The sequence below is a fragment of the Tamandua tetradactyla genome, chromosome 8, assembly GCF_023851605.1.
Source record: "Tamandua tetradactyla isolate mTamTet1 chromosome 8, mTamTet1.pri, whole genome shotgun sequence".
Taxonomy (NCBI): domain Eukaryota; kingdom Metazoa; phylum Chordata; class Mammalia; order Pilosa; family Myrmecophagidae; genus Tamandua; species Tamandua tetradactyla.
The window spans coordinates 79788558-79856861 of record NC_135334.1 but is presented as its reverse complement, the minus strand read 5'-3'; the positions used below and the strand labels follow the sequence as shown (position 1 = coordinate 79856861).

At 44.9% G+C, this 68304-nt stretch overlaps 3 protein-coding genes across 8 annotated transcripts in view; 2 read left to right on the top strand and 1 right to left on the bottom strand.

The window, feature by feature from the left end:
* The window catches only part of HPX (hemopexin), a 5954-nt gene extending 5924 nt beyond the window's left edge, over nucleotides 1-30 (top strand). Inside the window, exon 10 of the mRNA XM_077113799.1 lies at nucleotides 1-30. This exon is cut by the window's left edge and continues 299 nt beyond it. The gene's annotated coding sequence lies outside the window, so the exon portion shown is untranslated.
* A 9526-nt stretch (nucleotides 31-9556) lies between these two features.
* Nucleotides 9557-32094, top strand: APBB1 (amyloid beta precursor protein binding family B member 1). 6 transcript variants are annotated; one of them, XM_077113792.1, is made up of 14 exons: nucleotides 9557-9663; nucleotides 16899-17618; nucleotides 22739-22914; nucleotides 23012-23068; nucleotides 23167-23252; nucleotides 23371-23434; nucleotides 23819-23968; nucleotides 24335-24462; nucleotides 24875-24989; nucleotides 25134-25218; nucleotides 25487-25570; nucleotides 30999-31114; nucleotides 31266-31442; nucleotides 31524-32094. In XM_077113792.1, exons 2-14 carry the CDS (start codon nucleotides 16913-16915, stop codon nucleotides 31689-31691), a joined length of 2112 nt encoding a protein of 703 aa, XP_076969907.1. In that variant the 5' UTR covers nucleotides 9557-9663; nucleotides 16899-16912; the 3' UTR covers nucleotides 31692-32094. The 6 variants fall into 6 exon arrangements, with proteins under 6 accessions (XP_076969907.1, XP_076969909.1, XP_076969908.1 ...); XM_077113794.1 differs by lacking the exon at nucleotides 9557-9663 and adding an exon at nucleotides 9947-10079; XM_077113796.1 differs by lacking the exons at nucleotides 9557-9663; nucleotides 16899-17618 and adding exons at nucleotides 21153-21187; nucleotides 21783-21822.
* A 127-nt stretch (nucleotides 32095-32221) lies between these two features.
* Nucleotides 32222-37269, bottom strand: SMPD1 (sphingomyelin phosphodiesterase 1). Its single transcript, XM_077113798.1, has 6 exons — nucleotides 36659-37269; nucleotides 35006-35778; nucleotides 34354-34525; nucleotides 33999-34075; nucleotides 33131-33276; nucleotides 32222-32960 (listed from the first exon to the last, which is right to left on the bottom strand). Exons 1-6 carry the CDS (start codon nucleotides 37157-37159, stop codon nucleotides 32551-32553), a joined length of 2079 nt encoding a protein of 692 aa, XP_076969913.1. The 5' UTR covers nucleotides 37160-37269; the 3' UTR covers nucleotides 32222-32550.
* Nucleotides 37270-68304: the final 31035 nt, after the last annotated feature.

Here is a 68304-nt window from a genome sequence, read left to right as displayed (position 1 = left end):
TCTTTACAATAAAGCTATAGTGCCTCTTCATTTGAATCTGTGTTGGGCAGGGGTCCCTGGTTGTAGAACAATCTTCTTTATTTGAATTGAGAAGTTAGCAACTCTTCTTTTGAGGCTCTCGAGCTCAAACAAGGCTGTGGGAAGCAAGGGAGGGAAGGATCAAGGGACAAATCTCATTTCTGCATGGATGATTCCTAAATCCAGATTATAAACTGTAGTTTATACAGTTTATAATACGTACATGTAGTGGGAAACAAGACCAGATTGGGAAGAAAAACTGCTGAGTTTACACAGCAAATAAGAGGCAGAGCTAGGACTCTGACCCAGCTTGCTAATAACTGACCACAGCTTGGCATCAGGGACACAGGGTCTGGGGCATCTATGCATGAGCAGTGTGAATTGGCTCATAGTTACCATCTGAATAGCTCCTATTTGGGGATCTTCAATTTGTGGTTGGGTGGCTCAAACAGCAACATGCCAGAAAAGGAGGCTTCGATCCTGTATTAGGGTTCTCCAGAGAAACAGAACTGACAGGATATTTATATGTAAATGTTAAGGCGTTTATTATTGCAGTTGGCTCAAGTGACCATGGAGACTGGCAAGACAGAATTCCATAGGGCAGGCCACAAGTTGGGAATGCAATAGTGATGTCGAATTCCTTGTGAGAAGCTGGCTGGCTGAAGTAGAGAGAAATTCTTTCTGACTACTGAAAATGATCAGTTTTCCTTTTAAGGCCTTTGACTGATTGAATGAGACTACTCCCATGGCTGAAGGCAGGCTCCTCTGTTGACTGTAGATGTAATCAGCCATAGATGCAATCAACTGATTTAAATAGATGAGATACCCTCACAGTAACAATCGGCCAGTGCTTGCTTAACTAAACTGGACGCCTAGCCAACATGACACAGTCAACCATCACAGGTCCCCATGAGTTAGAGATAATAAGTAGAATGAGATTGAGCATGGGGAAACTGAGAGAAATGACTGCTGTGTGTCAGAAGAAATTGGATAGAGGACAGAAGGATTGATTCTCAGGAACGTGGCACCATGAAACACATTTCTAGAAGCTCGCCCCTGGTGGGATCCAGCTGGAGCCTCAGAAGCCCTGCTGACAGAGAGGACCTGAGCTCAGTCCCACAGGTATCTGCACCATCTAGGCCAGTGAGTAGTGCCTTGGTCAAGATGGTAGTGCTTTGTTCCTTCCTAGTCATAAACAGACCAAGGCTTTGAGCTCCATATTGGCTGACAACCATTTAACTAGGGACAGGGTGTGGACTAAGGGTCTTAAGTGAGACCCTTTCCCTCCTTCCTACCTTCCCATCTGTGCTGATTTGAAAGGATGTATGTACCCTAGAAAAGTCATGTTTTAATCAAAATTCCATTTCATAAAGTTAGAATAATCCCTATTCAATATTGTGTGTTTGAAACTGTAATCAGATCACCTCCCTGGAGATGTGATTTAATCAAGGGTGGTTATTAAACTGGACTAGGTGACAACATGTCCCCACCCATTTGGGTGGGTCTTGATAAGTTTCTGGAGCCCTATAGAAGAGGAAACATTTTGGAGAAAGAGAGATTCAGAGAGAGCAGAGCAGAACGACACAGCATGAGAAACAGAGTCCACCAGCCAGCAACCTTTGGAGATGAAGGAAAATGCCTCCCAGGAGCTTCATGAAACAGGAAGCCAGGAGAAGCTAGCAGATTACGCCGTGTTCACCACGTGCCCTTCCAGATGAGAGAGGAACCCTGACTGTGGTCATCATGTGCCTTTCCAGATGAGAAACTCTGACTGTGTTTGCCATGTGCCCATCCACTTGAGAGAAAAACCGTGAATTTCATCAGCCTTCTTGAACCAAGGTATCTTTACCTGGATGCCTTAGTTTGGACATTTCTATAGACTTGTTTAATTGGGACATTTTTCGGCCTTAGAACTGTAAACTAGTAACTTATTAAATTCCCTTTTTAAAAGTCATTCTGTTTCTGGTTTACTGCATTCTGGCAGCTAGCAAACTAGAACACCATTCTAGCAGGGACTGCTGAGGCTGGGGGGTTTTGGATAAGGCTTCATATATAACAGTATTTGAGCTGAATTTTAAAAGATGAGCAGAACTTATACTACTGCTTTAGCAGATATATGCATTACTATGTCAGAGAGCACTACAGACAGAGGAAGCAACATGAGCCAAAAAAAAAAAAAATCAAGGGAAAAAGAGAAAGCTAGGAGTGGGAACTGTGGTCATCTCAGGGGTAAAGGGGATGGGTAAACGGTGGGTGAGAGATAAGGCTGGAGAAGGATGCAGGAATGTCTTAGTTCATGAGCGACCTTCTGTATCAGGCTAGAAAGCATGGTTTTTGTTTATCATTGGGGCAAGGGAGACCTATTGAAGGATTTTAGACAAGGGAGTAATGTGATGAGGAAGATTACTGGGACTGTCACAGAGTCGATACTGAGTAAAAGGAGAGCACAGCAGATGTAGGGAGACCACTGCAAAGGCTGTTGCTGTTATCTAAGTGGTAGATCATGTAGGCCTGGGCTGGGGGTGGCAGTGGGGATGCAGAGAAGTGGGCAGATTAAAAGATATTTTGATGGCATAGACTTTGGAGGTTGCTGATAGTTTGGATATGGAGGTGAGAGAGAGTGAGGAATTGCACATCCAAATTGCTATAAGGCCCCTCTTCCCTGCTCATCGCGCTTCTCCTTCCCAAACTTTCCATGGTGCTCCCTCAAGTTCACATTCCATGGGTAATGAGCTCCCCTAGTCTCAATACCCCTTCACCTCCAGCTTTAGTTGAGAGAGACCGGGCTTTGTCCAGGTGACCCTTTTCTGTTCCCTGTAGTTGTCCCAATGGATGGGAAGCACTATCAGCATTTGTGTGACCCCCATGTTTCTATAGCATATTTCTTCCTTTTTCCATATGGGTTAAAGCTCTCTTCCTTAGGCATCATGCCAATGAGTCAACATTATATCTACCATTCTTATTTACATCAGTAAACAACATCCTGACTATGTCTTCTCCATTGTTGGCGACTCCATTGTTGGAAGTCCCCACTGTCAGCCACCCCATTACTTTGGCTAAACCCTGAACACTGGTCTCACTCAGAATTGCTCCACCTCTGAAGAAATTCGTTAAATTCCAACATCCCACTCTGAGACCATATCCTTCTGCCTCCTTCACAGTTTCATTCCCATGTTGTTACTCTTTGACTTTATAGAAAAGTCTGGTCCCTTTATTATCCCCCCAGTCTTCTGTTTTCTAAAGGACTTTTATTTTCCCACCTAACTTGAATATCAAATTTGACTATCTGAGTAACTTTTTAGATGATATTTCTATTTTTTCTCCCCATTAACTTCCGTGCTGGTTTGAAATGATGTATGTACCTTAGAAAAGCCATGTTTTAATCCTAATCCCATTTTGTAAAGGCAGCCATTTCTTCTAATCCCTATTCAGTATTGTATGTTTGAAACTGTAATTAGATCATCCCCCTGGAGAAATGATTTAATCAACAGTGGTTGTTAAGCTGGATTAGGTGGAGGTGTGTCTACACTCATTTGGGTGGGTCTTGATTAGTTTACTGGAATCCTATAAAAGAGGAAACATTTTGGAGAAAGAGAGATTCAGAGAGAGTAGAGAAGAACGACATAGCCGCCAGAAGCAGAGTCCACCAGCCAGTGACCTTTGGAGATGAAGAAGGAAAATGCCTCCCAGGGAGCTTAATGAAACAGGAAGCCGGGGAAGAAGCTAGCAGATGACGCTGTGTTCGCCATGTGCCCTTCCAGATGAGAGAGGAACCCTGACTGTATTCACCATATGCCTTTCCAGATGAGAGAGAAACTCTGACTGCACTTGCCATGTGCCCTTCTATGTGAGAGAGAAACTCTGAACTTCATCAGCCTTCTTGAACCAAGCTATCTTTCCCTGGATGCCTTAGATTGGACATTTCTATAGACTCATTTAATTGGGACATTTTCTTGGCATTAGAACTGCAACCTAGTAACTTATTAAATTTCCCTTTTAAAAGTCATTCTGTTTTTGGTATATTGCATTCCAGCAGCTAGCAAACTAGAACACTACTCTTGCCAGATTTGTGCCAAACTTTGGGGACAGGAAGGGAGAGAGGGAGCGAGGGAGGAAGGAAAGAAGGAAGGAAGAACAACAACCAACTGTAGATCAAGAAAGAGGGAGAACTTCAGAGTTAGACATGTCTGATTTCCAATTCCAGTTAGGCCACTGACTAACTGTGGATTTGAGAAACTTATTCAACCTCCCAGAGCCTCATTTGTGTCTGCATGCACGCGCAAATTGGGGATGTGTACTGCATCAATCAATGTTCAATAAAGAAACAGAAACCAATCCAGATATTCTAAGTAGACAAGGATATATAATGCAAAGAAAATCCGTTATAAAGGCGTGGGGAGGTCTATAGAAGCATAAGAGGGAAGCAGGGTTACCCAGAGATCACGAAGTTACTACCAATCTTGGTTTAGAGAAGCAAAAGTGAGAAAATGTATAGCCCAAAGATTAAGAAGCTAGAGCCCACAAATCTGCACTTGCTGCTGATGCTGCTGGGGCTTCAATTGCTGACATTGCTGGAACCGCCTCCACTTTCACTAGGCAGGAACCACTGCTAATATCGTTGCCAGAGGTACTGCCAGAAGCAGAAAGACTTCTCCTTCTTCCCACCTTCAGAATTTACATGAGGGCTCCCACTGATAGAACCTAACTGGAACCACACTGACAAGAAAGGTTGAGAAGTATAGATTTCAAGTTTCCAGCCCTGGTGGAACAGGAGTGTTTTAGTTTGCTAGCTGCTGGAATGCAATATACCAGAAATGGAATGGCTTTTAAAAAGGGGAATTTAATGAGTTGCTCGTTTACAGCTCTAAGGCTCTAAGGCCGAGAAAATGTCCCAATTAAAACAAGTCTAAAGAAATGTCCAATCAAAGGCATCTAGGGAAAGCTACCTTGGTTCAAGAAGGCCGATGAAGTTCAGGGTTTCTCTCTCAAGTGAGAAGGCACATGGCGAACACAGTCAGGGCTTCTCTCTCAGCTGGAAGGGCACATGGCGAACACGGCATCATCTGCTAGCTTTCTCTCCTGGCTTCCTATTTCATGAAGCTCCCCAGGAAGCATCTTCCTTCTTCATCTCCAAAGGTTGCTGGCTGGTGGACTCTCTGCTTTGTAGTGTTGCTCTCTCTGAATCTCTCTGAATCTCTCATTCTCCAAAATGTTTCCTCTTTTAAAGGACTCCAATAAACCAATCAAGACCCACCCAAATGGGTGGAGACATGTTGTCCCCTAATCCAGTTTAACAACCACTCTTGACTAAATCACATCATCCAGGGAGATGATCTCATTACAGTTTCAAACATACAGTATTGAATAGAGAATATTCTACCTTTATGAAATGGGATTTATATTAAAACATGGCTTTTCTTAGGGGGCATACTTCTTTTCAAACCAGTGCAAGGAGACATTAGAGAAGAGGAAATGTGGGGATGAGTACTAACAGGCAATGCCTGCCACTTGTATTCACCATAAGTCTCAGTGGCCAATGATAAAAACCAACTCAAACGAGTATGAACAAAAAAGGAATTTATTGGTTTATGCAACTGAAAAAATCCAGGGGCAGACTTTTACTTCAGGTGGAGTTGAATTGATGTTGTTGGGAACCTTTCCCCATCCCTTAGCTTTACTTTCCTTTGAATTGGCTTCATTCTCAGAGAGGCTCATGTTTCCTGATGGCAAGATGTCCAGCAGGCTTACATTCTGCCAGTATTTGTTGCCCAACAGTAAATTCCTGGATCTGACTTTCATTGACTCAAATTGAGCCACATGCCCATCTCTGAATTTAGCACTTTGACTCTGATAGGTCTATCCTGGGTTTGGAGTCAACCACTGAAGTGGGTTGATTCCCATTGGAACCTCACAGGCTAAGAGTAGGAAGAGATGGGTCTCTAAAGAAAATTGATGTGTGTTACTAAGAGAACGGAAAATGGTTGTTGGCAGATAACAACAACGACAACAACAGATGTCCGTGACTTACAGGGTGTTTCTTGTTCTTTATCCAACCCTCCCTCCTTTTCTCAGCTAAGGGCCTTGAAAATATTGATATCATCAGGCATGAAACACCCCACCGTTCTGCTTGCTTTGGCTTATTAATTACCCTATATACACCCTCATTCTATCTCCTTTCCTTCAATCTAGAAGAGTAAAAGTATTCAGGTCTTCTAGTGCTCTCGTTTCCCTCCCGCATCCTCCATGATCATGTTCCGTCCCTCATCTTCTCTTTTCTTTAATTTCAAAATCATATTCTTTGCTGGAATCTTTTTATAGTTTCTACCCATGTTCGAGTCTCCTATATTAAAAAATATAAGACATAACAGAATCTCACATCATTCTTCAGCCACTGTCCATTTTGTCTTCCAAATTTCTTAAAAGAGGGTTCTATACTTATTCTACCTCCTTATTTCCCATTTGCTTAATTCATTTCATTGTGGCTTCTGATTCCTTTTCTACTGATACAGATCATTTCATGGGGATCCATGACCTACATGTTTCCAAATTCAATGGACACTTTTTTGTCCCGACCTTATTGGAAATCTCTGCTGCATTTGATGCTGTTGACCACTTCCTCCTCCATAAAAGTCTTTTCTCCCTGTATTTCTGCCATGACATTACTTTCTCCTGATTCTTCTCTTAACCTCCCATTTCTTCTCAGCTTGCTTCTTGGTCTTCTTTTCCTCTCCTAGTTTTCTAAATGCTGGCACTCCCCTAGTCCTCAGCTCTTACTCTAGAGCCCCAACTGGGTATGTGTTAGAGTATCTTGTTGAAGGAGAGTATTGAGGAAGTCCTTGCCAAGCCTAGCATCTGATTTATGACTTTCACGCCATAAAATATGTGGGGAGATTTGACTTCTTACAGACTTTCCAACTGAAAACTGCCATCCAGGAAAAAGAGGTTTATTGGATCAACTACAAGAAAAATTACAATATAAAAGTTGACTATATGTGGTGGTTAAGGCTGGCTTTGCTCCAGAGGCATCTTTGCTGTTAATACAGATGAAAGTTCTATCTTTCTGTATAGGGAACTTGGGTTCCAACTGCCTGATAATGTTGTCTAATAGACTGATCTATCAAAACAATGAACATAAAGCCAGTACTCTTGATGAGTGACTCTGGATGGATTTGCTTCTAATTCCAGTTTTGGTTATAGGTCCAAAGTGATAATTTAAAAAGATTGCTGCCTCACAGGGACCCACAGTTGGTCAGAGCTATAGACTGAGTGAGAGATGGCTCATAAACTATAGATTGTGTATATACTAGGGAAAGCACCAGAAGCGGGGAAGAGATAAGAGCAGAGAAAGGATAGATTATGAGCACTGATATTACTCTCCCTTGGTCAGGTTTTGCAGACCTAAGAGGAGAATGGGAATTCAGAAGGATTGCATATGGGTCAAATACATCAGGAGGATGATGCTAGGTGCTTTCTGCATCCTAGTCTTCCCTCTACCTTTACCATCTTAACTGCATGCCTCAGGCTACCTGAAGAAATTTCCCCAGACGCTGCTGCCTTCCTGCTCAATGGAATTCAAGTGCACATATCAATATATAGGTGATATATATTTTTTCATTAACTCAAACAGAACCTAGAAGTCATCCTTTTCTTCACATTTCATATCCCATTGATTAATCGGTCACTAATTTCTGTGAATTATACCTTCTGAATATTTATTAAACCTGTACACTTCTCTCTTCATTCCTACTTCCACAACTCTAGTCCAAGCAATCATTATCTCTAACCTGGACTACCTCAATTGCTTTCTAACTGGTCTCCTCACTTCCAGTTTTGCTCTTTTCTTGTCTATTCTCCGCTCAGCAACTGGAAGTTAACTTCTAAAATGCAAAGCTGAATATAAAATTCCCCAGCTTAAAATATTTTGATGATTTTCCATTGCTCTTAAAATGAAGTCCAAAACCCTTAGCATTCCCTACTCGTTGATTGGCACCTACTCACCTCTCCAGCTTATCTTATGCCATTCTTCTCCACCATTAGTCCATACTCTTGTTCAAGTTCTTCCACCTGGAATAATCTTCTCTTTTCTTGGCTGACTTCTACCATTCTTCACCCTAACCCCTCACTTAACTGTCACTCCCTTGCAAAAGCCTTCCCAGACTTCCCAAGGTCAAATTAAAACCACTCATGAAGCACCAAGTATGTCTCCTTCAAGAAACTCATTACATTTCTAATGACGTTTAATGTCTCTTTCCCTGGTTAAATTTCAAGTTTCACAAGGGCAGGAACTGTTTCTTGTTTCTTGACATATTCTTAGCACCAAGGACAGAGCTCATATGTAATAATAAATATTTGTTGAAAGATAATGAAATAATGTATGAATGGGGCCACCTTTCTTCTTCTGGGTAACATTTACTCATCTCTTAGGACCTAGGTTGGATGTTGTCATCTCCAGATCTGATGCATCTTTGGGTCCCTAGGGCCTAGCACATATCCCAAGCATATAAATAGGTCATAGCTCATATATCATAGATGTCTGTCAAATAATAACTCTTATCAATGAGTCGATAATTTTTAAAAGCCAGTGATGGGTATTTGAAGGTTCATTATACTGTTCTGTCTATTTGTGTATATATTTGAAATTATTCATAACGAAAAGTTAAAACATTTATAATCATCTCACATCAAGTGAGAGTATAGTCGAAGATGATCTTGAGGCTTCTGGCTGGGGTGAGTGAGTAGATGGTGGTGCCATTCACTGGGATGAATGAATAGGAGATGCACCCAGTCTGGTGTGTATGTGTTGAGGAAGGCTTGTGCTTTGTTCCCGCTGCCCGCCCACTCCCCCCACCCCCAATAAAAAGCCTTAGAAATCTTTTTAGGGGATGAAACAATGAATTTGGATTTGGACACTTTCAAGTTTTGGTGCCCTGGGGACATTCTAGTCAGTTGTCCAATATGCTAGCAGGTTCAAAAAATTAAAACCTGCCTTTAGAGGGTTTCTGGATGGGAAGAGTTCCCCTCATTATCCTTGATGACCTCTGGGCCAATGATCTGACCACTGGGGTCTATCCCACCATCCAGGGCGTCTGCAACAAATATTGAGCCAGACCATCCTTCTCTGTTCACTTTTCACCCACTCTCTCCCCACTTCCTTCATCCTTGTGGATTTCTACCGGAAGCAATTTATCCTCGACATTTGTAAGGTCGTGGTGTCACTGCCTTATCTATGTTCAACAGCAAGGACAGCCTAAGAAACATCTGGGTCCCAGTCTGAATTCAACACTTACTGTGACTGCCGGCAAGTAGATTTGTCTTTCTGAATCTCAGCATCTACCTTTGAAAAATGGTAATAATAGTAGCGACTTCACAGGGCTGTGGTGAGGATTAATGCATGTAAAGGTTTAACACAGAACCTGGCACAGAGTAAGCGGTCAATAAATACCAGCTATTATTATCACCAACACTGCGTCCTCATTGCCACCGCCCCGGGACGTAGGGAGTGTTGCTGCAAAAGCCGAGCAGTCTGCCTCCTCGGAGCCCCTCCCGGCGCGACCGCCGCCCGGGTACCCCATAGCAGCTACCGCTCCAACCTAGACTGTCGCTGGTCCCACGGAGCTGCGGGGCAGGGTCTCGCGGGCGCGCAGGGTGAGTCTGTGGCACCGCAGCGCAAGGCGATGCAGAGCTGGGCAGGGGAGGAGGCTAGGGCAGAGCTCTGCGTGCCGGGAAAGGGAGGTGGGGAGTGGGGTCGGTGGGTTCGGGCGGCGAGGGGTCTGGGCTCAGGGGCTCACCGAAGGCCGAGGGTCCTGGTGGGTAGGGGACAGGGCCCATCGGTTCTGCGGTAAGCCGCGGCTAATACCATGCCCCAAGGGCTCGCGCTCCCGTGCCGGGCCCAAGATGGCGCCCCTCCCCCTCCCCTCCTGCGCGCCTCCGCCGCTCGGAGCGCGGCCCCGCGGCCCGCGCGCTCCTGGGCGGGGGATGTTGTGATGGAGAAGCCGCCGCGGAGCCAGAGCCCCGCAGCCTGAGCCACCTCCGCCACCTGGGCCTACGGCCTCACCGCGCAGGTAGGAGCTGCCCCTACCCGGACCCAACCCCGACGGCCGGCTCTCGACCCCCAGCGGCTGGCGACCCCACAGCCTCTTCCCCGCGGGGGCCCGGACCCCCGGCCAGGCCGCATCTCGCTCGGCGGCCCTCCTGCCGCACGCCTCCACACCAATTTACTGGCTGGGCTTTGCGGCTCTACCTCGGTGCTCATATCACCCCCGCCCCTGACCTTTACCTCCAGGTCCTCCGGGATGAATAGGGGGCGAGTATAGGGGATGCAGGGTGGGGGTGGGGGTGGGGGAGGGGAGGTCAAGGGCTGGAAAGGGAATGTGAGATGATTTGGTGGGGGAGGCCTCAAGGATTCCAACTGAGGTCCCAAGCCCGAGATCTGTCAAACTGCATTCGGTTGCCCCCAGAGACCGAGGGGTGTGCCCTGGCGCGGTCTGTGTCCCCAGCTCAGCCTGGAGGCCTAGCACTTGCGGGAGGACTCTTCAGGAGCAGTTTTCCCATCACCAGTTCTGAGGTTATGCCTAACCTGTTTTGAATCCCCCTGTGCCTTTCTTGCACTCCTAACCCATCCGGCCACAGTCCTAACTCTCTCCACTCTTCAAAACCCAAACCTTTGTAGGTTTGTTGCCTTCGTTTACTCACTTTCCATTCATTCCTAAATCCGCTTCACTCTCTTCTGTCCCTGATAGAAACTTCTCACATCAAGGTCACTGGACCTCCATGTGGCTAAATCCAATGGATAATTTCCTATTATCCCCCTTTACCTTTTACTGGTATTGAGTGGTGTGTGCTAACTCACTCTCCTTGAATCATTTTCCTGATTTCTCTCCTACCACAATATCTGCTTCTTCTCAGCCTGATTTGCTACCTCCTTCACCTTAGATGCTGGTGAGGCTTTTGGCTCTGACCAGAGCTGTTGTCTCTCTTTCTGTACATTCTCCCTGGGTATTTTATCCACTCTCAAGGCTTCAAATTCCATATATGTATATTTATTGATGATTCCCAAATTTATATGTCCAGCACAGATCTCTTTCCTGAAATCCGCACACATATATACAACTGCCCTCATGGAATTGCCTTGGAAGTTCAACAGGAATTCCAAACTTCCAAATCCCAAGCTTAATTGTCTTCCCTCTGTTCCCTCTCTGCCCCTACTTCCAAGTAGGCTCTTCCTTCAAATTTCAGAAATGGCCACTTTCCAGTCAGTTATCCAGGCAGGAATCCTGGGCAACATTCTAGCTTCTCTCACCTTCCACATCTAATGTCACCATGTTCTGCCATGTCCACTACCTAAATATTTGTCAAGTCCATTCATTTCATGCCATCTCTACTACTACCAAACTTATTCTAGGCCACCAACCCTTTTTTAACTCTTGTTTGCTCTAATAGAATATCCTCTTGCCTACAACCCCATTATTGATCTCAGCATAGCACCCAGCATGATCATTTTTTAAAAATACATCATTTATTCATTCAACAGATATGCTTTATGCAGCTAATATGTACCAGTCATTGTGCTAGGCACTGAAGATATAATTAGGAGCAAAATAAGTCCTTCTTGTGGAGCTGACTATTTGGGGGGGGGGAGGAGTAAAATAAAAATAAAGTTGCAAATGTAAGAAATACCATGATGGAAGAATGTATGGTGCTGTATGAATATACAAGAGCAGAAGCTAAATTTGTCAGGGGTGGGTAGGGGAGAGGGTCAAGGAAGGCTTCTCTGAAAATATGACGTTCGAACTAAGATGTAGAGGATAAGTACAAGTTAATTAGGCTAAGAGAGTAGTAGAAGATCCCTGACAGAAGCACAAGGAAAAATCATGTGCAGACACCTTGTGGAAGAAGAGAGCATGATGCCTTCGAGGAATTGAAAGGCCAGTGAAGCTGGAGACCAGAGTGATTGAAGCTGGAGAGGAAGGAAAGGGGAAGACTGACCAGGGCAGTTTAGGCCATGTTAAGGATTTTGGTCTTGAGGACTTTGTTTTTGGTGTGGAATGTTGATGGTAGAGAATGTGGAGAATAGCTAAAGCTCATAAATTTTTCTCAAAGAGAAAATTATCAGATCCTCGGAGAATGGATTTAATTTGAGGACTGAGGAAGAGAGTGATGTCAAGGCTAGTACCCTAGGCTCTGAGATGGCTGGTCTTATCATTCTATGACACAGAATTCTGGAAGAGGGCCAGTTAGGGAAAGGAATGGGAAACACAGGTGTGGTTTGGGGCATATTAGTTTCAAAGGCTTTTGAGACATTCAAGTGGAGATGTTGAGTTGAAAGTTGGATGTAAATATCTGGAGCTCAGGTAAGAGGTCTGAAATGGAGGCATAAATTTGGAAATCATCCATGTGTAGGTGGTAACTGACATCATGGACATCACTGAATACCTATGTTAAGATGAGCCAGCAAAGCAGTCTTTGAAGCCAATAGCAGTACCTAGAAATATAGGAAGAAAACCAGGAGATATAGTATGTGGGACGTCATGGATGAGCGATGTGAGCAGCCCACAGTGTCAAATGCTACTGAGACTACAACTAAGTTGAAAATGACAAGTGTCCATTGGATTAAATAACATAGGAGTCATGTTGACCTTGGTAGGAGCTGTTACAGTGGAGTGTCGGGAATGGAAGCTGGATTGGAAAGGGTTGAGGAGTGAGTGGGAGGTAAGGAAATGGTGATTCTTTTAAGGTGTTTGCCTGTGTGGGGGAGAAAACAGAGCAGTGAGTGACTCTGGAAGTATGGGGTGTGGTGTCAAGTAAGATTTTGTTTTTTAAGTTGGGAGATAGTAGATTCCATTGAGAAGAAGAAATTGACTATGTAGCTCCAGCTTGAGTCACTCTGGTCTCCAACTTCGCTGGCCTTCTTTCAGTTCCTCAAGGACAGCATGGTCTCCTTCCACAAGGTGTTTGCACATGATTTTCCTTCTGTTTCTGCCTGGAACCTTCTTTTCGTACCCTCCTCTCATGTTATTATGGTGAAGTAAAATCCCTGGAAAGGCAGGAAAGGAAGGGTCCAAATTATAGATGAAGCAATTGGTTTTAGGAAGAAGAAGAGAAAAGGGTAGGTGCTGAAGTAGGTACATTTATATACCTGAGGATGTTTCCAGCTGAAAGCTACCATTTTCTCTGTGAATTAGGAAGGAGGTCATCCACTGAGAGGGAAGGGGGAGGTAAAGGGAGTGGTCGAAGGAAAGTTGTGTTCTGGACTCTTCTTAAATATCACTTCCTCAGGTAGGCTTTTCTGATGTCTGGACTAGATAGAGTAAGTTGCAGGTTCTTGTAGTGCCTTATTCTTCTCCTGTCATAAAACTCAATCATTTGTTCAACAAATGGGGAGGGCTTATTAGGTGTCAGGCACTGTTCTAGGGTGCTGACATTATACTGCCTTGTAATGAGTTGTTTAATGATGATTTCCGCACAAGACAGTGAGCTCCAGCAGTGGATGAACAATTTCTTTATTATTCATCACTTTCCTCTGTCCTGGCATACTATAAGCTCACTCCCCAACTATGAGCTGGACTTACTCCTTACTTCTATGGTCTGATATCAATTCCTTCAGGCTTTGTGGCCACTCCCTTTAGCCCCTGCCTGGACCAGAACTCTTTGGTCCTTTCCTTACTTTGAGACACTCCAGGTATGTATGGATACCACAATGAGAAGGAGGAGTTTGGGCTGTGCCCTTTCTTGAAGTTGGGCAGCTGGTCATCTTTTTGACCTGAAAAAGGGGTGCTATTGATCACACTGCCTAAGGCCACATACTCAGGCCTTGGCACTTACCTGCAACAGAACTTCTCCATTCTTCCCCCAGGACTTTGTTGCTCTGGTAACCAGATGGGCAGGGCTGCCCTGAAGTCTGTCTGGCCCTTCACTGTCTCAGCCACACAGTGCATGTGCTCTTTCCAGACTACAGCTCCAGGGTTAAAGGAGGATGGCTCAGCCTGACCTCTGAGAATCCTAGCTCTGTACTGTAATGCCTCAGAGAAGGGCCTGTCATCCCTGTGGTTCTCTGAGCTTAGAAAGTCACTGAGTCCCCCATCTCCTCCAGTTCATGCAGAAACCACTTTAAACAGTGGTTTACACTGTTGAACAGTCTTCAAGCCAGAGTGTCAATTTAAGCTAACTCTCTCCCTCCTTCCTGGATCTCAGCTCTCACCTGCCCAGGACTCCTTTCCCATCTTCCTTCTCTCTCCGGACCCTTATCATTCTTCAACAGCCTCCCTATCATTCTAGGTACCCAGCCTCAGCCCATGAGGCCATACAAGCTTTTTTAGCAACTATTTCCAGACCTATTTTTAGTGTCTATTGCCAGACCACAAGCTTTTTTAGGGTGTAGTTCCTAGTTCCTCTCACCTTCCTCCCTCCCCTCCACACCAAGGGCCCACTTTGTGACAGCCTACAAGAGCCTCTCCTTAGCATGGAGAAACACGGTTGAATAAGACATGGTCTCAGATATTTTATAGAATTTGGTATTGAGTATTGTGAAACTCATAGGAGGAAATAGTCACTTGAGAATGGGGAGAGAGGAGCGAACAGGAAAGGCTTACTGTGTAGGAGCTGTACCGGCTGAGCTGCGTTCTGAAACGTGAGCAGAGGCTCTCACAAGGGACACAGGAAACCAGGATGATGGAGCAGTGTAAACAAAGACCCAGGGATGCGAGTGTCTGTGATGTGTTCCGAAATCCACCACATCTCATGTTGCAGGAGTATAAGGTGTGAAGAGGCAGAAAGTGGGATGAGGTCTGAGAGGTCATAGGGGTTGGCTCAAGGAAGCTCTTGGGTATCTGCTAATGAGCTCAGAGGTTACCCTAAAGGCAATGGTGAGCCACTGAAATGTTTAAACCTGGGAGTAACAATCTGGTTTCCATTTTTGGAGAATTATCTGGGTATTAACAGAACCATCTATGTTTTCTCCATTTATCACAGTGACGACAAGTTTTCTCATTGCCCAGGTACAGCCACACTGAGCAGACCAGCAGTTACACATGAGGCAGACTCACAGACCAAAACTTTTTCCTTTATTTCATAGATGCATTGTGCTAGGATCTGAAGAGCTAGAAATAACAGAAAGATTGCGGTGGCTACTACCTTCATACACTGCAGCTGAATAGTGGGTACAGCCTTGCTCTGGCACCCTAAAACACCTGCTGGCAAGCTGTGCATGCTCTGCACTGAGAGCTACGCTGAGGAGGCAGAGAGAATTGAGGAGTAGGGGTCAGGAAAAGAAATTGGGGAACAGGGAGATAGTGACACAGATAATAAATTGAGAAAGAACTGTGAGAGTCAGAAATAAAGAACTGTGGTGTATGTTGGTGGGTGGTCAAGGAGGGAGAATTGTGTGTGCTGGGAGGGGAAGAGTCAGATAGAAAGAGATAGCTCTGAATGGGGATATCTGGGTAGGAGAGAGTCATAGTAGGGGCTGCCTGCAGGAGAGATCTGCAGTAGGGGTCAGGATGAGAGAGAACTGGGTAGTGGTTGGTCAGAGAGAAAGAATTATGATGGGGGTCTAGGGAGGAGCCATGGAACAAGCTCTTGATATTGGGGGTTAGGGAAGGATGGTGAGCCCAGCAGTGGAAGTTCAGGGAGGGTGGGGAGCGTGGAGTGGGATCTTGCTGGTGGGGCCCTTGGGACACTGGAGCTAGAAGGATAGGTAGGATTCAAGCTGTTATGGAGAAGGTGCTGCATGAGGGGCTTGTGATGAGGGAGTCTGGGGGAATTGGAATGGGAGATCTCCTTACCTGGAGAAGATCTCCTTACAGGTGGAGTTTGGTTGGGGCACCATGAGCAATAGTGGAGACACAGTAACACGCCCATGCCCACAGTGTGTTTTCTGAAGCTTGCAGAGGAGGTGTTAGAATGTGGCCAGGAGGAGATTGACACATTAAGTCAACAAACATTTATCGGGTCCCTGCTGTGTGCCAGGACTGTGCCAGGCACTGGGCATATTGCATTAGAAAAAAAAAAGACAAAATCTTCACCACCAGGGAACTTATACTGTAGACATGGGAGACAATCGTTAAGCACAGTGAATGGTATAGAGGGTTTGCAGATGGCTGAGGAGGGTGCATAGTCACCTAGCATTTCAGTGAAGGCCTCATGGAGAAGGTGATATTTGGGCAGAGACCTGAAGGACTGGAGGGCTGGCAGGGGACTGGCCCTTCAGACTGCATGGAAACAGTCACCAAAACATAGCTCCAGCTGACCAAAGGATTTGGAGCTAAGGGCCTTTGGCCTGTGACCTGCCTTCTCAATGCTGTGACCCTAAGGGCTGGGTCTGCAGCTCATTCTTCCCTGTTCTCACAGTCCCTGGTATGGGTGGGCTTGTGGGCTGATTGAGCTTAGTGATTTGGTGATGGCAGGAACACAGCCTGGGAAGCTCACAGTGGTGGGATTGCAGTAGCAGTTTGGCAGGAGGAAGGGGGCAGTCAGTGTCCAGTGCACATCAGGCAGTCCCACACCAGCTGTGTCCCTGGCACAGTAAGCATTGTGGTCAGAGGAACTGGGGGTGGGGATACACAGAGAGCCATTGTGCTGAGGCTGTGCTGCCCAGGCCATGGTGGGAGTGAGGGCAAAGTGGAGGCTGGCCGTGCTCTCCCAGAATGCTCAGGGATAGGGAAGCGGGGATGGGGTGGACTGTGTACCTGCAGCTGGCCGGTGACAAAGGGTGGTGGTGCTGGGACTGAAGTTGAGCTGTCATTGTCATGGGAAATGGGGCAGTGTTGGCTGACCTGCTGAGTCTGGGGAGATGGAAAGGTACAGGGTAGAGCTGTGGGACAGAAGCTAGGGTGCTGCTACCCTGTGCTGGAGGCTCACCATGGTATCCCTTCTCTACCCTACAGGATCTGCCAAGGCCATGTCTGTTCCATCATCACTGAGCCAGTCGGCCATTAATGCCAACAGCCACGGAGGCCCCACACTGAGCCTGCCCCTGCACGCCGCCCACAACCAGCTGCTCAACGCCAAACTGCAGGCCACGGCTGTGGGACCCAAGGACCTGCGCAGTGCCATGGGGGAGGGTGGGGGGTCTGAGCCAGGCCCTGCCAATGCCAAGTGGCTAAAAGAGGGCCAGAACCAGCTCCGTCGGGCCGCCACGGCCCACCGCGACCAGAATCGCAACGTAACATTGACCCTGGCAGAAGAGCCCAGCCAGGAGCCCGAGATGGCACCCTTAGGTCCCAAAGGCCTGATGCATCTGTACTCTGAGCTGGAGCTCTCAGCCCACAATGCAGCCAACCGAGGGCTCCGAGGACCTGGCCTGATCATCAGCACCCAAGAGCCAGGGCCGGATGAGGGAGAGGAGAAGGCAGCAGGGGAGGCTGAAGAGGATGATGAGGAAGAGGAGGAGGAGGAGGACTTGTCTTCTCCTCCAGGGCTACCTGAGCCCCTGGAGAGTGTAGAGGCTCTGCCTGGCCCCCAGGCCCTTGTAGATGGTCCGCGGGAGCACAGCAAGAGCGCCAGCCTCCTGTTTGGCATGCGGAACAGTGCAGCCAGTGATGAGGACTCAAGCTGGGCTACTTTATCACAGGGCAGCCCCTCCTATGGCTCCCCAGAGGACACAGGTACCTTGTGGAGGTGACATGGGGAACCTGGGAGTGCATGAAGGCAAAGGCCAGGGCCGGCTTGGGTGTGAGTCCCAGAGCCCATGTTCTCAGGCTGCAGCGGGCCATTCTCACATTCCTAGAGCACTTGACCAAGCTGATAAATCCAGCCTCATGCCCACCCAAATGGACAGAGACTAGGTCCATTTACTGGTCACTTACCATTTATTGGGTACTCATGCTCAGCATGATCATATTTCATCCACACAGTAATGCTGGGAGGTAGAGACTCTTCTTATGCCCATTTTAGAGATGAAGATATCGAGGTCAGAGAGGTTTAGTAGCTTTCCCAAGCTCACATACAGTCCAAGACAGGTCTAAGCCCAGGGCCTGAGCTCTTGGCCCTGCATTACAACACAAAGAATAGAGATGTACTTGAAGTAATCTCTATTCTATGTCAGGTCTGAAGGGAGCAGCCAACATCTCTGCACAGAGATCTGTTTGGAAAGTTGGGGTATTAAGATACCTATGATCCGCATGCCCCGTGCATAGCACCATGCTGGGCATTGCAGGGATACAGTTTTGTCAGGAATCGGACATTGATCAAACCTTAGGAAACAAAGGAAGCATAAACATGGGCTTCTTTCAGTTAAAGAAAGAACAGATACTAGATGTTAAGATGCCAAGGATTGATCATTAAACTTTTCCCTTTTAACTAAGTTGGGTCTCTGTGATTGCTTATGCCACAGAGAGATGCACACAGAGCTGAGGAACAAAGGGCAGAAATTATGGACTGTAGTCACAACCCTGGAGTTTTGTGGATGGGATATAAATAAAAATTAGGGAAAGACTCCCATTGGCCCCAGGCAGCAGGCAGCGGGCATCATATACAGACCCCAAACTGTATGTGGGGCCTTTGCTGGGAACATGTAGTTCAGATGAACATAGAGCAAGCTAGAGCAGCACACCATCCCCCCTTGAAAAACTTAGAGAACTCATCAACCATATGCAAAATAGAGAGAATAATGAACCTAATTTACCTATCACTCAGTTTCAACTATTGTTAATACATGGCTAACGTTTCCACACACAAGTTTCTTTTGATCTGTAAGTTCTACCTCCATCTCTCTATTTTTTACTTGCAGTTTTTTAATTGAAGAACTCGTGTTGTTTGTCTTGACTTTTTCATGGTCTGAATTTTGCATACTTTCCCCATGGTGGTTTTTAATACTTTTCTGTAAAGTGGTAGATGGTTCTACAGACTTGATCAGATTCAGGTTTGGAGGCTTTTTGTGTCATTTTTGCAAGAATATTTCGTAGGTGGTATTGAGTACTTTTATCAGTGGCACATAGGTCTCATTGCCTTTCTTTTTGTGATTTTAGCAACCTTTAATGGTCATTGCCTTGACTCCCGCTATAGGGAAGCCTCGTCTCCACTTCAGCAGGTTGTTCATAGTATTGGGGCAGGAGGAAAGTACAGTTTCAGTGGTGCTGGTTTATGCTTTTCAAAACCTAGATACTGATGTGAACTATCCCAATTTTAAAATGTTAACAATTAATTCTGGTTTTAGAAAGCACTGTGCAGACCACGCGAAATCAGTTTGGGGTTTGGATCAGCCTGTAAGTTACCAGTTTGTAGCCTCTGTGCTAAGGAGTGTGAGACAGCGGCCAAATAATGGAGGGCCTGGTCCCATGGAGGATAGAGCTGAGAAGGGTTTGCCAAGCCTGCTGACCTCAGGAAGGCACTGGAACCGAGAGCGGATATTCAAGAATCATGCTGTAGTGGAAGCCATGAAAATTGAGATTAGAGATGTGGCGCTAATCTCACATTAGCCAAGGAAGGGGTTAGGTCCTGGCTTATTTATTATTTTATGATCATATTGCTATGGACATGAAGGCCACAGAGGCAGTCTGGGATTCCTGTAGGAAGGGGACTTGAAATAGATAAAAATTATTTTCTCCTTCCCATCCTAAGGTCTCCACAAAGTTGTTGATTCAATGTGTAAATGCATGAATGCATGCATGAATGGAATTTAATACTTGTGTTGATTACCTGCTTTGTGCCAGGCCTTGTCCTAGGTGTTAAGATTAATACTGCCAGTGACAGATGTTTCCATCTTCATGGCACTTACAGTCTAGTTGGGGACAGAGAAATAAGCAGACAGTTATCATCAGTATGATGGGCACTGGGGAGGAGGGAGGTTTGGGAGAACGCCTAACCTTGTCTATGTGTGCTGAGGGAGTGGGTGAGTTTTGAAACATGAAGGAGGAGTGGGAGATAGCCAGGTGAAGCACAGGGAGAGGGAGGCTAGGCTGGGAGACTGTGGGGCACTTCTGAGGCAAAGAAGGCGAGAAGGGGATTGGGGAGTGGTCAGTGATCAATCTGAGAGTCTGGCAGGGAGGGTCCCTGGAGATTGTACAAGTTGAATATAATTTGATTGGTTTTGAATTTTGGGGAGAATCTTTCAAGGCTGCAGTGCACTGCCCAGATTGGAGGAGACTAGACAGGAAACAGGGCGACCAGTTATGAGGTGGTTGCAGTGATCCAGTGAGGTGTAACTGTAGCCTGGACTAGGTGGTGACGTAGGTGTGGAGAGGAGGGGAGAGCATTGAATCAGTCACTGATGCCTGAGCACATGACTTCACCGGGCTTAGCCACTAGAGCATGCGTGCATAAATGAATGAATGAATGAATCCTACGTAAACATTTTAATAGATATATGAGTGCCTGAAAGAATCAATGCATGAGCGAAGGTGTACATGTCTGAATAAATGCGTATATGTGGAAGCAAAAGCCTGGGTGGGGCTGAGCTTGGAGGGAGATGTGCCAAGCTCCAGAAGGGCTTCCAGATGGTCAAGGGGGGAGAAGCTGCCCCTCCAGGCCAGATCGGAAGGATGCAGCTCTCTGAAGCAGGAAGGTACAGGCTGCCACAGATGGTAGATGGGATTGGTGTGCATGACTCAGTTAGGAGGTGGTGAATTGGTCCCCAGATTCCAGAAGTGGGAACTCTGGGGTTGCTGAAGGATATGACCCTTCAGGAAGAAGGGCATAGCTATGGAGGGTTGAAGGCTCTGGGCAGTGGTATTCCTGGAAAGTTGTAGCCAGAGAGCCCTGGAGGGTCCCTGGGGAACAGCAAGCATTCTCTGAGGCTTAGCTAAGTGTCAAGTGCCCAATGAAGACTTTATTCCCTAGGGCCTGAGGTTGGGCTGAGGAGGGACGAGGGACGGGGATGGTTATAACTGCTAGAAGGGTGGATGGACAAGAAGAAGCACTTCCCTTATGTCTGTGAACACATCCTCATTTGGAAGCTGAGGATGCTGAAATACTTGCCTCATTAACTCTCACACCAGGTGTGCAGACACCTTGGTGTGACCACACCCAGCCCCAGCCCCCACTCATATCCTTACTGTGCCTGGTTGCCCAGCAGCCTGGGTCTTGGGACTGCTTATCCCTCAGTGCTGCCTCTTGGACCCATCAGGATTCCTGGTTTCCCTGGTAACGGGAAGCACGTCAGCAGTCTGGGCGCTCCCAGCCGGTCTTGGTGCTGCGGTTGCCGAGGAGACGCTGCAGCCTAGCTGGGCCCTGGCAGGTGAGGGAGGTGGTGTTGGGAAGCCCCAAGTCCAGTCTCAAGCTTGCTGGAGCCCAGACCTTTAAGCCCACCCTTGGGCTTAAGCTGCTGAGCAGATTCTGGGCAGGGGGCTGATCTCTGGGGGCCTTGAAGCCACACCCTGTTTATTCTGAGAGCTGTAGGCTCTGCAGGGCCTCAGGTGCCTGGGAGTATTCCCAAGGGGCTGAACCTTCCAGTGTCTCTAAAACGGGGCTTGACTATAGCACTGAGGTGACCATTGAGGGTGGGGTGGGGATGGAGATTCAGAATTGGGAGAGGGGAGTAAGACTGGGAAGAAGAGACGTAAGCAGGAAGACCTGGGGTCTCGTGAGGCTCCGTTTCTTCCCCCAGCCCCACCCATGGAGGCCCCCTAGCATGGTGGTCCTGGCCCCTCCCTAGTGAGCTCCTGGTGGAGGAGGATCTTGCCTGGCAGACGCTCTGCCCTGGTGAGAAGGGGGCGGGATGAGCTTTTCTCTGCAGCCCAGCACCAGGCTGTGAGCCCAGCTGGCTGGACAGGAGGGGCTGTAAGGGAGGGTGGCGGCAGGAGGGGCCGGGAATGAGCGCCATGTTCTCCCAGGACTTTTTCCTGGCCATCATCCTGCAGGACAGCAGCCCAGGTGAGGGGCAGCACGGGGCTGGGGATGAAGTGGGGCTGGGCTGACAGGAAGAGGTGTGAGCTGAGCTACAGGGATGGAGTGGTATAGCTCTGCTGAGGGAGGAGGGCTGTATGTCACAGGTGCGCTGTGTGTGAGTATACGCAGGAAATGTTTGCCTGTGTCTGTGTGTGGCAAGGGTTGGACTGTGAGCATTTGTGAAGTGTGCACCCGTGTGGCAGGGGCTCATGTATATCCTGGATCTGATTATGTGTCCACTTTCATGTGTGCCTGCTGCACATGTTTTAGAGTCATTGTGGAAGTGGTATCTGCACACGTGTGGCAGGGATTGGCATATGTATGTGTGTGTGTGCACTTCTGTGTATGGTGCCTGCATTAATGTTTGGCTAGAATTGGTATGTGTGTGTGTGTGCCCATGCATGCATGTGTGTACCTGTGTGTGATATCCACCTGATGTGCTGGCATTTTCTGTGTATGGTTGTGGTGTCTGCACAAGTGTGCAGCAGGGGTTTGGACATGTGTGTCCATGTGCTCATGTATGTATGCAGGAGCTGTTAAGTGTGTGCACCTTCATGTACCCTGAGAGAATAGATATGTATGAGAAGAAGTTAACTGGGGTCACCCAACCTGCCTCCCTTCCTTCCTTTCCTCCCTGCCTTCCCTCCTCCCTCCGTGTGGCCATGTGAGCCAGGAGCAGGGCCTGAAAGCAGGCCTGAGGCCATTCCCCTTGCTGGTGGCCCTCCAGGTTGTTGCTCCATACCAGCGGCTCTTGGAGGAAGCAGGCATCGTGTTGGGCTGGGGCTGTAGCCCTTCCTCCACTCCCTCTCAACCACGGGGTTTCAAGAAGAGCATGGAGCATAAGCACCTGCTTTCCGCTTGTTGGGTAGGCAAACCCCTCACCAAGTCCCCCACCTGGCAGATTCTTTCTGGAACCCCAACGCCTTCGAGACGGATTCCGACCTGCCGGCTGGATGGATGAGGGTCCAGGATACCTCAGGGACCTACTACTGGCACATTCCGACAGGGACCACCCAGTGGGAGCCCCCAGGCCGAGCCTCCCCATCACAGGGGAGCAGCCCCCGAGAAGAGTCCCAGGTGAGGCTTATAGGCTTACTGTTTTTTGACCAGGTCAGGGAGAGGGTGTGTGCTGCTGGAGCAGGATGAGCTCACTGCTCCCATTCCCTCCTCCTAGCTCACCTGGACAGGCTTTGCCCATGGAGAAGGCTTTGAGGATGGAGAGTTTTGGAAGGTGGGTGAGGGTCCGTGCTTCACGATGCAGGGTAGGAAGTGTAGCACGCTTGAGAAGAGACATCATTTTGGTCTTGATTTCTCACTCTCCTTCCCAAGGATGAACCCAGTGAAGAGGCCCCTATGGATTTGGTACTGAAAGACCCTGGGGAGGGAACCTTGCCCTTCCCAGCTCAGAGCCTCAGGTAAGTGGAAAGCCACCAGATGCAGTGGACTGGCTGAGGGATGGATCTGTCTAGACGGGGCCTGTGGGGCAGCTCCATGTATGAGGGCGCTGTACCAAGTGCTACCATCTGCCTTCAGCCCAGAACCGTTGCCGCAAGAGGAGGAGAAGCTGTCCCCACGGAATGCCAACCCAGGGATCAAGGTTTGTTCAAGAACAAAGCCAGTTCTGGGGATATCTTTGGTCTTAGTACAGCTCCCCAGATCCTGAGTTAGGAACTCTGTGAGTCTCAGCACAGACTCCTGAGTCAGAACTGGAAACTCAGCCAGCTCAGTGGCCTGATAGGAGACCCATCTAGGCTTGGGTCAGATGCTTCCTTATACTAGCAGGCGTCTCCTTTGAGACACCCACTCCCACCAATTATGTCTTTTTTGGGGAACCCTTCGGTCTTACTCCATTGCCTCTCCCTCTACCACATTGTGAGTCAGGAACTCCTCTGGTCTCAGCAGACCCCCTGTGTTCTGTGCTGGGGGCTCCATAGTCTTAACTCAGATCCTTTGCCTCCCTCCCTTTTCCTGTCTCTGGCAGTGTTTCGCCGTGCGCTCGCTAGGCTGGGTGGAGATGACCGAGGAGGAGCTGGCCCCTGGACGCAGCAGTGTAGCAGTCAACAATTGCATCCGTCAGCTCTCATACCACAAAAATAATCTGCACGACCCCATGTCTGGGGGTTGGGGGGAGGTGAGGACCTAAGGCCAGTGGAACAAGTGAAGAGATTTGTGAGAGATAGGAGAGCTGACTTACCTAAGAGTAGGGAGCTGGGGGAGGGGAGTCTGGCCCACCCCAGTGACAGTCCTGGGAAATGGACATGTGACCCTAAATCAGGGCCTTGGGAGATGGCTGTCCACCTGCGATAGGGACGATAAAAGGATTCATGTGAGAGATGATAGGTGTGACCTCTCCTAGAGCGAGGCCTGCAGGGTGGGTGGTCTGACACCAAAGTAAGGGCCCCAAAGTGGTAGCTACTCTCCCCTGAGCTGGAGGTGGCCAGGAGCAGCCACCTTCCCAGCTTGGGCACCACTGAGTGCCTGCTTCCTGGGCCTGCAGGGAAAGGATCTGCTGCTACAGCTGGAGGATGAGACGCTAAAGCTGGTGGAGCCACAGAGCCAGGCACTGCTGCACACCCAGCCCATTGTCAGCATCCGTGTGTGGGGCGTCGGACGGGACAGTGGAAGGTGGGAGCTGGGCCTGGGGCTATAGGGTGGGGGCTCAGCCAGCAGTCAGAGTGGGGCCCTCCTCCCTAATTCTGCTCTTTGCCTCTCTTGTGCTGCTGGACCCAGAGAGAGGTACTATGCCTATTTGCCTTGACCTTACCTCCTCCCATACCTGGACCAGACACCTCGAAACAACCAAGTTCTCCCATTCTGCTGTGCCCCTTCCCACCTGCTGTGCTCACCCATTGCCTCTCCTCAGCATGCTTGCCTGTCTACCCTCCAGCCGGAAGGCAATGCCCACACGACTGTCCCAAGGGCAGAAGCCCTGGGGGAGCTGCAATGGGCAGGGAGGGTGTGGGTGGGGTGGAGTGGGGATGAGGCTTGGCACTGACTGGTGCTCTGGGAGACACTAAGGTGCCCCTCCTCCCAACAGGGACTTTGCCTACGTAGCTCGTGATAAGCTGACCCAGATGCTCAAGTGCCACGTGTTTCGCTGTGAGGCACCTGCCAAGAACATCGCCACCAGCCTGCATGAGATCTGCTCTAAGGCATGGGCCCCTCCTGTCCCTGGACTCCCTGCCACCTTTGCTCACAAGGGTGTGGGTGGGTCATTGAGTGGGGGTAGGGGACTCCGGGGCAGTGAAGTTCTAATAGACCCTCTCACGACTTCCCTCCCTTCTTTCCTTCCTTAGATCATGGCTGAACGGCGCACTGCTCGCTGCTTGGTAAATGGACTCTCCCTGGATCATTCCAAATTGGTGGATGTCCCTTTCCAAGGTCAGTGTTATAGCCCCACTAGGTCCAGCTCAGCTTTATTGGCAAAGATGTGTGTGGAGGGGAGGGGGATGGTTGGGGAAGGAGAGACAGGAGCTACTGGACTTGAGGGAAAAGTAAACGCCCAGAGATGGGATACTTTGGATCAAATAAGTGGATCCAAGGGAGGTCAGGGGGAGGAGGGATGATAATGTCCAGGGGGGTGGAGGGGTGGGGACTAGGTGTAAGCAAGCTCTGCCACCACAATTGACTCTCCTCTTCTTCCCCACAGTGGAATTCCCAGCACCTAAGAATGAATTGGTTCAGAAGTTCCAAGTCTATTACCTGGGAAATGTGCCTGTTGCTAAACCTGTGGGTATGTGTGTCCTTTACCTAATAACCTCTACCTTGCCCCCAAGGCTTTGTCCCCAGCCTCTCTGCCTTCCATTCCTGTTCTAACAGACCTTCCTCATGCTTGGTGTTTTCCTGCTCTTCAAAATGTGTCCCACTTCCCTGGACCTTGTCCCAGCTGAACTGAGTCCTGTAGTGCAGGAGTCAAGTCAACATCTCATCCCTGACTTGGCTGGTGCTGAACCAGGCCCACAAGGAGACCCCACTGCTGCATCTGTGAAAGAGGGAGGCAGAGCTCAGTGACTGGAAACACCAGGCGGCAGGGTGGAGCTGGGGGCGGTGTTACAGCACCAGCTGTGGGCTGTGAGCATCTAAAGAGGGAAGCAACGAGCATAATTGTAGTGTACCTTATTGTTTGTAAAGCACTTCCTTATATAGTATATCATTTATTTCTTGCTGCTCCTGGAGGTTGAGATGATGATAATGCCCATTTTACTTTTTTTTAAAAATAATTTTAACTGCAGATTTTATTGAGATATATTCACATACCATATATTACATCCAAAGTATACAGTCATTGTCTCACAGCAGCATCATCTAGTTGTGCAGTCATCTCCACACTCAATTTTATTTTCATTGCTCCAAAATGAAAAATAACAGGTAGATGTAAAAGAGAACCCCATACACCCCATATCCCTTATCCCCTGCCCCCATTATTGACCTCTGTTATTGATGTAGTACACCTGTTACCGTTGACAAAAGAAAATTAAGATATTACTGTTAACTATAGTCCATAGCATGTAATAGGTAATTTTTCCCCAATCATACTGCTCTATTACTAATTATTTGTACCAGTGACGTACATTTGTACTGGTTCATGCAAGAACTTATTCATATTTATGATGTTAATAGATGACATACTTTACTCAAAACAACCCCTTTCAACCAAATTCATGTGCAATAAATACAGCACTATTACTTATAATCCCAATAACCAGCTACCCTCACCTCTATCCATTCCAAACAATCCAACCTCATAAAAAATTCTGTATATGTTAGGTAACCATTCCCCGTTCTCTAGTTTCTAGGTCCTGTACACTCTGTTTTATGACTATGAGCTCACATATTCTAGTTCATATTAGTGAAATCATACAATATCCTTCATTTTGCTTCTGACTTATTTCACTCAGATAATGCCCATTTTATATTTATAAGGAAATTGAGAGTTGAGACTACCTTGTTCACTTTTAAATTTCCAGGTCTGTTAACAGTGCCTGTCATTTATTTGTTCACTCACTTAACAAACATCTTTGGTGCCTACTATGTGCCAGGCCCTGCACATTTATCCCTGGGGTGTCAGTGACCACAGTCCTGCCTTTATGGAGGTTACAAACTGGTAGGGGAAAAATAGGTGTTAATGAAATAATCACAAGATGAATGTGTAATTATAGATTGACTCATTCATTGAAACAGAGACGCAGGGTGCTCTGAAACTGTAACAGAGGAACTTCATCTAGTCTGGGAGCCAGAAAAGTCTTTCCTAAGAAAGTGACATTTGAAATGAAATCAAACACTGAGAAGGAGCTAATGTGGCAAAGTGGGATGGAGATAGAGGTAGGTAGGGAAAGATCATTCCAGGAATAATGAGCCGTGAGTGTCAGGGCCCACAGTGGGAGGCACTTTGGTACTTTGCAGATATTGAGAGAAGACCATTGGTGCCAGATGAGGCTGAGAACTAGGTCTCTGCAGGTCCTTGTAGAAGTCGTCATCCTAGAGAAACAAGGAGGATGGGCCTAATGCAGTCAGATTTGACTTTTGTGTAACTCATTTTGGCTCTACTATGAAGTAAGATGTTTAGCAGGCGGAGGTGGATATAGGGAGCTCAGTTAGTATCTTGTAATAGTTGTAGGGCAGTGAAGACTATTATCTTGGACAATAGTAGATCCGAAGAGTAGTAGTGTGTAGAGTCAGGAGGTGTTCAGATGATTAAAATTAACAGGCTTTAGTGACTGACTGTGGTATGAGGGACAGAAGTATCAAGGAAGACTTCTGAGTTTCTGGTTTTTGGAACTGACTGGATAGTGATGGCATTCTTGAAAAGTAACAAATACTAGAAGAAGCCAGCTATGGTATGGAGCCTGTGAGCTCAGTTTTGGACATGTTGAGCCTGAGATGCCTTTGGTATAGCTGTGAGGTGAAGTCAAGCTGGCAACTGGACTCATACGTCTGGAGCTGAGAGGAAAGGTCTTGGCTTGGGATATAAAATTGGGCATCATTGGGTTATAGAGGTAATCTGAGTCATGAGTGTGGAGTAGATTGACCTGGGAAAGTGTGGCACCTGAAGTGAGATGGGAAATGAAGTCCTCTAATATTTAGTGGATGGGTGGAGGAGGATGAAACTGCAAAGAACAGCAAGAGCAGCAGGAGAGAAGTCAGAGAAAGAACAGAGACTGCTCTAAGGACTGGTTGGATATCATGTCAAAAGACACTTAAGAAGAACTCAATACATGTTTGGGGAATTAGCAAACAAATGAATGATTACACGAATGAGCCTTGCATCAAGCTGCACAGCCAGTAGAAGTAGACCTAGGACTCCAATGTTGGTCATCTCTGATTCTATGCTGTTCCTCTCAAACTCTGATGTCTGCAGTGACCGACTGTAATTCAATGAGGGCACCTTTCTTAGCAAAGGGGGGGATTGGACTGGAGTTTTGAAGGAAGGCTCAGATTTGCAGAGAGAAGTGGGCATTCCAGCTGTATTCAAAGGCATTACTAAAGACTTGGAGCCAGAACTGAGAACCACATGCTCAGGAAGCCTAGCTGACCACTGCATCTCTGCTCCTGTTCCCTCCTACCTCTCACCCTCAGCTTCTAAACCTTTGCTGATTCTTCCATTTACTACCTCCACTCCCATATCTGCTCCTTTCCACCTGTCAACTTACACAGGCCTTTGCTCTGCTAAATCAGCTGTCTCACGCTTTTGACTGCCCCTCTTGCTGCCCATCAGCTCCATTGGTTTGTTTTGTTTAAGCCAGGGTTTAAAAGCTCACGAGTGGTTCAGTGGTCTCTAAGCTCACTTTCTACTTTATCTTTTACTCCCTTTAAACCTCCAAGAGTTGAACAGCGCCCCCTCCTAAAGCTGCACTCTTCATTTAGTAGTCAATTATTCATTCACCAAATGATTGGTGCATGCCTGATTTGTGCCAGGCACTATTCGTGGTTCTTAGGATACATTGGTAAACAAAACTGAAAAAGATCCCTCCCTTTGAGAAATTTAATTCTAGCAAGGAGAGACAGACAATAAAATCAATTAATTAAATAGTATGCTAGAAGGCAACAAGTGCTATGGAAAAAGAATGAACAACAAGGTAAGGGGTTTTGGGTGTGGGACTGAGGAATAGCGTGTAGGTTGCAGCCCTGAGTTCTTACCAAATCTGATAGTGTTTTTCCAGACCACGTTGTTCCAAAGTCCTGTATGTGCACTTTTTTCCCCACTTGCATATAGATCCTCCCCAGACTCTGAGGCTAGGCTCCAGCCCACACACCCATCTACATAGTAAGCAATTTGACTTTGATGTTCCACCTACATTCATGAACTTTTTGAAATTTTCCTTGCCCTAGCCTAAATGTCATACACATCACACCCCTTTACCTGACTTTTGAGGCCCTCTGCAGTCCAATCTGGCCTGCCTACCTCTGCCTGCATTATCACTCTTATGTGTACTCCTGTGCTCCTTGGTTATACCAGTTTGGGTGCATTTAACATGCTGCCTTGAGGGTGACTTGCTCATGCATGTGGAATTCCTGAAGCAAATAAGCCCTATGCTAGGATGGGGAGCCAGTGCGTGATTAAACGTAGTCTCTGTCCTTGAGGTGGCCACAGCTCAGTGTGGAAAAGGGTTTTCCAACAGTTACAAGATATTTTGATGAGAATTATCCCAGAGGTTGTTGTCCTCTATCTGTCCTAGAGCCGGGAAGTTTCCTAGGTGGGATTCTCGGAGTCATGCTGAAGGATGAGTGTTGGCAGTTCCTTAGGCAGTCAAGGCGAGAAAGGTACTCTAGACAGAGGCTCTTCCCTAAGTTACAGTTTGTGTCCTCAAGGGCATCCTCTTGTATTGCTCTGTATTCCCCATCTGCCTAGCAAGGCATTTGCCAGGATTAGATGTTAATAAATGCTACGTAGATCATTTGAAGCTCAGGGAGAAGTAAAATATGAGGCTTGACAGGTCACATGAGGCCAGTTTGTGGAGGACTTGCACGCTCAGGAAAGGAGTTTGGCCTTGATCCAGTCAGAGAGGTGACCAAGGCCAAGACCGAGGAGGACTTTCCAAGAAGACATTTGTCCTCTGCCCGCAAAAGGTTCACCCTGGTCTGTTCCTAGTGGAAGCTCAGAGGCATTAAAAGGAGCAGAAAGGTCAGGAGTGGACCACAGAGGGGTGTACTTTTTGCACTGGCGTTGTTCAGTCTAACCTCTTAGTTTTAAAAGATGAGGAAACAGGCCACACAGCCAGCTCATGAGTAGAGCAGGGACTAGATGCCCTACCTCTGTTACATCAGCCCTGTACTCCTGCCTTGGTCTTCTGCTAAGCGAGAAGTAAAAGTGGGATGCATAAATAGAAATGTTTAACTGCAGTTTGAGGTGGAGGAGGCCATTGTGGCACTAGTTAAAGTTGACTGGCTTGGAAGTCAGGAGCCCTGGGCTCCTTGGCCATTAAGCACACTATAGAAATTCCTAAGTAAGACTGCAACAGCCCTTCTAGTTTTGAAAACTAGGAATGTGGGGAAGAGGCAGGGGAAAGGCATGGCTACTAACACTGGCTTTGGAATCAGGCCACCTGAGTTCATATCCCCATTCCTTGGCGTGATCTTAGGCATATTACCTGATCTCTGTAAGCTTCAGCTTCATCATCTGTAATTTGATGATAATTGAATCTATTGGGAAATTGTGAGGTGTAAATAGATAATATGCTGAAATGACTTAGCACAGTGTAAGGCAGAGTAAACACTTACCAAATGGATATCTTTACCAAAAAATAAAAATAATTGTGTCTTGGGAGAGAACTTGCCAGTGGAGGCTTCTTTGGGAGTCACTGTTGGGGAGGTGAAGCTGTGGAATGTCTGTGGATGAGCTCTGAGAGAGCAGGACATAAGGAGGTCAGGGCTTTGGAGGTCGGTCAGTTTGGAAGGCTGGGGAAAAAGGCAAAATTAGCAAAGAAAACCAAGTCTAGGATTCAAGATGGAAGAAACCAGAAAAGTGCCATATCATTGAAGCCAAGGAGGAGAGCTCCAAGGAAGGGGTGCTGGGACAGCATCATCTTCAGGGCTAGAGGCTGGTGAAGTGGGGATGGAGCAAAAGCCTTGGGCTTGGCTGGCAGAGCTGGAGGGTCTAGGGTAGGTCCACAGTGTCCTCTCTCTACCCCCAATGGTACCACGTTTATGTCAACATTTTCTAGGGGTGGATGTGATTAATGGAGCCCTGGAGTCAGTCCTGTCTTCCAGTAGCCGTGAGCAGTGGACACCAAGTCATGTCAGCGTAGCCCCTGCTACCCTCACCATCTTGCACCAGCAGGTAAAGTGCTGGGGTAGAAGGCATGGCTGTGTCCTGCCTTGGAGTGGTAACTAGGGATGGGAGGAGGGGAAGCTGCAGACAAGATGGATGCGTCCCAGTGAAACACAGAGGGTCACACGTGTTCCTTTCTGACTGGGTTTCCTCCCTCCAGACAGAGGCAGTGCTCGGGGAGTGTCGGGTGCGCTTCCTCTCATTCCTGGCCGTGGGCAGAGATGTCCACACGTTTGCATTCATCATGGCTGCCGGCCCAGCCTCTTTCTGCTGCCACATGTTCTGGTGTGAGCCCAATGCTGCCAGCCTTTCAGAAGCCGTGCAGGCTGCGTGCATGGTAAGTAAGTAGGGTGGTGGGATGGCGCTGACCCCACATGGTACAGGCTGGAGAGTAACTACTCCACCTGCTTCTCTGCAGCTCCGCTACCAGAAGTGTCTGGATGCCCGTTCCCAGGCCTCCACCTCCTGCCTCCCAGCACCCCCTGCTGAGTCTGTTGCCAGGCGTGTAGGGTGGACAGTCCGCAGAGGTGTTCAGTCATTGTGGGGCTCCCTCAAACCCAAACGCCTGGGGGCCCACACCCCCTGAAGCCCCTAGTTCTCCCTCCACCTGCTTGCGTTGGGCCCCAGGGAATTCAATGGTGGGTCAGGAAGGGGCCCCAGAGGCTTTTCCTAGGCCTCATCCCTCCCCTAAAAGCAGCCCCCTTCCCCCACTGGTTGGGGTTCCTGCCTAGTAGGGGCTGGGGAGGGCGAGATGTCATCAGTGTGAGAAAGTGACAACACTGGATTGCTAGAAAGAGGGGCAGGAAGCAAGGCGAACCCATCCTGCGCTTCAGGTGGAGCAGAAGGGACTAGTCCAGGCCAGGCCTCATCCTCACAGGGTCCAGTGGGGCAGGGGGGAGGGGATTGGTCCAGGCATGGGTCCCCTCCCCACTGCTCTGGGGGCACCTCCACTGTACTGATATCACTAATAAAGTCTGTCACCCTGCTGAGCCGCGTGCCTTCCTATGCTTGCCCCATGCCTTCATCACCCCAATCCCTCAGTTATGATCTTGCTCCCAAGACTCCTTTCCCCTGCCTGGAAAGAAGAAATTGTGACAGTCTTAGAGGACTCTGTAGTCCAAGTCTCAATACTTTATTGTAACAGCCTGACCTGGGGATCAGGCAGCAGCAGTATACCCTGGAGCTGACAGCTCCTATCTTGTCTGGTCTGCTCAGGCCTCAGCTTCATGGCCGTGAAAGGGCAGTAGCCCCAGAGCAGCCCAGGTGCTGAACACAGGCAGAGCAGCCAAACCCTCTCACATCCTGCCAAACCAGCTCCAGGAAAGGAGAAAGTCCAGCTCTTCACCGGATGTTCTTGCAAGGCTGAACCACAGCAGCCCTCAGAGTTCTGGGGCTTTCCCTTCCTCACCAAGAACGAACCTTCCTAACTCTGGTCCCCAGTGGTGTCAGCAGAGGGACAGCTGTGGCCACAGGCTCTGTAGGTCTGCTTGGCTCCCGTCCGGCACCAGGTGGCGGCACAGAGCAGGGCTGTCGGCGCGGGCAGAGAGCTGCGCACACAGAGTAGCCAGGCGGCAGGTTGCAGGACAAGGCTCCGAGGGCGGGTGGCCCTTATGGTAGAGGAACCAGAAGGTCTGGAATAATCGCATGTCTCCCCGCATACGGTATACCAAGTTGTGCCAGGCAGCAGGAAGCGCATTGGGCAGCCCATAGGTTTCTCTGGCTTTATAGAGAAGCTGCCAGTCTGGCGTGGCTCCTGGAGCATTTGCCTGTGTCAGGTTCAGGATGTAGGTCTCATGGTCCAGGACTACGTGAGAGCTCCCGGAGTAGTTGCCATCTATTTGGTAGACGCGGTAACCTGCCAGAATGGAGGGCTCACTGGAGAAGGAAGGTGTGAAGGCAACCAGGCCAGGAAGAGGCCACCTGGCCTGCCGGCCTTTTGCCAGCCTTGACTCTGACCCCACCTCTGTGCCCCCTTCCTCCCTCGCACCAACTCCAGGATACCCACTCATCCATCCCACTGCTCACCAGGATTAAGGCCGATGTAGGTGGTGGCACTGGGTGCCAGGAAGGCCACAGACAGTGGCCGGCTCAGGGTCTCCTCATCATAGAAAACCTCAAACTCATCCACATGGGTGTGGCCAAAGAACTGACCAGCCAAGGTGTTCTCGTACCTGGCCAGGAGACACGAATTTTTTTTTCTTTTAATTTTTTTAACTTTTTAAATTGTATAGTATAACATATATACAAAGAAAAAAAATAAAAAGGCAATAGTTTTCAAAGCACTCTTCAATAAGTAGTTATAGGACAGATCCCAGAGTTTGTCATGGATTACCATATGATCCTCGTATTTTTCCTTCTAGCTGCTCCAGAATACAGGAGGCAGCTAGAAGGAAAATATATATATATTTTTTTAAATATTTTTTAATCATCACAATTGACTTTTTTTCCGTCTTTTTTTGTGAAAAATAACATATATACAAAAAAGCTCTAAGTTTCAAAGCACAGCGCAATCAGTTGTAGAACATATTTCAGAGTTTGACATGGGTTACAATTTTACAATTTTAGGTTTTTACTTCTAGCTGCTCTAAAATACTGGAGCCTAAAAGAGATACCAATTTAATGATTCAGCATTCATATTCATTTGTTAAATCCTATCTTCTCTGTATAACTCCACCATCACCTTTGATCTTTCCATCCTTTTCGAGACACCAATTTTTAATTAGAAGATTCAAGGGAAGGAGAGGAGATGTATGTCAGGGGGTGAAGGTGGGGGTGGGTAATCTTTCTCCATTCCGTTCGAGTAAAGTAGCCTCCCCCACCCCAAATGATGAGATGCCCCGGAAAATTTCCAACCTTTAGACTTCATTCTCCCCCCACTGCCCTCTCCTCCTACCTGTCCACAATACGGTAATAATTCCAGCTCCAGCTCTTCAGGCAGTGCCCTGGGGGGATGTGCCCAATGATATGCACCTGGAGGAAGGAGGTTATGGGTGGTTATCAGCGCCAGCCTGGGTAGATGGTCCTCATCTCCCCTACAATGGCTGGCAGTCCTGGCCAAAGAGTGAGGGGAGTGAGGAAAAGGATTTTCAAGGGTGATCACGAACTGGTCCCCCAAGGAGCACTGTCGCTGGGAGCAGCAGAGAATCAAGCCTCCCTGCTCACAGGGGCTGCAGCTTCAGGCAGGGGCCGCTTTTCTACCCCTAGCCCATCAGCACTGACTTCACTGTGTTCCCACCACGATCTCTCACTTTGTCTCCTCGATCCTCAGCGGCCTGAAGCTCCCCCACCAGCCACTGGAGTTGTCCGGCAGGATCTGTGGAGTTGATCAAGAGCCAGAAGTTCTCCCGGGAACAAAAATTCATATTGAGGGAGATGAGGCGGAGGCCAGGTCGTGGGGAAAGGGCATAGAACCCCCCAGTTCTGAAACGAAGTGAACACAAGGGGTCAGTACTCGTTCCTAACCCAGGTCCTGCACGCTCAGACCTGTGCGAGGCATATGGGTGGAAGCAGAGGCAGAGGCAGACATGACATCATCCTTGCCCTCAAGAAGCTTACATTCTAGCCAACTCTAGAGGAGTTGAGGGGAAAGACACAAGTGAGCTAGAGTAGAAAGCAAACGTCATTCGGGGGGAAAAGGAGCTCAGCTTTGGCAAGTTGGGAAAGGTTAGGGGCATTAAAAAGGAAGGAGAAGGCATTTTAGAGAGGGCCAAAACAAAAGACACGGGTGCATGGAGAGGGCATGCTGCTAGCTCCTTGAAGGAGACTGGCAAGAAATAAGGATGGAAAAGGAAGGGGGTTCAGATTGGGGGGGGGGTCAGAGATAGTGCCCCAGGCTCCCTACACCCTTCTGTTTCATCAATCTTTCTTTTCCCTTCCTGGGTTTCCAGTGGCCAGAAGTACCTGAGGGTGCGAAGGGCTTCAGCAGGCAGCCAGGGCTCCCACACCTTAGCCATCGCCTCATAGAGCCAGCGGGAAGAGTGGTTGCCCTCTATGAAGGGGGGAGGGAAGCTGTTGACGGGTGTGCTCTCATGGTTGCCCACGGCAGGGTACACGGGCACCAGCCCCAAGAACTTCCTCACAAGGGCCGTGACGGTGGTCAGGGCCCGCAACTGGTCCTGACGAGACTGCTGCCAGACATCATGAGCAGGGATGTCTCCTGTCCAGTACACCATGTCGAAAGGGCCAGCCGGACTCAGCCCGCTCAACAGGCTCTCCAGGGTCCGCAGGGGCAGGTCACACTTGCTGTACTCGCCCCAGTAACCAGCCCCCGGCCGGGAGGCAGGCGGCAGTCCAGAGCCCCGGCGGCAACACAGCGGGTCCGCGCAGTCAGGGTCCATGCCCTCCAGGTACTCATGATCCCAGTGCAGGTCAGTGAGGAAGAGAATGCGGCTTACAGGGGCGCCTGGGGCTGGCGGGCTTGGGGGCTGGGGCTGCGGCTTGGGCACCGCCGGCAGAGAGATGTTCCAAGGTGAAAAGATGTCCCAGTGCCCACAGGTGGGGCCTAAGAGCAGGCCGCAAGCCTCAGACGGTCTCAGCACTGAGCGTGTCCACACCTCCACCATGTCGTCCTCAAAGAGCTGGACAGCCGACTGGCACACAGTGGGTGGTGCTATCTTCAGCAGATTGCACATCTTAATGGCCATGGAGCCCACCCGGGCCACATTGGTCTCCATCTGCGGTGGGAGAAACAATAGTGAGACAGCACAGGGGAACCAGGCCGACCCCTGGCCACCACCCCTCAGACCACAATATCCAGACCGGGGCTGGGATGGTCTCAGAACCATCATGGTGAAGGGTCTTTTGTACCTCAGCTTCCTCACAGGTACTGCCCTGTGACTCTGGCAGCACCAGGCCAGTACTTCCTCTCCAGCTCAGTGGCTGGTGGCATTTCTGGTTTCTGCTTGCCAGGCTGGCTTCTAATGGGATAGTCACATCACACACTTCTGATTCTTTCAACAGCTTTCTTTGGGACTGTCTGCAGGGCTGCGCGACACACACGAGGCCTACTTCCTTCGGGAGTCCTGCAAAGCTCATGAGCCCACGAGCACCCATCATATCCCCATCAGGTCACCACAGCCCCATCTAGTCTCATGCCTCAGTTTTCTTAATTCATCAAGCCCTTTTTGAGTACCTAATACCGGGCATGGTGCTCAGAGCTAGAGATGCCGAGTATAAGGCCCAGTGGATGGATTCAGAGTGAGACACACTAGGATGGGGACCACAGTACAGCCTCCACCACCTGTGTGCCCTTGCGCAAGCGACTTCACCTCTTAGGGACTCTTCATTTGTAAACAGCCTAGCAGGCTTGATTTACCCTGAAGAAAACGGATACCACAGTACCCAATATATAATTTCCACTCTTTCCTTCCCTCACCAAGGTCTCATGGTGGTGGAGGCCGTTGCCACGGGTCCTAAAAGGGAGCAAACTCAAGTGAGGGATTGAGGACACCACCCTCCCCACCTGGGATTGCACTTGAACCCCCAGAGTACCCTCATTATCTCTGGCCCTCACCCCAGTGCTCCCCTTTGGCCTGCAGTCCGTTTGGCACTCACCTTAAGCCCGATGTCGATGGCGGTGAACAGGGCTTTGCAGGCTGGACAGGTGAGGTTCCACCACCCAAAGGCATCCTGGAGCTGGGACACTATGTAATAGGGCCTGGCGTGATGGCCTTGTGTGGGCAGAGGGTGTGCCCCCGCAGGGACCCAGAGAACCAGGGAGTTAGGCAGGGCCAGCACCAGTGCCAGCCCTAGGGACATCCAAAGGTGCCCCAGGCTGGGGGACCCTGAGAACCTACCCGGTCCCTGCTCCCGGCAGGACCTTGGGTGGCCCTGGCAGGGAGACCCACCGTGGCTGGTCATTGCCCGGCTTACTAGCCGGCGTCTGTCGACTTCAGCCTGGCTCGCCCTCTGGGCTCCGGGTTGCGCTGGGGACACCCAGTTACCCTTCACTGCAGTCGGCTGATTCCTACGCCGCCAGCCACAGAGCAGCTCCGCCCCTTCCTCTTCCTGAGCTCCCCAGCAGCTGATGCCGGCGGGGGCGACCAGGAACCCCATTCCAACTGCGGGGTGGGCAGGGCGCGCCGAGACCGCCCCGGATCACGCCCCGGATCCCGCCCCTCCACCTCGCCGCCCCCTTCTGACCGAGACTGCACCGGCCGCACGAGCGGACGCTTCCGGCTGGTGGTGACAGCTGATTCCGCCTTGCGGCCTGATCCGCAGGAAGCCGCTGCGGCCACCGCACTCGGGCTTGCTTTGGAAACAGTCCGATGTGGCGGGTGAAAGGCCCAACGGCAGCTCCTTGCCTCCCCCTCGCTGCCAGGCTAACCCCTTCTTTTAGCTTGGGAAGGGGGGCTGGGAGCGAGTAGAACCGAGCAGGGAGACGCCTCCCCTGGATTTCCCTCTGCCCCAGGCACCAGCACCCATGAGTCACTGGGAATGTTTGAGTCGCTTTTGACTCAGAATTCTGAGATGGAAGGGACCTAGACTCCTGTGAAGACACGCCTTCATTTTACCGTGAGGAAACAGGCACAGTGATGAAGTGACTAAGAAATCGTAAAGATCACACAGCGGGGAGGAATATGGACTAGAACTTGGTGTCCTACCTCCATGTATTCATGATGGTAGAAGCTAGCATTTATTGAGGTCTATACTATGTGCCAGACTGAGGAACCTACCCAGGAGCTTTATTACTCCTAATCTTCAATTCTCACAACCATCTTAAGAAGTAAGTAGAATACCGCCATTGGCCCCATGCTGCAGATGGGGATCCTGAAGCCCAGGGAGGTTAAGTGGCAGAACAGCAATTCAAACCCAGGCTGTTTTTGGCTCCTAGAGTGCCCCTCCGAGGTCCACAGAGCTACCAACATTTTCCTTTGAGAATATTTTCCCATTGTCTCTTTTTCCACCAGTTCCCCAGACATCATCTCAGATAGAGAATAATAACAATTAGCATGCATTTTCTGAAATTATGGGCCGGGTATTTTTCTAAGGACACTTCATGTATTAATTCAGTCGTTACAACACACTTATGATTATCCCCATTACAGAGGAAGAAAGCAGGATAAGGCAACTGGCTGAAGATCACCCAGCTGACTAGTAAATGCTGGAACTGGGATTTGAATCCAACATTTTGGCTCTATGTTTTGCTGCTGCTTTGTTGTCACTTTATGCCTGGATCTCTAACATCTGGGCCTTCAAGATGAGAATTTTTCAGAAGGAAAAGGAGGGGAAGGAGGGATATTTGAACATGGAGTAAAGCAGTTACAAAGTATGAAGGCATGAAAGAACCTGGTACATTTGCTAGGAAACCTAGTGTCCCCTTCCCCCATCTCCCTGTCAGGGATTTCAAGTAACTCCCTTTCTCCTTAAATGTTACTGTGTTAGTCTCTGTCCTTATGTTAAGGGGACACAGCTAACCCTCAAGACCCAAACCCTACCTGTTCTCTAGGACCTTAGCTCGTAGCTCATCTATTTTTTCTTTTTTTCCTAGCTCATCTCTTTCATCACAAATTTTTTGGCCTCTCTCTCCTTTCTCATTTGCCAAGACCTCTCTTATGCAGTGTGTTCATGTATGTAGTTATTTTTTTTAAATATGTTTTTTATTGAGATATCGTCACAACATAGAGTCCATCCAAAGCATACAATCAATAGTTTACAATATCATCACATAGTTGTGTATTCATCACCAAGATTACTTTTAGAACATTTGCATCACTCCAGAAAAATGAATTTAAAAAAAGAAAAAAAAAGCATACATCCTATACCCCTGGCTCTATGTTTTGCTGCTTCTTTGTCATCACTTTATGCCTGCATCTCTGACATCTGGATCGTCAAGGATGGGAATTTTACAGAAGGAAAAGGAAGGGAAGGAGGGACTTTTGAACATGGAGTAAAGCATATACAAAGTATAAAGGCATGAAAGGACCTGGCACATTTGCTATGAAACCTCGTGTCCCCTTCCCCCATTTCCCTGTCAGAGATTTCAGGTAACCCTCTTTCTCCTTAACTGTTACTGTTTTAGTCTCTGTCCTTATGTTAAGGGACACCTAACCCTCAGGACCCAAACCCTACCTGTTCTCTAAGACCTTAGCTCATAGCTCATCTCTTTTTTTTTTCATTCTTTCTTTTTCTTTTTTTCTGGTTCATCTCTTTAATCACAACTTTCTTGACTTCTCTCTCCTTTCTCATTTGCCAAGACCTCTTTTATCCAGTGTGTTCATGTATATAGTTACTTTTGATCAAACTATCACTTGCTACATATTATAGACTCATCATTCTGGATAAGTGATTTAAAACTCCCTTTCCGGGCAATGGGATGGTGGCTCAGTGGCAGAATTCTTGCCTGCCATGCCAGACACCTGGGTTCAATTCCCGGTGCTTGCCGGTGTATAAAACACAAAAACAAAAACAAAACAAACAAACTCCCTTTCCCTCTGACATGGAAAGACATTGTTGCAAGGTTCTCCAGGAATCAGATTCTGAGACAGAGATTAACGTGCATGAGATTTATTAGGATGTGTTCTTGGATTCAACGCTTAGGAATGGAAAGGGAAGGAAGCAGGATTGGGCAGATGGACATGTGGAGCCATGATGCTGCCTCAGTAGAGGCTACAGTGGAACCTATGGGAGTTCTGAAGCTAGGATGGCCCTTCAAAGTTGTCCTGAATTGAGAAGAGATGGCTTACTGCAATCAGGCAATCCCCACAGGGGACTGACAGCTGAGGGCTGTTGGCAGCAAGCATTTAGCAGCCTGGGAAATAAGCTCTTCATTCTTGAAGGGGGACCCAGGCAGTGCTTCACAGCATCCGCCAGAGTCAACCCCCGTGCCTCTCAAATCCACTTCTTCATATAGGTTCAGGAAGCAGCTCCTGCAAAATTCTAGTGAGTCTCTGCATTGTGGAAATTTAGAGGAAGAAAGACAGTGGGAAAACTCATCATTTTCCTCTTCTGCTATCCATTCTAGATTTCCTTCACCCTCACCTAGTACCTGGGCTGATCTCAGTGGCCTACATATAGTATGACCCGGAGTGGTCTGAGTCCCTGGTATCCATGCTCTCCTCAAGCCCTGGGTGCTGCATTTGTCTTTTTACTAACAAAATAGGGCAAGAGATTACCAAGCGGTGCCCAAGTGGACCAGCTAGACCTAAATATATTCTCCCATGTTTCCATTATATAAAAGCTACCCTACCTTCTCCTGATAATCAGGATCAACTCTACAGTCAAGATGCTGATGCCTCTTCTTGTCGGCTACTCCCAGTTTCCAGGCAGCAGCCATAGTCCATAGTTCAGTGAGACTCATGCTCTTTCCCTTTTGGGAGCCAGGACTTCTAAACCTGCAGAGCCTAGAGCTGTGTAGCAAGCACAGATTCCCCAAGTGGGCCACAGTGTCTGCAGGTAAGCAGGGACACTCCTGCTTCCACCCCCTTTTCTTTAGTCTCATGTAGTCTACCGACTGGGGACACAGCAGCATCTGATTGTTGTTTTTTACAGTATACATGGCACCCTGAGAATGTCCTCTCCAGGTATGACTTCCAATCTTGCACTTCAACTGTGCCTTTGCCAAGCCATTCCATCACTGCACCGGGCTGGCAGTTTCTGAGTAGTGTGATATGTAAGATGATCAGTGGACCCTATAGTTATGTGTCCACTACCACACCTCCTTTGGTGAAAAGTGGGTTCCTGGTCTGATGTGATATCAAACACTATAAGCCCTTGGGTGGTGGTGGTACTGGTGGCCTGAGGGCAGGAAAGGCAAACCCATGCCTAAAATATGTATTCATTCCTGCCAAAAGAAACTGTGCCCCTTCTAGAGTAGGAGTCCAATACAGGCAATGCCCCTGTGCTGGTTTGAAAGGATTATGCTCCCCTAGAAAAGCCATGTTTTAATCCTGATCCACTTTGTGGAGGCATTGCTTTCTTTTAATCCCTGTTCAGAGTTGTAGGGTGGAAGCTTGATTAGATTATCTCCATGGAGACGTGACACGCCCAATTGTAGGTATTAAACTTTGCTTAGCAGAAGATGTGACTCCACCCACTGCAGATGGGCCTTGGTTCGTTTACTGGAATCCTTTAAAAGAGAGAGCATTTTGGAGAAAGCTTCAGAGTCATGAGACCCATGAGAGCCCACACAGCCAGAGACCTTTGGAGGTAAAGAAGGAAACTGCCCCTGAGGGAGCTTCATGAAACAAAAAGCCTAGAGAAGAAGCTAACAGATGTCACCATGTTCGTCATGTGCCTTTCCAGTTGAGAGATAAACCCTGAACTTCATCAGCCTTTTTTGAGCAAACGTGACCTCTTGTTGGTTCCTTAATTTGGACATTTCTATAGCCTTGCTTTAATTTGGACATTTTGGCACAGCCTTAGAACTGTAAACTTGCAACTTAATAAACTCCCCTTTTAAAAAGACATTCTGGGGTGGTGCAATGGTAGCTCAGTGGCAGAATTCTTGCCTGCTCTGCTGGAAGTACGGGTTTGATTCCCGGAGCCTCCCCATGTCTGCTCTTCCCCCCCCCCCCCAAAAAAAAAAGCCATTCTGTTTTTGGTATATTGCTTTTTTGGCAGCTAGCAAACTAGAACAGCCACCAAAATGCAGTTGGTCTTCTCAAGGTATGGGAGGTATGTCCCAAGGTATAGTGGGGATTTGGCTATTGTTTTTACTGCTGCCAGGTTTGACATATGTCTAGGTTGGACAGCTAGATCAGTCTTGGTAAGTAAGAGCCCACAGTATTGGGCCTGGGCTTTGGGGCTTCTGATGGTTCCACACTGCCACCTAACTTTCAATTTGGGGGAAGAAATCTCATCATTCCCATTGCTATCAGTGAGCCCAGTCCAGACAAGGCTTCTCCTACTGTCAACCTGGGATTATGGGAGAGAGCCACCATGGAGCTTCTTGGTGATACTAGTGCCTTTTCCCACACACTCCTCATTGGTCTGGTAAATTCTGCCTCCCCAGGCCCCCCCAACAGAACATAATTATTTGGTGAGTTTTTGGCCTTAGAGAGTATATGCATTGTCAATGCCCACTTCTCTGAACCTTTTATTATTTCTGTTAATTCTGGCATTTCTACCTCACTTAGTATGGGCCATCACCTTTTCCATGCTTTTACTTGTCAATTAATTTCAACTTTTCATGATTTTTTCCAGAATTTCAATTGACCTTAACAATAACCACCCAATTCCACCTGTCCTTGTAGTTACTATTTTTTCTGTATTTCTCAAAAGCCTGATGCATCGAGCCAGCTGATACCTTCCTTTTCCAGTAGACCATCCCCTTTCACCAAGGGCTATCTGAACTTCACCCATCCAGAGATGGGATCCTCACTGGCTAGCAAATGATCCAGCTGCAAAATCTGATTCCAGTATCTGCTTTATCGGAGCACTCCAAGCACCAACAGTGACAGGGTGAGCTACCCAGAAAGCCGACCTAAGATGGAGACTATCAGGATTTTCTTATGGTGCATGCTCAGGATCATCACCTGTGGAAAGAAAGAAGAAAGCAGGATTGGGCAGAGGGAGATGATGAGCTGTGATGCCTCCTCCACAGAGGCTTTAGCTGACCCTACAGCAAGTTATGAAACTGAGATTGAAGCAGGATAAAATAGGACAACTCTACGTCCCTAGTTTTCTACTCAACTCTGAAAGAGTTAACAGACAGCTGCAAGCCCCTTGTTTCTTATCTAGCTCCAAAGGAACAAAGCTGCAAAGTTCTTGGGACAAAAATTATCCTAAAGCCCGCAAACCTCCCCAGAACTATTGAAACCTTCCCAAACCATAAAAGCTTGTAAAATTCTGGGCCCAAAACAAACTCTTTGATAGGAAGCCTAGGGCCATAAAGATTGTTAACCATTTGCTCAAAGACAAATTTTAGGTATGTTACAAACCACGAATTCTGCTAACTATCACCTCCTAGAACAAAGAAGACACCTAGTTTTCAAAGATGACTATGGAAATCTGCTACCAGCAACACTTTCCTATAAAACAAGCTGTCCCACTCCACTCAGTGCATGTCCCTCCCTTGGGCACATCCACATTAACGTCTCTAATGTGTACACTGTCTTTTTGGAAAACTCCTAGTATAATAAACTTTACTACTTATTCCTCTAGTCTCTAAATTATTGGCCCTCTAGTCTCTAAATTATTTTAGTTTCGGGACTATGGAACCTGGATCGGGGCTCAGCTGGCACCGTTGCCAGTAGGGCACCAGTTATAAGTTGACCCTGAAGAATTCTCCTGAGCTAAGGCACATGGGCTGAGCCTTTGTTCCCCCTCTAAGTTGACGAATCAGTGGATACAGGCTGTCTCAGAAAGGGTGTGTGACCTCGGGAGAGGAAACAGTCCTTGTTGGGGCTGCTGGTTGAGCAGCACTCCCAGCAGCTGAGGAACATAAGTCCTTTATTCCTGAAGGAGAATCTGGGTGAGGTTATCACAGTGTCCATCAAGCTCTTTCCCAGTGTCTGTCTTAGGAAAGTGCACAAATACAACGTGCATGTCCCATGGCCTCTAAGTCACTATGACCAGAGCTTACAGGGCTGGTGGTGAGAGTGAGGACAACTTCATTTATTTTTTTCTGGTTTTAGAATGTCTGCGACCTGTATTGTATTCCACACCACTGGACAATGTGTAGGACTTGGGAAAAGGGAGTGGACATAAGATATAACATGTACACAAGCCCTGACACCATAGCAAATTGGATACTAGACTTAGAGAATGGTTGGCAGAGGGATAATATGGGCTGCCTGGTTGGGAGAGAGAACTTCCTAGTTATAACCCTACTGGACAAATATTGTATGATTCACTCATACGAAGTATCTAGAATAAATGAATTCATAGAGACAGAAAGTAGATGAGCGGTTACTAGGGCCTAGGGGAAAGTGGGGAAGAGGGAGTCCTTGCTTAATGGGTAGAGTTTCTGTTTTGTTTATGAAAATATTTTAGCAATGGAAGGTGGTGATGGTAGCACAACATTGTAAAAGTAATTAAGCAAAGTACACTTGAAAATGGTTAAAGTAGCAAATTTTATGATATAATATATGTATTACCACAATAATAAAATCCTTTTGGGTTAATTTGATCCGATATCTACTTAGGATGCCCACACAATAGTGAGCCAGGAAAACTGGACATATTCTCTACAGGTAACCAGCAAACTCTTGAGCTGCTTATGCAAGTGAAAATTAAATCCATAATTCCAAATCCAGCAGCCTAGAATTGATGGAGAAAGGTCCCCCTCTTGTGGAATTTCTAGGGAGTATCAGAGAACTAGAAATCTGACAGGCAATTCCAGTATAATGTGTGCAGATCCCCCAACGTTAGGGACAGTGGTTAAGGCAGGTGGGCTTTAGATTCAGGCTTCCTGGGTTAAAATCTTGATTCTGTCACCTACTAGTGTGACCCATGACAAAGCATGTCACTTTCTGAGCTTTAATTTCCTCCTGTGTGACATGGAGCTAATAATAGTACAAGTTTGTTTTGAGGATTCAGTGAGATAAAAAGGGCAGAGTACTGAGTACCATACGTCGTGCAGGGGGAGCCTTTAGTAGCTGATGTGATCTCCTTAAGTTGCATCATCTACTTCCTCATCAGCTATATAGTATCTACCATTACCTTAACCATACTAGGTGCTAGATACATATTGACTGACATTGATTAAGTGAGGTCCACCCCCCAGCTTTCCCCAACCTTCCATCCCCCATCCATACCATCCTTTAAAAGCCAGTAGAGGAACTCTGTAGCTGCAGTGAGGTGAGGACCAAAGGAAAGAATGTGGGAAACTGAAAAATCCTTCCTCTTTTTTCCTTATGGAAGAGATAGGGAGCATTCATTAAATAGACAATAACATAGCTCCTTCTATTGCCAGGAAATTGTACATTCATTCAGTGCATATTCATAAAGCAATTGTTCTGTGTTAGGCATTAGCCAAGAAGCTGGGGATATACCAGTTAGCAGGACAATTTCTGCCTCACAGGATACCCCTGTTTAAGAGAAGAGACAAGTAGAAATAATCTATATGTGGTTGGCCACTTTGGGACAGCCTCTGCTTTTGCCCCTTGCTCAATTTGAGACCAGACTCAGTTTCTCCATACAAAATCAACTCCAAAATTACATTATTGGGGCAGTAATGTAGCGCTTTTTTGTATGCTGTTGTTAGCAAACAAACATACAAACAAACATTCTTGACATACAAACATTCTATACCTGGTGTACAATCAATGGCTCACAATATCATCACATAGTTGTATGTTTATCACCATGATCATTTTTTTGATCATTTGCTGATCTCCAGCAAAAGAAATAAAAAAGAAAAAGCTCATACATACCATGGCCCTTACCCCTCCGTCTCATTGACCACTGGTATTACAATCTACTAAGTTTATTTTAACCTTTGTTCCTCCTATTATTTGTTTATATTTAATCCATATTTTTTATCATCTGTCTCTACCTTAGATAAAAGGAGGATCAGATACAAGATTTTCACAATCACACAGTCACATTGCAAAAGCGATATCATTATACAATCATCTTCAAGAAATATGGCTACTGGAACAGAGCTCTACAGTTTCAGGTACCTCCCTGTAGCCATTCTAATACAACAAAACTAAAAAGGGGATATCTATGTAATGCATAAAAATAACCTCCAGGATAACCTCTCGACTCTGTTTGAAATCTCTCAGCCGCTGATGCTTTACTTTGTCTCATTTCACTCTTTCCCCTTTTTGTCGAGAAGGTTTTCTCAATCCTTTGATGCCAAGTTCCAGCTCATTCTGTTATTTCTGTCCCAGTTTACCAGGGAAGTGTACACCCCTGGGAGCCAGGTCCCACATAGAGACGGGGAGTTTGTTTGCCATGTTGGCTTAGAGAAAGAAAGGCCACATCTAAGCAACAAAAGAAGTTCTCTGGGGGTGACTCTTAGGCCTAATTTCATGTAGGCTTAGCCTATCCTTCGCAAGGATAAGTTTCATAGGGGCGAACCCCAAGACTGAGGGCTCAGCCTATTGGTTTGGTTGTCCCCACTGTTTGCGAGGATATCGGAAAGAGTAATGTACCTTTTACTGAACGTTTCATGGAAGAGGTAAGAGGGGATTATATCAGACATTACCCAGAAAACTTAAACTCTTCCATTAAATATCTATTTCCCTCTTCCAAACTTCCCTCCCTTTACCCGCCCCAACTTTATCTGTGTAACCTCTAAAATCTAGAGTTTTTTCCCCTTTGTGCCTTTGTCTTATACTTTTTTGTTTTTGTTCTGAGGCTTTCAGCTCTGGTCTGGGGGTTGTATACTTCATTTGTCAAAACAAAGCCCTCATTGAACTCAGCCTCCTTAGAAAAGCAGTACAGTCATCTATTGTTATCCATGCAGCGTCTGGAGGACCTCACAGCTCCGCCTTAAACTCCTTATCAAAGTATTTATTCAATAAAAACAGTTCCTTTCTGAAGAGAGAGGGAGAAATTCTACAACAAAGAAAAATGCAATTTTGAAATTTCTCTATATTATAGTATTAACTGAGCAGGTATCCTACAGTCTGATAAAAGTTTCCAGAGGGGAAGTGCATGGAGTATGGGGGCCTGGAGGAGCAGCATCACCTGGAACTGAAGAACTGACCTAAACTGAGATCTGAAGGAGGCCTGGATGTAGTGATGCTAATGCCCCAGACCGAGGGAAACGTCTCTGGCAGGGAAGGATCAGGCAGATTTGGGAACTGAGAGAGTAGACAGTATGGCCGAAGCCCAGAGAGGGCATCAGGAATTGAGGAGTGTGAAGGGTTGAGGCTGCAGAGAGTGACACAGGCCAGCTAAGAAGGATTATGTTAGAGTTTCATCTTAATTTCAAAAGGAATAGATGCATTGATTATTGACAGCTTTCATGTATTCATGTATTCAGCCAGCCAGCCAGCCAGCCATCCTGTGACTGTATGGAGCAGCGTTACCAGCTCAGTGTTCCCAGGTCAGTGTCATCAGCTCAGCGTTACCAGCTCAAGTTAGTTCTTCGGACGCTCACGCAGTATGGCAGAAGCTCTTTTATTTCTTTCTCATGAGAAAGGGCCCTCACAGGAACAAGCAGAGAGTGAGGGCAAAGCATGGGAACGTGCAGGCTCCTTTTGAATTAGTCCTTAATGCAAAGGAGTCCCTTCCCCGGTTCACCATTGGCTGACTACTTAGGGGTTAAACAATCTAGTCTCGGAAACTAGCCAATTAAAAGGTGAGTTTTCTACACTTCGTTATCATAATTATTCATTTGTCTTTGACCAATCACAGATGAAGGTATGCTGAGTCCTTCATTTGTGTATTTAGCTGCCCAAAGAGAGGACCAATCAAGCAAGCCTCATACCTGACCTATCATGGATGAAGGTATGTTGAGTCCTTCATTATCATATGTCGTTTTTTTTGGGTGGGGGGGAGGATGATGTGGGCCAGATTAGAAGGTCGAGGCCTAAATTACTTCCTTAGTTGAGCGGAAATAGTCCACCATCCTTTACAAGACAGCCATTTTTAGAAGTTTTTATCTTACAACAAGTGTCATACCAGGAACCATGAAATACAGAGACTACCAAGACGCTGTCACCTCCCCCAGGCAGCTCATGGACCAGTGGGGAGAAAAAGACGTGAAAGCACATGCCTACAATAAAAGTTGTTTTATGAAGTGCTTACTTGGTACCATAGGGTCTTGGCCATAGGGCTTTTCCAGCCGAAAACGCCAGGCACAGGCTGAGATGTGAATTTTAATATTAAGGGAATTTACTGAGTATAGGAGAAATCAAACAGCTCTGGAGGCTGTGGCACTCTGAGATTAGATGGAAGGTAACAAGGTCAGTTTCAGTTATAGGGGCCCAAGGCAAAGACATTCCATTGAGTGGGAGAGCACAGGTGCCCCTAAGGAGGGGTCTCAGTGAAGGGGAAACAAAAAACTAGGTTGCTTTGTAGATAAAAGAATATCTTAAGGCTTTCCAGGAACCGGCAGGGTTTAGATTAACATTTTATGCAAGAGGGCTTTGTGATTATAATTAACATATGCCTGGAACTTTTAGCTTCTGTTTAATGCATATCTAAGTGGCTTGGCCATTTTTACCACCTCTGGAGAGGCTGTTTTTCTGCTACATGCCTAAGGCTACACTTTCATGAAATTTTTTTTACCCCTAAGGGAGTGAGTCCCAACCCCTGGGTTGCACAAGGGGGCAAAGTAAAAACTGGTTGATTCCAGCTGATTGGGGAGCGAGCATTGGTGGGGATGAGAAAAAGTTCCCTGAGGGGACCAATCTTGAAAATGACTTGGTATTTGACTACAGAACAAGACTGTGAGGCGCTTTCCCCTTCTTTCTCAAAGCTTAATATGTATTAAGGGTCTTTCAGAATCAAGTACACACCATGTCTCCCTCAGGGCCTTTACACATGCTGTTCCTTCTGCCTGAAGATTTTCCTTCCTCTTCTCCATTAGCTTGTACACATTCTTTAACTTAATTGTGATTTCTTCAGGAAAACTTTCCCTGACCTCTCTGACTAAGGTAAACAAATTCCCTGCACGGTTCTAATCACAGTTATAATTTTACATTTGTGTTATTTGCTTATTTGATTAATGTCTGCTTTCCCCAGAAGACTGTAAGCTTCCTGAGAACAGAGACCATGTCTGGTTTTGCTCTCTACCTCTTCCTTCGTACCTACCACCATGTCTGGTACAATGTCTTAATAAGTACTGCTGCATGAATAAATAAGAAGTGAGAGGATAAGCAAAAGCCCAAGGGCATGAGAAACTATACAAGAAGGGGAAATTTTCATGAGTTTGCATGAAAGGTGGTGGCAAGAGAAGATGCTGGGGGTAGGTAGGGACCAGATCTTGGAGAGTTTATTTACAAAACGGGCAACTGAAAGGCATGAAAGGATTTTAACCAGGGTTTATCCCTATAAGCTTAGAGCTGCAGTGATGAAGGGCGAGGGAGATCAGTTGGTGAAGAATCGCAATAGATGACAGTAGAGATGATTAATTCTGAAAAGTGAGATTTAAGAAAGGAGCGCAGCGGAGTACCGATAGAAGAGATATTAGCAAAGCAGCCTCAATGGAACCAACTGGATGCTTTTGAGAGGACTCTCATGCCTTCCAGGTAGTCACCTCAGGTCCATAAATAAATAAATGAAAAGAGTGAATACATTCATCAAAGACATCAGGGTTTCTGGTTAGGAGACAGGCAGATGCAACACATGTGGAAGTGCTGGTCTGAGATGAGAAAAGGGATGTTGCTTCCCCCAGGGTAGAAGCACCGCACTTCAGGTTCATGTAGTCACAGAGGCAGGCAACCGGAGGAGTTAGCCCTGGTGATCTCCATCACAGTCAGGACTCTAAGGTTACTCGGGCCTTGGTCAATGATGTTTCCTCCCCCACCCGCCTAACTTCTCCTTGTTTTTCAAGTTTCAGCTTAGCCACTACACACAGCACACTCAAGCGGCCCCTCCTCAGTGCTCCCAACCATACCACACCCATCAATTACCCAATACCATGGGTCCTAATTGTGTTTTCACCACTAGACCCATTTCATCCCCTGGCATAGTGCTTGGGGGATAGTGAAGGTCCAATATGTAGTTGTTCAGAGAGAAAGGAGTGGTGGGAGGTAGGGGCCGGAGGAGAATATCAACAGTATAGATGAGAGGAATACCAAGGAAGAGTAAGATTCCAGCTGAGATTAGAAATAAACACACACACACACACACACACACACACTCCTCAGACCTGAGAAAAGGCGAAATCACTTGTTACTGCACAATCAGGATAGACAATGAAAATAATTTTGTCATTTGGTCTCCCAGCTCCTCTCAGTTTACTCTTGTGATCCTTCCTCTCTCTAATTTAATAATTTTATCTGCATATCTTTTCTTCCCCAATAAAACCTCCTTCCCCCAAAGAAATATTTCAACTGGGTTTCTTGGAAGCCTTGCTCCCTTGCAGGGAAATTTGGAATAAGACTTTGACCCTTGCTTGAAATCAAATTGTCTAAGTTGCTTTAACAAAGCTGTTGCTTTGCTTTGTGTGGATGATTTTTTGTTAGGCAAGTGTAGGGTCATAGACTATCCTAGAAAAAGGAAAGTAAACTGGAAATTTTCATTTTTTTTAAAAGGCCAATTTCCTTAAAATGGGAAAAGTTATACATATACACGTTCAAAAAATTTTCAAACAGTTTAAAGGGTATAGAATAAAGAATGTTTCCTTCCTATCCTAAACTCCTGAGACTTTCCGTGGGAATAATCATGACAACCAGTGTTTTGTGTGTTCCTTTAGAAGGTTTTTACCATACACAAGTGTGTGTGTGTGTGTATGTGTAACAGAATGTTGAGTGAGACTTCTCATGTCTCAACACTTTGACAAAATCTCTAAAGCTTAGACCACACACGTGGCTAAAGAATTAATAAAAATTTTGTCCAGCAGGTCCTTTGACCCTCATCTTATTACCTGCCTTCGGCCTATATAAAAGAAATCTAGGGCAGGCCACAGTGGCTCAGCAGGCAGAGTTCTCACCTGCCATGCAGGAGACCCAGGTTTAATTCCTGATGCCTGCCCATGTCAAAAAAAAAGCAAAAAACAGAACGATAAAAGAAGTCTAGAAAGTCTATGCAAGTCAGGAAGGCATAGGGGCAAGTGCTATGGCTTTTAAAGTGTGTTCAGGTTTGCGTGGGGTTGGGGGGGGGGTGTTGTTGTCAAGAGAACCACTGAGAGCAATTGGTAGTCTGGTATCTTACTTCCCAGGTTCAGGCTTGGGGAGTTGCAGAAACTTACAGGTCCATCCCAGTGCCGTTACCAGGGCAGTGTATAGTCAGAGAGTTCTTGGGAGTACTTGATATATGAACATAGAGACTGCTGCCTGCTTTTCACCTAGAGAATTTTCAAGGGTGGGGTGGCGGGGGGAGGCTGGCTGAAGGAACTCTCTGGGTTACAGCAAGCAGAAAAGGTGGCAATGAGAGAGCCTGCATTCTTATAGCTGGGTGTGGCAAAGCCAAGCGGATGCTGCATGAAGTGAGCTGAACTTGAAGGAAACTTGTCCAAGAGAGTACCTGCTTTGGAATGTACTTCAGAGGTGAGGATCTAAGAGGTAGTGGTGCTCAGGAGATCAGCTGGATGGTGTGCCTCTTCCTGCCTTACCCATCGCCAAGCTGGCACGTCAGTTAACCGTACAGTGTAGATATTGCTACTGGCTCTGAAATCCATAAAAACCCCATGAGAGAGCTAAATGGCACCTGCCATACAGAGGGTATCAAGAGCTCAGTTACAACAGGCTAGGGCCACACACATAAAATATTCTTTTGATTGGGAAAAGTAGCAGTATAATTTATTATGATAAATATCTGTAAAAGCCATTCATTGAAAAAAAAAAGAACATTTAAAAAAAGACTTGCTTGTGGTAAGGACTAACCTAGCTACAGTAATAATTAAAAAAGTAAAACCATCGTTGTGACATTTATCAGTACTTCACATATCTAACAAATACTGAACGAAACAACTGCCATTGTTATAATAAATTTTTTAAAACTGAAAACATAAGCACACATCAGAGTTAAGGGAAACTTCACAAAATCTTTAGAATGTTCATATTTGTATGCATTTTCAGCTGAACTTTCAAAGATTTCACATATAGCAAAATGACAACTTTGAATCAAAATGAATGTTATAACATTCTAACCTTGTGACAGTCTTACTATAAGGAAGCAAGAAAAATAGCGAGTAGTAACAGCAATTTATTTCTAGGAGAGAAAGCAATCACATATTTCCTTTATCACAAAACAAAAGCCAAGAGTCAACATTTTAATAACACATCAAGTTATTATTCAAGAATTTGCTTTTCAAGTTGTGTCTTTAAAATGTACTCATCTATATATTTAGATTAAATTAAATTTAGATGTCTAAAACATTTTGTTCAGAATTCTAACCTTAAGTATTAAATTATAACTTAACAAAGCATAGCCCAAACACTAGACAATAATTCTACCATTTAGTTTTTATATAGCTTATCTGAAAAACTTGTCTTACAAACAGGATTTTTGCCCTGTTTCTCTAGAATAAATGTCCCTATGTCTAAAACTTTTAATGATAACCAAAAGACAGAGTTAAATAATTCATGCTATGTATATTTTTTCATCAGGCTTTGATAAAAAAAGAGCTCTCTGGTGTCGTAGCACCATCTTACTTCTCAGGTACAATCTTTATAGTCCCAGAAGCAGATACAAATATCATATTTTATTTGCTAAAACTGTCTTCTGTTTCTCAGCAATAGCTGCACGAACAGCAACAATCTCATCACTTTCAAAGTCATAGTCAGTAATTGACTTTGGTGAGAAATCTGTTACTTCCGCTGATGCTTCACTCTGCTCTTGGAGCATTCTTGCCCAAGAAGCGTCTTCTTTCCATAATTCAGGGTTCATTGGATAGATGTGAGGGGCTACTTGAAACTTCGAATTATCTGATTATTTTACCAAGACTATCTCTCCTAATCCAAGCTGAGCATATCCCAAAGTTTGCCAAAATTCCCATGAATGTGGATTTCTCTAGACAGCCATTTTCACTGCATGCACTGCTGGCAGCACTTCAGGATGAGACATTAGGACCTGTGCTTTCATTTCATACAATGTAGCATCATTTGGAGTTAACTGTAGTGCTTTATTCAACTTCTGAACCGCCTCCCGACATCTATTATTTCAGCCAAATTGGCTCCTTCATCTTTCAGCTGTTTACTTTTCTCAGCACAGGCTTCAAGAAGAATATCTTTCCTCCATTTGATGGCATTAAGTCAGTTCCCTTCATCATTCTCAGCTACATCCTTCTCAGCAGCAGCTTTAGCTTCAAACTGCTGTAAAGTGACCTCTGAGAACTTCTTGCCAACTTTTCTATTCAAAGGAAGGCATTCTTGGTATCCCGACTTTGCCACCCCCGGATGAGTCACAGGACCAACTACTGAAGCTTTCCTCCTCTAACCTGACTACCGACTCATCTTGTTTTTCTGCTGTTCTTCAGGCTTCCACTGTGTTACCCTAGGACTCCTCCCTTGGCCCTGCATTACCTGAGTTCCCAGTTCCCTGACGACTCCTCCCTTGGCCCTGTGTTTACACTGGGTGCTCTTTGACCACCAAGGAAGTCTAGATTTCCTTTTTAAAAGCCATTCCATTTCTGGAATACTGCATTCCGGTTATTTTAGCAAAGCAGGACAGATTTTGGTACCTAGACTGAGGTACTGTTTCAGTTTGCAAACACCAAACATGTTGGGACGGCTTTTTAAATGGATAAGGGGAAGATTCTCGGGGAGTTGTGAGGGTCTTGATAGAGAAAGCCTAGAATGCTTTGAAGAGGCTGTTGTAGAAATGTGGACTCTAAAGATATCTCTGATGAGACTTTAGACAGAAATGAAGAATGCGTCATTGCAAACTGGATGGAAGGCAAAACTTGTTTTAAAATGGCAGATAATCTGGCCAAATTGACTACTGGTTTTGGATGGAAGGCACATTTTAAAAGCCATGAGCTGGGATACTTAGCTGAAGAGATTTCCAAATTAAATGTGGAGAGTGTGGTCTGGTTTCTCCTTGCAGCTTATAGTAAAATGCAACAGGAAAGAGGTAAGCTGAGGACTGAACTCTTGGATATAAGGAAACCAGAAATTGATGGTATAGAAAATTCTGGGCTTCCAGAAGGGGAGAACTCAGAGAATCATGACCCATGTGAGGATTTAACCAAGCATGAACCCAGTCAGCCATTTCAGAAAAGGCCAGGATTGGAGCTGGAGCTATCCAGGAAGGATTTGTGGTAACTCCTATTGTCTGATTGCCATGATCCCTGCATATTACATAGAAAACCAGCAACAGTGTTGCAGGATCTGTACAAATGGAACCACTGCCAGTCTGGACTAAAAGGGATAGAAAAGGGACAAATTGAAGGAAAAATAACATCCAAAGCAGAATCATAGAAGCTAAGGTCTGAAGCCAAGAAAACTGGGGCCAGGAAAGCAGACCCGCCCAAGCACCTGGAGAGGGTGAGTTTGTCCGAAGGTAAAGGGCGGACCTTCCACCTCAAAGCCCAGGAAGAGTTTTGCTGTCCCAGGCTTTGAAGAGGGTGGAGAACCTAAAGCTAGGGATTGAGGGGAGCCTGGCTGTTGTCCTATTGTTCTGAACAGGTTGAGCATGTGCTCCGGAAATGGCAGAGATCCCAGCTGCTGCCCCAAGCTAGCGAGGGTAGAAAGAACCGAGAAAAAGGTTGGTCCCCCAACATGACCCAGTGCTGCAAGTCACCCCAGCATTCGGAGAGAGAGCCAGGCTGCTGTGTAGGTCCTTGGAGAGGGTGGGACTGTCATTTTCTAAAGCCCTGAGGATAAATGACTCAGACTTTGAAATCTAATGGCGTTTGCCCTGCTGTTTTTAGAAACTCTCTGAGAACTTTGACCCTTGTGTTCCTTCCAATTTCTCCCTATGGAAACAGAAACATATATTCTATGACTGTCCCTCCTTTCTATATTGGCAGCAGATGACTTGTTCTGAGTTTTACAGGTCCAGAGCCAGAAGAGAATTTTGCCTTAGGGCAGACCATGCCTGTAGCTGACTTTGATGAGATTTTGCACTGTCTCTGACTTTACATTGTATTTGTATTATTACTGAAATGATTAAAGCCTTTGTGATATTGTAATGGAATGAATGTATTTCGTACATGGGAAGAACATATCTTTTTGAGGTCCAGGGGGTGCCGGTTTGAAACTGTTGTGTACCTCAGAATAGCCATGTTCTTTAATCCTATTTTAATATTGCTGAGTGGGATCTTTTTGATTAAGGTGTTTCCATGGAGAAGTGACCCATCCAATTGTGGGTAGTTCCTGTTGATTAGGTGGTTTCCATTTAAGGTGGGGTCCTTACTGGAGTCCTTTAATAGGACCTTTTTGTTGGGAAAAAGCTTCAGAGTCCACACAGCCAGAGACCTTTGGAGATGAAGAAAGAAAACAGCCCTGGGGAAGCTTTTTGAAATGAGAGGCCTGGAGGGAAAGTTAGCAGAAGTCACTGTGTGTCTTCCCAGCTGACAGAGGTGTTTAGGATCCAATGTCCTTTCTTAAGTCATGGTATCTTTCTCTGGATGTCTTAGTTTGGACATTTTTATAGGCTTAGAACTGTAAACTTGCAACTTAATAAATTCCCTTTTTAAAAGCTGTTCCATTTCTGACATACTGTATTCCAGCAGCTTTAGCAAACTGAAACAGCTCCCTTTAAAAAAAAAGAAAGAAAGAAAACCAAAGTGACCATGACAATTACATACAATACATGATCCTGGATGTGATCTAGCAAGACAAGTAAAAAGGCTGAAAAGGACATTGTTGGAACACATGAAACAACTGGACTATAAACTATAAACTTTATATCAATATTAAATTTCTTGATCTTAGTAACTGCACTTAAGGTGGCTACATAAGTGAATATCCTTGTTCTTAGGAAATGTACATGGCAGTATTAAGTGTTCAGGTTGCATGATGTATACCACTACATTCCTGTATTCTGAAAATGGGTTAATAATAGAGAGGCAGACAAAATGATATGGCAAATGTGGAAAAATGTTTAAATTGGTGGATTTAGGTATGTTGGGGGAGGGGGAGGGATATGTTGAGTTCTCTGCATGAGGTGTGTTTTATTTTGTCCTGTATGAAAGTACTTAAAAATAAAACATTAGAAAACAAAATTAAAAACCTACTTGTCTATAGCCATCATCTACCTTTTCCCTTTTGTTACATCTTTACAGCCAAGCAAACACTCATGAACCACTGTACTGTATGCAACATAGGCACAGAGAGGTTAAGTAAACTGCCTAAGATCATATGGCTGGCAATTCTTGGAACCCAGTTTTGAATAGAGGAGGTGTCCCTCCTCCCATCAAGGGCTAATACTTTTGTATTGCTGTGTATCTCATCCCATTCCATTCACTCTACTTAGGGATCTAACTATAGTATTTATCCCCCATCCCTTAGTTAATACTGTCTGCTGTGAGCGATAAAAAACTGAAAGAAAAAAAGCTACAAATGCAGAAGCTTTAAACAAGATCAACATATATACCTCTCTCACAAAGGCATAGCCCATCCAGGACTTGTTTTTTAAAGACAGTGTGATCACCAGGGACCCAGGCTCCTTTTACCTTGACCACATCATCAAAAACCTGGCTTCTACTTTATGGTTCATGCTCCAGCCATCACATCTACATTCCAGTCAGCAGGAGGAAGGAATGTGCAGGAGAAGGGCACGTCCTCTTCCCTTTAAGGACACTTCCCAGAAGCTGCACATAACATTTTTGCCTTTGTTTCCCTGGATGAAACTTGGTGTAATTATTGTTGTAACTGCAAGGGGGGTGGCAGGGGCAGGGGAGCAAGTGGAGAAATGTTTTTGTTCCATGAGGACATTTACCCAACTAAAATTCAGATTCACTACCATGGAAGATAGGAGATGACTCTCGGAGGACAACAACAGTCTAAGACATGCTCCTGCTCTCTGGCATATTCAACCTCTCCTCCTCAACTTGAAAATCCAATTAACACTTCAATTCTAAACATTAAAATGAAGAAAACCAAGACAAAACAAATGCAAGCACCTCTCTGGACTTTGCCTATTCTCCAACTGCCCCAGTTCTCTTTCTCTTTAATAGGCAGCATCTCAAAAGAGGTGTTCACCAATTCTGTCCCACTTCCTCACCGACACTCGCCAATTTCATTTTTGACCCCATCAATTTATTGAAGCAACTGAGGTCACCTAAGACCTGCATGTTACTAAAGCTAACAGACATTTTCCATTCTCTCTCTCCTGGATCTGTCAGCAGAATCTGACATGTTTGATTACTCTCTCTCTCTTCCACTACTCCCTCTGACATCTCAGTCTTGGTTTTCCTCTTTCTTTTGACCTATTCCTTCTCAGCCCCTTTGCTGTCTCTCCTCCATTACCCTCTGAATGATGGACTGCCTTCTCTTTCCACTCTATGCTCTTCTCTTTAGATAATATCCACCATTATTATGGCTTAAAATTCCATCTATGACATCCAATTTATATCTTCAGCCCTTACCTGTGCTGGATAACTGTAATTAAAAATGAAAGCTGGGGCAGTGCGATGGTGGCTCAACGGCAGAATTCTTGCCTGCCATGCCAAAGATCTGGGTTCAGTTTCCGATGCCTGCCCATGCAAAAAAAAAAAAAAAAAAAAAAAAAGCAAAAAAACCCAACCAAACAAAAAAAAAACCTGCTCTCAACCCAGAACACCTCTCTATAAGGGTAGAAGAGAACAGAAAGCAATTCTATTATTGAATAATAATAAAAACCAGAATGTGGTGCATCACAGCATTCTGCTAAAGAGATTGCAAAGATAGAAAGACATCTGACCCTTTCATATAGCCAAGCAGATGCAATCCATTTCTACAGGCCCTTAAGATAAATGATAACTAGTTTTTAAATTAAATTTTTAATTTTTAAAATATATAACAACAAACACAAGCATTCTTAACATATGATCATTCTGTTCTACATATATATCAGTAACTCACAATATCATCACATAGTTGTATATTCATCATCATGATCATTCCTTAGAACATTTGCATCAGTTCAGAAAAAGAAATAAAAAGAAAACAGAAAAAAATTCATACATACCATACCCCTTACCCCTCCTTTCACTGATCACTAGCATTTCAATCTTCCAAATTTATTTTGTTTGTTCCCCCTATTATTTATTTTTATTCCATGTGTTTTACTCGTCTGTCCATAAGGTAGATAAAAAGAGCATCAGACACAAGGTTTTCACAATCATACAGTCACATTGTGAAAGCTATATCATTATACAGTCATCTTCAAGAAACATGGCTACTGGAACACAGCGCCACATTTTCAGGCAGTTCCCTTCAGCCTCTCCATTACATCTTTTTTATTTTAATTAATTTTTAAATAAAACAACAACAACAAACAAATGCAAACATTCTTAACTTATGATCATTCCATTCTACATATTTAATCAGTAATTCACAATATTGTCACATAGTTGCATGTTCATCATCATCATTTCTTAGAACATTTGCATTAATTCAGAAAAAGAAATAAAAAGACAACAGAAAAAATTCATGCATATCATTCCCCTTTCCCCTCCCTTTCACTGATCACTAGCATTTCAATCTAAATTTATTATATTTTAAAATTATTTTTTTCGCTTTTTAAAAAAATATAACAAACAAGCACAAATATTCTTAATTTATGATCATTCTGTTCTACATATATAATCAGTAATTAACAATATCATCACTTAGTTGCATATCATCATCAAGATAATTTCTTAGAACATTTGCATCAATTTAGAAAAAGAAATAAAAAGATAACAGAAAAAAATTCATACCTACCATATCCCTCACCCCTCCCTTTCATTGATCACTAGCATTTCAATCTAAATTTATTTTAACATTTGTTCCCCCTATTATTTATTTTTATTCCATATGTTTTACTCATCTGTTGATAAGGTAGATAAAAGGAGCATCAGACACAAGGTTTTCACAATCACACAGTCACATTGTGAAAGCTATATCATTATACAATCATCTTCAAGAAACGTGGCTACTGGAACACAGATGTACATTTTCAGGCAGTTCCCTCCAGCCTCTCCATTACATCTTGACTAACAAGGTGATATCTATTTAATGCGTAAGAGTAACCTCCAGGATAATCTCTCAACTCTGTTTGCAATCTCTCAGCCATTGACACTTTATTTTGTCTCATTTCGCTCTTCCCCCTTTTGGTTGAGAAGGTTTTCTCAATCCCTTGATACTGAGTCTCAGCTCATTCTAGGATTCTGTCCCATGTTGCCAGGAAGGTCCACACCCCTGGGAGTCATGCCCCACGTAGAGAGGGGGAGGGCAGTGAGTTTGCTTGTTGTGTTGGCTGGGAGAGAGAGGCCACATTTGAGCAACAAAAGAGGTTCTCTTGGGAGTGACTCTTAGGCCCAATTTTTTTTTTTTTATTCGTTTTTTTTTTTTTTTTTTTTTTTTATTAATTAAAAAAAGAATTAACAAAACAATTAGAAATCATTCCAATCTACATGTACAATCAGTAATTCTTAATAACATCACATAGTTGCATATTCATCATTTCTTAGTACATTTGCATCGATTTAGAAAAAGAAATAAAAAGACAACAGAATAAGAATTAAAACAATAATAGAAAGAAAAAAAACAAAAAAAACAAAAACAAAAAACCTATACCTCACATGCAGCTTCATTCAGTGTTTTAACATAATTGCATTACAATTGGGTAGTATTGTGCTGTCCATTTCTGAGTTTTTATATCCAGTCCCGTTGTACAGTCTGTATCCCTTCATCTCCAATTATCCCTTCTCTCTTTTTTTTTTTTTTTAATTAACGGAAAAAAAGAAATTAACCCAACATTTAGAGATCATACCATTCTACACATGCAATCATTAATTCTTAACATCATCACATAGATGCATGATCATCATTTCTTAGTACATTTGCATTGGTTTAGAAGAACTAGCAACATAACCGAAAAAGATATAGAATGTTAATAGAGAAAAAAATAAAAGTAATAATAGTAAAATCAAAACAAAACAACACAAAACAAAACAAAAACCTATAGCTCAGATGCAGCTTCATTCAGTGTTTTAACATGATTACTTTACAATTAGGTATTATTGTGCTGTCCATTTTTGAGTTTTTGTATCTAGTCCTGTTGCACAGTCTGTATCCCTTCAGCTTCAATTACCCATTGTCTTACCCTGTTTCTAACTCCTGCTGAACTCTGTTACCAATGACATATTTCAAGTTTATTCTCGAATGTCCGTTCACATCAGTGGGACCATACAGTATTTGTCCTTTAGTTTTTGGCTGGATTCACTCAGCATAATATTCTCTAGGTCCATCCATGTTATTACATGGTTCATAAGTTTATCTTGTCTTAAAGCTGCATAATATTCCATCGTATGTATATACCACAGTTTGTTTAGCCACTCTTCTGTTGATGGAGATTTTGGCTGTTTCCATCTCTTTGCAATTGTAAATAATGCTGCTATAAACATTGGTGTGCAAATGTCCGTTTGTGTCTTTGCCCTTAAGTTCTTAGGCCCAATTTTAAGTAGGCTTGACCTATCCTTTGTGGGGTTAAATTTCATATGAACAAACCCCAGGATTGGAGGCTCAGCTTATTGCTTTGGCTGTCCCCCACTGCTTGTGAGAATATCAAGAATTCTCCACTTGAGGAAATTGAATTTTCCCCTTTTCTCTCCATTCCCCCTAGGGGACTTTGCAAATACTTTTTTTTTTCACTGTTCAAATCACTCTGGGATTTATTGGGGCATCACTCTGGACAAACAGACAAAATCTTATGCCCTACACTAAGTTCCATGTACTTACAGTGTTCAATTAAGCTGTCCACATAAGTATATTAGGAACTGCACTAGTCAAAATTTAAATTTTGTACCAAATAAACATTTTTTGCTTTAATCTGACACAGAAGTTAAAATTTTAAAATGTTAATTACCATCTATTTTCAACACCCTGCAGTATTGATATTCCTTTGTTCTTCCTCATGCAAAAACATTTTAAAATTTGTACATTTAGTCACTATCATTATACATGCTAGGCATTCTAGATTATACCAACTCAGTCTTTATTGTCTATCTTTCTTTCTGATTTCATTTGTGCCCCCAGCCCTCCTCCCTCTATCATTCTCACATTCAGCTTCACTCAGTGTTTTAACATAGTTGTATTACAGTTAGTTAGTATTGTGCTATCCATTTCTGAATTTTTATAATCAGTCCTGTTGCACAATCTGTATCCCTTCAGCTCCAATTACCCGCTATCTTGCCCTATTTCTATCTCCTGATGGTCTCTGTTACCATCTGAAATTCTCCAAGTTCATTCACTAATCTCAGTTCCTATCAGTGAGACCATACAGCATTTGTCCTTTTGTTTCTGGTTAATCTCACTCAGCATAATGTCCTTAAGTCCATCCATGTTGTTACATACTTCATAACTTTATTCTGTCTTACAACTGCATAATATTGCATCATATGTATATACCACAGCTTGTTTAGCCATTTGTCTGTTGATGGACATTTCGGCTGTTTTTATCTCTTGGCAATTGTAAATAATGCTGCTATAAACATTGGTGTGCAAATGTCTGTTTGTGTCCTTGCCCTCTTGTCCTCTGAATAGATACCTAGCAATGGTATTGCCAGGTCTTATGACAATTCTATACTTAGCTTCTTGAGGACCTGCCAAACTGCCTTCTACAGTGGTTGTACCATGTGACATTCCCACCAACAGTGGATAAGTGTGCCTCTTTCTCCACATCCTCTCCAGCACTTGTTGTTTTTTGTTTTATTGATAATGGCTATTCTGGTGGGTGTGAGATGATAGCTCATTGTGGTTTTGATTTGCATTTCCTTAACAGCCAGAGAAGTTGAGCATCTTTTCATGTGCCTTTTGGCCACTTGTATTTTCTCTTCCGAGAAGTGTCTGTTCAAGTCTTTTGCCCATTTTGTAATTGGGTTGTCTATCTTTTTGTTGTTGAATTGAACAATCTCTTTATATATTCTGGATACTAGACCTTCATCTGATATATCATTTCCAAATATTGTCTCCCATTGTGTAAGCTTCCTTTTTGCTTTCTTAATGAAGTTCTTTGATGCACAAGGTGTTCAATTTTGAGGAGTTCACATTTCTTTCTTTCTTTCTTCAATGTTCATGCTTTGGATGTAAGGTTTAAGAAATGGCCTCCTATTACAAGATTTATAAGATATTTCCCTACATTTTCTCTTAACAGTTTTATGGTCTTAGATCTAATGTCTAGGTCTTTGATTAATTTTTGAGTTAATTTTTGTATAGGGTATGAAATATGGATCCTCTTTGATTCTTTTGGATGTGGATATCCAGTTGTCTAGGCACCATTTATTGAAGAGACTGTTCTGTCCCAGGTGAGTTGGCTTGACTGTCTTATCAAAGATCAATTGTCCATAGAGGAGAGGGTCTATATCTGAACACTCTATTCAATTCCATTGGTCAGTATTCTATCTTTATGCCAGTACCATGCTGTTTCGACCACTGTAGCTTCATAATATGCCTTGAAGTCAGGTAGTATGAGACCTCTGACTTCATTTTTTTTTCTCAGAATACTTTTAGCTATTTGGGGCACCCTGTCCTTCCAAGTAAATTTGGTTATTGGTTTTTCTATTTCTGAAAAGTAAGTTTTTGGGATTTTAATTGGTATTGCACTGAGTCTGTTAATCAATTTAGGTAGAATTGACATCTTAACTATATTTAGTCTTTCAATCCATGCACATGGTATGCCCTTCCATTTATTTAGGTCTTCTGTGATTTCTTTTAACAATTTCTTGTAGTGTTCTTTGTAAAGGTCTTTTGTCTCTTTAGTTAAATTTATTCCTAAATATTTTATTCTTTTGGTTGCAATTGTAAATGGAATTTTTTTCTTGATTTCCCCATCAGATTGTTCATTACTAGTGTATAGAAACACTACAGATTTCTGAGTGTTAATGCTGTAACCTGCCACTTTGCTGTGCTCATTTATTAGCTCTAACAATTTTGCTGTGGATTTTTCAGGATTTTTGACATATAGTATCATATCATCTGCAAACAGTGAGAGTTTTACTTCTTCCTTTCCAACTTTGATTCTTTGTATTTCTTTTTCTTGTCTAATTGTTCTAGCTAGAACTTCCAACACAATGTTGAATAACAATGGTGATAGTGGACATCCCTGTCTTGTTCCTGAAATTATGGGGAAAGCTTTCAGTTTTTCCCCATTGAGGATGATGTTAGCTGTGGGTTTTTCATATATTCCCTTTATTATGTTGAGGAAATTCCCTTCTATTCCTATCCTTTGAAGTGTTTTCTAAAGGAAAGGATGTTGAATTTTGTCAAATGCCTTTTCTGCATCAATTGAGATGATCATGTGGTTTTTCTGCTTTGATTTGTTGATATTTCATTAACTGATTTTCTTATGTTGAACCATCCTTGCATACCTGGGATGAATCTTACTTGGTCATGGTGTATAATTCTTTTAATGTCGTGTTGGATTCAATTTGTAAGAATTTTGTTTGAGGATTTTTGCATCTATATTCATTAGAGAGATTGGTCTGTAGTTTTTTTTTTTTTGTAATGTCTTTGTCTGCTTTGGTATAAGGGTGATGTTGACTTCGTAGATTGAGTTAGGTAGCTTTCCCTCCTCTTAATTTTTTTGAAGAGTTTGAGCAGGACTGGTACTAATTCTTTCTTGAGTATTTGGTGGAATTCACATGTGAAGCCATCTGGTCCTGGACTTTTCTTTTTGGGGAGCTTATTAATGACTGATTCAATTTCTTCACTTGTGATTGGTTAGTTGAGGTCATCTATTTCTTGTTGAGTCAATGTTGGTTGTTCATGTCTTTCTAGGAAGTTGTCCATTTCATCTACATTGTCGAGTTTATTAGCATAAAGTTGGTGATAGTATCCTATCATTACTTCCTTTATTTCTGTGGGGTCAATGGTTATGTCTCCTCTTCCATTTCTGATTTTATTTATTTGCATCCTCTCTCTTCTTGTTTTTGTCAATCTCGCTAAGGGTTCATCAATCTTATTAATTTTCTTATAGAACCAGCTTCTGGTTTTGTTGATTTTCTCAATTGTTTTCATGTTCTCAATTTCATTTATTTTTGTTCTAACCTTCATTATTTCTTTCCTTTTGCTTGCTTTGGGGTTAGTTTGCTGTTCTTTCTCTAGTTCTTACAAGTGTTCAGTTAATTCCTCGATTTTTGCTGTTTCTTCTTTTTTGATACAGACATTTAGGGTGATGAATTTCCCTTTTAGCACTGCCTTTGCTGCATCCCATAAATTTTGATATGTCATGTTTCATTTTGCTTTGCCTTGAGATATTTTCTGATTTCTCTTGTAATTTCTTCCTTGACCCACTGGTTGTTTAAGAGTGTGTTGTTGGGCCTCCATATATTTATGAATTTTCTAGCACTCTGCCTATTATTGATTTCCAACTTCATTCCTTTATGATCTGAGAAAGTGTTTTGTAGGATTTCAATCTTTTCAAATTTATTGAGACTTGCTTTGTGTCAGCATATGGTCTATCCTTGAGAATGACCCATGAGCACTTGAGAAAAAGGTATATCCTGCTGTTGTGGGGTGTAATGTTCTATAAATGTTTGTTAAATCTAGTTCATTTATTGTATTATTCAAATTCTCATTTGATCTTTTATTGATTTCTTTATTGATCCTCTGTCTAGATGTTCTGTCCACTGATGAGAGTGAGGAATTGAAGTCTCCAACTATTATGATAGATGTATCTATTTCTCTTTTTGGTGTTTTCAGTGTTCGACTCATGTATTTTGGAGCATTCTGGCTTGGTGCATAAATATTTATGGTTGTTATGCCTTCTTGTTGAATTGTTCCTTTTATTAATACATAGTGTCCTTCTTTGTCTCTTTTAACTGTTTTACATTTGAAGTCTAATTTGTTGGATATTAGTATAGCTACTCCTGCTCTTTTCTGATTGTTATTTGCATGAAATGTCTTTCCCAACCTTTCACTTTTAACATATTTTATCCTTGGGTCTATGATGTGTTTCCTGTAGACAGCATATAGAAGGATCCTGTTTTTTAATCCATTCTTCCAGCCTATGTGTTTTGATTGGAGGATTTAATCCATTAATATTTAGTGTTATTACTATATGGACAGTACTTTCTTCTACCATTTTGCCTTTTGGATTTTATATGTCATATCTAATTTTCCTTCTTTTTGCCTTTACTGATAGTCTTCATTTCTACACTGTTCTCCACACCTCTCTCTCCTGTCTTTTCATATCTGTCTCTAGTACTCCCTTTAGTATTTCTTGCAGAGCCAGTCTCTTGGTCACAAACTCTCTCAGTGATTTTTTTGTCTGAGAATGTTTTAATTTCTCCCTCATTTTTATTATTTTTTATTTTTTAAATTTATTTTTTATTTATGATACATAACCACATACTAACAATTCTTATCATATGATCATTCCGTTCTTGTTATATAATCTATAACTCACACTATCATCATATAGTTGTATATTCATCATCATGATCATTTCTTAGAACAGCTGCATCAATTCAGAAAAAGAAATAAAAAGAGAACAGAAAAAAATTCATACATACCATACCCCTTACCACTCCCCTTCACCGATCACCAGCATTTCAACCTACTAAATTTATTTTAACATTTGTTCTGCCTATTATTTATTTATTTTTAATCCATATGTTTTACTTGTCCATCAATAAGGTGGCAAAAGGAGCATCAGAAACAGGCTTTTACAACCACACAGTCACACTGCGACACCCATATCATCATAGGATTATCTTCAAGAAACATGGCCACCAGAGCACAGCTCCACATTTTCAGGCAGTTCCCTCCAGCCTCTCCATTACTCCTTAAGTAAACAGGTGATATCTATTTAATGCATAAGAATAACCTCCAGGATAACCTCTCAACTCTGTTTGGAATCTCTTAGCCATTGACACTTTATTTTGTCTCATTTCATTCTTTACCCTTTTGGTTGAGAAGATTTTCTCAATCCCTTGATGTTGAGTTCCAGTTCATTCCAGGATTTCTGTCCCACATTGCCAGGAAGGTCCACACCCCTGGGAGTCATGCCCCATATAGAGAGGGGAAAAGCAGTGAGTTTGCTTGTTGTATTGGCTGAGAGAGAGAGGTCACATCTGAGCAACAGAAAAGGTTCTCTTGGGGGTGACTCTTAGGCCTAATTTTAAGTAGACTTAGCTTATTCTTTGTGGGATTAAGTTTCATATGAATAGACACCAAGATTGGAGCCTCAGCCTATTGCTTTGGCTGTCCCCACTGCCTGTGAGAATATCAAGAATTTTCCACTTGGGGAAGTTGAATTTTCCCCCTTTCTCACCATTCCCCCAGGGGACTCTGCAAGTACTTTCCTATTCACTGTTCAATTGCTCTTATCCCTCATTTTTGAAGGACAATTTTGCTGGACATAGAATTCTTGGTTGGCAGTTTTTCTCTTTTAGTAATTTAAATATATCATCCCACTGTCCTCTTGCCTTTGTTGTTTCTGCTGAGAAATCTATGTATAGTCTTATTGGGCTTTCCTTGAATGTGATGGATTGTTTTTCTCTTGCTACTTTTAAGGTTCTTTCTCTCTCTTTGACATCTGACATTCTGATTAGTAAGTGTCATGGAGTACATCTATCTGGATCTATTCTGTTTGGGGTATGCTGCACTTCTTGGATGTACAATTTTAAGTCTTTCATAAGAGTTGGGAAATTTTCAGTGATAATTTCCTCCATTAGTTTTTCTCCTCCTTTTCCCTTCTCTCCTTCTGGGACACACACAACACATATATTCGTGCACTTCTTGTTGTCATTCAATTCCCTGAGTACTTGCTCGTATTTTTTCATTCTTTTCCCTATATTTTCTTTTTCTTGTCAGATTTAAGATGTTCTGTCCTCCAGTTCACTAATCCTGTCTTCTGCCTCTTGAAATCTGACATTGTAGGTTTCCATTGTTTTTTCATCTCTTCTGTGCCTTTCATTCCCATATGTTCTGTGATTTGTTTTTTCAGACTTTCGATTTCTTCTTTTTGTTCATTCCTTATCTTCTTTATATCCTCCCTCAATTCATTTTTTTTTGATGAAATTTTCCATGTCTGTTTGAACATCCTGAATCAATTGTTTCAACTCCTGTATCATTTGAATTGTTGGTTTGTTCCTTTGACTGGGCCATATCTTCAATTTTCCTAGTGTGATTCATTATTTTTTGCTGGTGTCTAGGCACTTAATTACCTTAACTCGTTTATTCTGGAGATTGTTTTCACTTCTTTTACTTAAGATTTTCTTGCTGAATGACTTTGTCATCTATCTGTTCTTTGACATTCAGTTTAGCTTATTGTGGACCACTGGTTTAGGTTTTGTTTAATAGATCAGAATTTTTCAGTTCTTGTTTTCTTGTTTCTTGCCCTGCCTATATGATGCCTTCCCCATTGCCCCACCCCTTAGAAGGGTCTATTTAGGTATTATAGACCCCAGCCAGATTTTCCCAGACCAAACTGGCCTCCTGTTTGGAGTTTTTTCTCCAAAACTGTTGGAGAAAAACCCATCAGTTTTCTCTGAGGGTGAGACCCAGCAGGTTGAAAGCCTTTCCTATGAAGCCTCTGTACTTGGCATTTTTCCTATCCTGCCCAGTATGTGGTGCTTGTCTGCCTGTGGGTCCCACCAGCATAAGGTGATGCGGCACCTTTAACTTCAGCAGACTCTCCCTGCTGGGGGTGTGGTTGAGACAGAGGAGAGGTTGTAGGCTGGCTATCATCACTTTGCTTTTCCAGACCCTGGGGTCTGAATTCCTTGAGGGAGGGAATCCACCTGAGCTGGGCCCCACCCCTCTCCTGGGGAAGGCACAGGCTCCAGACAAGCTCTCCAACAAGCTTAATTCTGCCTGTGCCTGGGGCAGTTGGAGCCTGAGATGCCTTGCAACTGTATCCAAAGGCAGTTAAGCTGTAGAAACACAGCCACAAAAAAAGAAAGAGAAAAATCTTTTTCAGAGCAGGGCCCCATTCCTTGGGTTTGCCAACCAAGAGCTTAAGTTGGTATGTTGCTTTGTGTACCTTCAGATCCTATGTGCTCCCTCCTTTCCTTCAGGGCCAAGGCTGTTTCAAGTATTATGTGTATTCCCATCCAAAAAATCCTCTGTTTATTTTTTCTCTTTCCGTCGACCTTGCCTCCTCTGGGCCAAGGCAAAAATCAGTAACCTCCGCTTTGACTTGAGGTTCAGCTGAGTTGGGGGCCTATTTTTAGTAGTCAGAATTTGTGAATTAATTCCACAATTGGAGCTTAGTTGCACTCAGCCCCTGTTGCTGGTAAAGTCTCTTTCCTTTCTCCTCTGGGCAGCAATCTGGGGGGGAGGGGAGCCGGCTGCTGCGGCTTGTGGGACTCATGGTTCTGGCGGGGCTCACAGCCGGTGCAGCTGGTCCAGGTCACTGATGTGGCCCCAACAGTTGTTCTGTACTGTTCCTGGCTGTTAGTAGCTGCTCTGGAAGACGAACTAAATCCCACACCTCGCTAAGCCGCCATCTTGGCCTCCATCTCTTGATAGCTAGTTTTTAAGAAGACCTTACGGCACCATTTTTCAGACATCATTCATCCTAAATTCACATGGCAATTGGGTATAACCACCTGTGTTTGT

What these genes read in the sequence shown, in the direction of transcription:
- SMPD1 (XM_077113798.1), bottom strand. Translation starts at nt 37,159, where the DNA reads ATGGGGTTCCTGGTCGCCCCCGCCGGCATCAGCTGCTGGGGAGCTCAG. An exon ending in GAAGCCCTTCGCACCCTCAG is followed by an intron (nt 34,526 to 35,005) that starts GTACTTCTGGCC and finishes ACTTCGTTTCAG; the next exon opens with AACTGGGGGGTTCTATGCCC. An exon ending in CTACATCGGCCTTAATCCTG is followed by an intron (nt 32,961 to 33,130) that starts GTGAGCAGTGGG and finishes CCATTCTGGCAG; the next exon opens with GTTACCGCGTCTACCAAATA.
- APBB1 (XM_077113792.1), top strand. Translation starts at nt 16,913, where the DNA reads ATGTCTGTTCCATCATCACTGAGCCAGTCGGCCATTAATGCCAACAGC. An exon ending in TGTCTGGGGGTTGGGGGGAG is followed by an intron (nt 23,969 to 24,334) that starts GTGAGGACCTAA and finishes CTGGGCCTGCAG; the next exon opens with GGAAAGGATCTGCTGCTACA. An exon ending in GCCTGTTGCTAAACCTGTGG is followed by an intron (nt 25,571 to 30,998) that starts GTATGTGTGTCC and finishes AACATTTTCTAG; the next exon opens with GGGTGGATGTGATTAATGGA.